Source organism: Crassostrea angulata, unplaced genomic scaffold, assembly GCF_025612915.1.
Source record: "Crassostrea angulata isolate pt1a10 unplaced genomic scaffold, ASM2561291v2 HiC_scaffold_99, whole genome shotgun sequence".
Taxonomy (NCBI): domain Eukaryota; kingdom Metazoa; phylum Mollusca; class Bivalvia; order Ostreida; family Ostreidae; genus Magallana; species Magallana angulata.
In genome coordinates, this window is record NW_026441654.1 from 9,900 (window position 1) to 79,000 (window position 69,101).

The following is a 69,101-nucleotide window of genomic DNA, read 5'->3' on the forward strand; positions in this document are numbered from 1 at the left end:
CACAGGTTATGAGATTAAAGGTAGATTTAAGTTTGATGAAACCATGATTCCCTAGAGAATAGTGGGGCCACGAAATGGGGAGGGGGGGGTTATAGGAATAGAGAAAAATCTTCTTACAGGTACAACAACAAAAGGGGCTTTACTAAAAAATAAGAGGTGGATAAAAATTGGCAGATTTTCAAATTTTTTTTAGCAAGATCTACTGTACTCAGTTGTCAAGATATTGTTGATACTGTAATGCTAATTTGATCAGAATTAAGGCAATTGTTGCTCAGGTGAGCGATGTGGCCCCTGGGCCTCTTGTTTTTAATTGTATTTGTTATTATAAGATTCAAAATCAACTGAAAGGCATTTTTTAAAATTTCTAACTATATGAAATATGAAAGGGTATACAAACATGTATTGTTTTTGAATGTGTGTGGGTAGCTTCATCAAAATCATATTTACAAGCAATTAAAAAAAGGTGAATTCTCAAATTCATAAAAAAAACCTTAACTGTAACTTCAATTAAATTAGAATTCCTTATTTGCAGTTTCATTTATTGCATGCTCCTACAAAAGTTGGGGGGGGGGGGGGGATCCATGGTATTTCCATTTACCAAATAAAGTTAAGAAAAGTGCCAGCTGCCAAAATAGTGGGGAGGGGGAAGCAGCCCTCCTCACCCCAACCCCCGATGCTACGTGCCTTTAATGTAAACACATGGTGTGCTCTGGGGTATTCGCATGATCCCAACGGACTCGTCAAGTAATCGGTGCACAAAAAACAATGAATGAGACATTATGGTGCGAAATCCTGCTATTACCGTTCACGCAACGAATGAACTCATCCATTGGCAGAGATCCTTGGGGAGGGGGTCAGATAAATTGTTGACATTTATTTGTAACAGCTACATACTTGTATATTATACTTTGTATCAGATGTTTTGGAAGAAATCTAACGAATTAAGAAACACACTTGATAAGTAATTGTTAAATGTAGTAATGTACATATAGTAAGACACGCGAGTTATGATCCCTTTTCAAGATTAATGAAATCGCCCAATTGAACGAAAATCGGGTCACACCCCGCTTCGGCGATTTAGTTCCTCCAGTAGACATTCCAGCTGTAAAAATATATATTTGTTTTAATCCAAACTGATGACTCTCTTGTAATAATGATAATCCAACACCACTTATTAAATGCATTAAACCGTAATAGACAATATGTTACAACTTGTTGCGATGACCCCCCCCCCCCTTTACACCGTTCAAATATAGTGGAATGCTGATCTATTTTTAAATCAGGATTACACACGTGTACTGCATGGTGAACGTCCCTTTTACTTGAAAACTCTTGCTAGCTGTTGTTATTACATGCCATATTACATTTTCATCAATTGTGAATGTAAATGCTGACATCTTAAACATGCATCGGTTAATCTTTTTTGTGAAATATAATGATATTGCTTGTCCCATTGTATGCACTGTTTCGGAGAATGGAACTTTTAAACCTTAGATACATGTATGCCTGACGTCATGACGTCAGGCAATAACAAATAAAGCAGTAAAATAACTTTTCTTTATTTTTCAACACACATTTACATAATTTCTTCTCTAATTTAGAGAAATTACATGAGTTTTTATGGTAATCGGCTGAGTTGTTCGGCGAAATAGGTAAACACGATTTGATGAAATTATAACTACTTTATAAATCACTTTAAACACATTGCATTTACAGAATAATTGTTTGGATTTATTGCTAATCTAAAAAATTACACGCATCTTTAGTAAACTTACATTTGTTAAGTTAATCTGTTCGGTTTATTGTCGAGAATGGATACGTTTGTGTTCGGACATCAGAGGAATTAAATGAATCGTGAAAAGTACAAAAATACAACGCCCGTTTCTTTTCTTTTTTATAATTTTGTCTTTTTATAAACGTATCGAATCGTTCGTTGATTGAATTCTTCTGTTTTAAACGACTGAAGTCTTTAAATGAATCAATAATTATATTTGTGTAGTAATTAATCGATGGGTTGTGTAACCTAAAATTTTCACAGTAACTGCCTACATACATACGCCATTTTTAAATCGACAAAAACATGAAAATAATGCCTGTTTGGGAGGGTGACAGTATATAAATAGTGCCTGTCTGGGAGGGTAACAGTTGAAATTGACACCCTGAGAAAACCATTGTCTACCGACGCGAAGCGGAGGTTGACAATGGTTTTCGAGGGGTGTTAATTTCAACTGTTATCCTCCCAAACAGGCACTATTTATTTTGTTATACTGAATGTCTTAATTTTTAAGAAAATTTTACTGCTTTTATATAGGAATAACGTGAATTCTACAGCGAACCGTACGCGCATAATTTTCGCGCATGTAACAATTTTTAATGTTACCCGTTGCTAAGTGCGTTGCTAACGCTGAGGGTAATAGAAAGGATTATGAATTGCGTCTTAACCAATCAGATTTCAGTATTTAACATGAAAGTATAACAATTGAAGTTTACACCCCGAGAAAACCATTGTCAAGGAATAAATTAACTAAAGAAAACGCTCATGCCCTTTTTTATCATTTATTCGCATCATATTTTTTCAAACATATATTAAATGACTTCTTTAAAGGAAAGGTTAAAAAACATAAAACGGTATTAATTCTTGAAGTCATAAAAAATAACAACCAAAAACTGATATTGCCTGCTCAGAAATGTGTACTTTAAATTTTACGGACTAAATTCTTCTTAAAATGATGTTTTATGTCTAATGTAAGTTTCCACCTTTTCATTCGGGTTCTTTTCTCATTTGCTGTGACTAGCAAAGACCAATCCTATCATTTGGGAGTTCCGATTGAGAATAAATGAAAACGGACCGACCGATAAGTGAACGCACAGTGAGCGCAAGATGAGCGTTTTGTGAACGGTGAGAGCGAACGGAGCGGAGCGCTAGTGAACGCACGGTGAGCGCACTCTAAGCGCACACAAAATTGGGAAAGTAGAACGTAATCAACAACACACTGTAATCAACAACACAGAAGGTATTTCATTGTTTAAACACAAATCTTGACAACACATGAATTTAATTACTGGGAATTACTTGAGACTAATTTGACCCTAACTTTGATCTCTACGGAGATTATTTGCTCTATAAACTATTAAAATCATTTGACTAAAACTTCAAACTATACATCAATTATGTTCAATTATTTTCTTAATTAACAGTAATGCATGCTTTTTATTATAAGTACACATGTATTTAAACTGAACACATTTTATTATAAACCGGGCTTCGTTAAAAAAAAATATGAAGGGTAATCGTGTTAAAAAATCCAGACATGTTAACTTGAATCCGAATATGCAATCGTGTTGGTGTGTGAACCTGAGTATGAATGTGTGTAATTCTGATCGTGTAACCTATAAAACTCGGGCTTTAACACATGTAAGATTTGACTCGATTCCTTCGTATGATGCAAATTTCGCAGTTTTATTGTTTTCATTAGTTAATTAAACCTTCAACTCTGCACACATTTAATCTGTAGTTTCTGCATTTGAAACGTCATGCTCGGCAATAGCACACCAGACGTGATACACGTTGACAAATGTAAAGTCTACAAGTTTGTCGAATTTTGACATGACCTTATGGCATTTGCCTTGCTGCGGGGAAAAGTCATGCCGTAATCGCCTGAATGGACGAAAAATAAGCATGATATTCAGCGAAACGGTTGCACTAAGTTATTAATGAACAACACTTTTTCTATTGAAAATACCAGCATTATTTTTAAGAAAATATTTGAGGTATAATTAAAACTGAAACAAACAAGAAGAGGTTCATGTATATATAAAATTCGGTTCCGATGTGCTGATTTCTGTAATATAATTATCATGGTGTTGTACGATAAGGGTTAAAAAGAAATCTCTAATATCTTATTTCTCTAAAAAAAAAGATGACATGTAAACTTGAATATTATATTTTGCTGTTTTTGAGGTCAATACGATGATTTAGCTATCCGAGAAGTACAATATTCATCGAGCCGGAGTACAATATTCACCGAGCGGAGTACAATATTCACCGAGCCAGAGTACAATATTCACCGAGCGGAGTACAATATTCACCGAGCCAGAGTACAATGTTCACCGAGCGGAGTACAATATTCACCGAGCCAGAGTACAATGTTCACCGAGCGGAGTACAATATTCACCGAGCCAGAGTACAATGTTCACCGAGCGGAGTACAATATTCACCGAGCCAGAGTACAATATTCACCGAGACTGAGTACAATTATTCACCGAGCGGAGTACAATATTCACCGAGCCAGAGTACAATGTTCACCGAGCCAGAGTACAATATTCACCGAGCCCGAGTACAATTATTCACCGAGCGGAGTACAATATTCACCGAGCCCGAATACAATTATTCACCGAGCCCGAGTACAATTATTCACCGAGCGGAGTACAATATTCACCGAGCCCGAGTACAATTATTCACCGAGCCCGAGTACAATTATTCACCGAGCGGAGTACAATATTCACCGAGCCCAAGTACAATATTCACCGAGCGGAGTACAATATTCACCGAGCCCGAGTACAATATTCACCGAGCCCGAGTACAATTATTCACCGAGCCCGAGTACAATATTCACCGAGCCCGAGTACAATTATTCACCGAGCGGAGTACAATATTCACCGAGCCTAAGTACAATTATTCACCGAGCGGAGTACAATATTCACCGAGCCCGAGTACAATATTCACCGAGCCCGAGTACAATTATTCACCGAGCCCGAGTACAATATTCACCGAGCCCAAGTACAATATTCACCGGGCCGGAGGCAAGGTGAATATTGTACTTCTCGGGTAGCTAAATCATCCTGTTAATCGAAAACAAGTATTCCTTTTAAAGGAATGATCGGCAATAATGATATATTGATAGCTAGAAGCAATCAACATGATCAGTTTGATGTAAAATAATTAAAAATGTACTGTATTTTTACAGAATATAGAATATTTTGAATATGAACACCATAATTTTATCAATATAAACCGTTAATAAATTTAATTTTGAAATGAATTTGGGGAAAGCCGTTCGTAAACTCCTTAATTGTCTAGTTTTATATATTTAACGTAATTATTAAAATGTTAATGTATCTTCTTCTTCAGAATACTGAGTAGGGATCTTCAAAGAGCATAAACACGTATACAAAGTTTTATTAAAATAATTTAATGCGACTGAAAAACATTGAATGCCATCATAACTTGCTATTGAGGTCGCATTATAACGTAACCTTGTTTATAAATCAAGCCGTCTTCCTAGCTACTATTATACAACATAAATAGATCGAGGTCAGTTCTTGGAGCATCTTCTTATGATTGAGGTCAGTTCATCGAGGTCAGCTGCATTACTGAATGAATCTTTCGATCGAAATTCTTACGCGTGAGACAAAATGTGCATTCTTGAATTAACAGGTCGAACTGTATTTTATGTATGTTTGCAGCTCTTAAAGTAAATGAATTGAAATAAAACTGAGTAAAATGTTATATAAATACTAACCCAAACTTCAAGTTTTTATAAGAACTACTTATGCGGAATGTGTGCGCACGTGGAAGCATTTTCCGGATGCCTCATATGGACACAGTAGTGATCGGCCAAAGCCGATCACAAAAAAACCAGCAATAATTATTTTTTATATAATTCATCGACGAATTGATACAGACATATATTAATGGATTGTTATCAAACAAAGTTTTAGTTTAAAGCCATAGCCGAACAAATTGAGAAACGCGATGTTTCATTGGACTATCTTTTTTTAGTCCAATGTAGAGAAAATTAAAAGTTATATTGACCTTCTAGGTTACGTGCAGGTGAATTAACGTTCTGTTTTCTTTTCGAGAAAGTTGTATATGAGCCAATCAGAAAGCTAGGAATTAAACAATTACAGCCTACTCCGGATACATGTATATTGAAATTCAGGGGACCATGCAAATTATTTCAATATATCCGTATTTCAATATAAGCGAAATTGATTGACGTGAAGCCGCCAATTTTTGAAAGTTCAATCCCGATGTAAGCATAAAACACCAAACCCAAACAAATTATTAGATCATCATTTATCTATTACAATAAACGGATTACATTGAACATTAGTCCTTTAAAGTTGATTAAAATTATAATTGAAAGTTTTGTAAGTTTCATTTTGATTAAATATATATCCGAAAGTTTTGTTAGTTTCATTTTGTTACTATCTTAAACCTCATCATAATCTCGGATCGCATTCTTTTACGTTTTAGAGAAACGTTAGAGAAAAATCACCACACTCAAACGCTTCAAATATTGCTGAAAGCTGCTTGTATATCATCGTAAGTGTACACGCGATAATCTCAAAATCCTTAGATATTTTGAATTTAAGCTTTGTTCTTTCATCAATAGCAATAACTAGTTTGTATTTAGCGTCCGGAGATAAGGTATTTCTATTCTGTGGGGTTTCCATATTACGTCTAGCCTCAATACATCCGTATTCGTAAAAACAAAAAATTAAACAGTGAATAAATTTTACTTTTTAATAAAAGTATAAAAACACACATGAAGAGAACTTATCAATTCACACCTTTGTATATCAACCGGTCAGTCTGGCATCATTACTGTCACCAACCGTGACGACAGCCGCCAGGGAGTACTTCAATATAACCGTAATAAAAACAACTAATTATCACCTTTGGGGACCGATCAGTGGCTTCAATATAAGCGATATTTCAAAATAACTGATTTCATTATATCCATGAAATCAATGCAAAGAATATGAGAGGCCAAAACTGGGGATTTATTTCTATTTCAAAATAAGCGGAATTTCAAAACAAGCGAGTTCAATATAAGTGGAGTAAGCTGTATATAACAAAACTTAAAAACTTAATGTGTACTCTTTTCTAGAAATGAGACGGATAAAGAGGTTTCATATGGGGGTGAAATCTTTTTATCGGTATGGGGTTCGGAGACTGCCGTGAGGTTCCACGTACCTCGATTGCTTCTATTGTGTTCTAAGAATTTTGAGAGAGAAATTTTAACCAGGTTTTCCGGTGATAAAAACAGTGAAAACGGCGGGCGGGGGAGAGGCTGCCATAAAGGTATCCTTATTGTATCGGTTACTCCTCGTACAGGATAACTCCTCGTACAGGATAACTCCTCGTACAGTTTTTTTTAAGATAGGAAGTTGTTCTTCTGCAGATCAATTAAACATATATCAGAGGTATGCAAATTGCTAGAATTATGACAAATATATCAGCTGTTTAACTTGGTCACATTTGGCAAAAACATAGCATATAGAGTACCCCATTTTTCTGGATAGGTAGTTTGTATCAATTCAGGAAGGACAAATGGATTATGGATACTGTTCACACAAAATAAAAACCCGGTTTTCTGTCACGTTGACAGTTTTTCTCTTGTTTTTTTTGTTATTTTTCTGAATAAGTTAGAACTAAATGACTTGCAAAGACTTGGTAATTTTTCGCTGAAAACGTTATGTATAACTACACATTTATTTATACTTTTTAAAATATCAAAATGATTTTTTTGTGCAAGTGAAAGGTAGATAATAAAACAATCTCAAACTGTAAAAAAAGAAGTTTTATAATAGTTTATTTAAGCACAAAGTTTTGATAAAAATTGAAAGGTTTTGAAGAAAGAGTAAGGGAATTGTCATTCCCGATGTATTTCATTTTATCAAATAAAATATACAACATGACTTTGAAAAGGACAGTATACTATTAATCGCATGTTTACGTTTTTTTTCGGAAATTGGATTTCTAAAAGTATGGAACGGGGTGGGTCAGATGAATTTGAGCGTATATGAACTGTAGAGTTTGATTGTAAAATATTTTAAAATATATACTGTTTTTGACGATATTTTACAAAATTAAGTAGCTGCTCTATGGTAAACAGTACATGTTCACAAGTGGCTGTAAAATTTTATTATAATAGCTCTCCAGAAAGTCAAAAAACTTTAATAAGTGAGTCTGTATTGAACCGACATTCAGGACATCATACTCCTATCCCATAAAAATTTCTTGAAATAAAAAAAAATGCCAATTTTAACCAGTATGATCATCTTTTTTCCCTATGTATTGCCGACAATGCAAAATGAATAATTTAAAAAAAATAATTCATACACATTTTAATATCACGACAGTTAACCATAACTTTTGAATTTTTATTTATTTTTTAAATGGGGGGTTTGCTTCTTATTTCTCATATTAATCAAAATCTCAAAACCAATGTCTTTAAATATTTTGTTTTTCTAATCGATTACTTTGCAAGTAAGTTATTTAATTGACTAGCTGGCCGACTCCGTGTAATTTTTCGCGGGGGAGGGGTCTTGTCCAAAATTTGTGGTAGCGATTAGAAGCTTTTGGAGATATATTCTTAATTCAACCTAGCTCTAGACTTTAACAATTTGTTGCATGTTTTTATATCTATGTACATGTATATTCAAACAAAGTCATTATATGTAGTTTTTTTCCAGTTCTAAGAAGATATCTGAAGCCGATCGAATTCTTCCCATGCATGTTTAATACATTATCTTGTTAAAATGTACACCAAGCTCATAATTTGTTTTTCCGAAAAATCATACTTCCCAAGAAAGGTTGTTATCCAGAGATAATACCATTATAGGCCTACGTAATATTTTTTTTTTTATCTATTCCGTCCCCATTCCGGCGATTACGGCATGCCTTTACCTGCAGCTAGCCTTTTCTATCGTTGACGTCACTGTTTCCAAATATGGTCATGTCAATATTCGACAAACTTGTAGACTTTACATTTGTTGATTTTTAACATGTCAGCCGTGCTATTTCGGAAAACTGATATACAAATGCAGAGACTACAGATAGAAAGTGTGTATTATAGTGGCAGGTTATATGTAAATAACAGACAGCATTTTACAGCTACAATTAAGCATCTGTAGGAAAAATTCGAATGAAGGCCTGAATTTATCACTCTAATGCCAGTAAATTTTAGAATATATGTTGACATATTTTGGATGTAAAATAATTTTGTGTGTGTACTTTAATAATGTCTAAAGTTATATTTAGTATGAAGTCATTTAAGAAAGACTCTATAGTATATAGCTTAATATTTCCAAAGAAATGAAATGAAACAAAATTTTGCAGATCGGCTTCATTTTTCATTAACAACCATTGAAGTCAATACTAGACATCGACATTTTACTCTGTATTATTGCCGAAATTCTGCCGACCTTAGTATTAGTTAAACCTGCCGATCAGTCTTCATCTTACTATTAAATATATAGGCCCATTGTGGCAGTAAATGGCTTAAATATTACATTTACAGTTCAGTTTAATAACAACTATCACAGCTATTTCTTTATTGTAGTTAATTATATCCTCATATCTTTATCACGCAAATATTATTTATTGTAATTTCGTTGACAGTTCTGCCGAACATCGCATTAGGTAAACCTGCCGCACAGTCAACAACGCATTATGGATATAACGCCGCGTATGCAGTGGATGGTGTTTTCATTGCAAACCTTACTCTTGTTCATATTGAACCAGTTTAAAATGTTCAACATGTAACATATTGACGCTAAATAGTGTTGAATACAAGTCATTTAGCTATCCTCAGAAATTGAACATTTTTAATTACAGCTCTATTTATCCAAGTAAATTTAGCATTCAATGTAGTAAATAGTATGGTCTTATCATTATCATGAAAATCTTATTTTTGGATTATTGTTGACAGTTCTGCCGAACATTGCATTACGTAAACCTGCCAAACAATCATCGACATTTTCTGACCATATGAATGTATATAACGCCGCGTATGCCGTGGATGGCAATAGAGGAACAGATGTTATTGACAACAAGTGTACACACACACGGGAAGGCGACAGTAATCCCTGGTGGAGGGTGGATCTGCAGGCTGTGTATAACATCACATCTGTCAGAATACTCAACAGAGGAATAAATAAATACGGAGGTAAGTGTAAAAAGTAACAACATTGCAAGTTTTGATTTTGCTTTTTATATCCATACTTTATATATGTATAACATCACAACTGTCAGAATACTTAACAAAGGAATAGACAGTTAAACACAGGTAAGCGTATTTAACAACAACATTACAAAATCGAAATATAGCAAATGTAGAGAAACCTGTTGCTTAAATTCTGGTGAATTGGTTCATAGCTTTGATTGAATGAAGCCCCCAAAACTATTGATTTACTATTTTGTATTATCCGAAACTCTTTAAATTCCTCTTTTATTTTACACAGAAACTAAATCATCTTTTGTAATATCATTAGGGTGTCCGAAAGATGTGCAGTACGGTTTCGGAATTTTGATTTTCATCCAAGGGGTCAATTAGATGCTGAAAAATGACGTTTATTTTGTTTAACAAAAAAATGCGGTTCTAATAAATTAACTAGTTTATGCATAAGCCAAATCAACTCCTGGCATATAATTAGAGGCGTCGGATTGATGTACATGTATAACGTCTTTGAAATTTTATTTTAACCCTGAGGGTCAAAAAGGAGTAAAATGACGGTTTAAAAAAATAATTCCAAGAACTCCTAGAACTGAATTTTCTTAAAAAATATGAAATGGGATATTGGTTAGATGCTCAATAACCTTTGATAAAATTGCAAAATTGGTGGGTAAATAGTAGCTAAAATGACAATTTTAGCAAACAACAAAAAAATTCTGGAGTTAGATAGATGAGCAAAAAGGTTTTAGATGCTATAAAATTGGATTACTAAAGTAGTTACCCCCCATCCCACACACACACACACACACACACACACACAAATAAAAATGAACTAGTGCAAAGTTCGTTGCAGAGCAACAATTTGGTCTTCCGTTAGTGTCGAAAGTAAAGCAAGAAGTTCCTCAAAGAAGCAGAGTTCTTTTACCAATAAACATAAGTAAATCGAATTTCTCTTGGTACGAATTAACAAAATCCGAATCATTTTGAGAACGAATTTATAAGCAAATGCCGATTTCAAGAACGACTTAGGAAATAAAAATCCGAATGTGTTTAAGTACGATTTAACAATTATCGAATTAATTTTACTCTGAACAAAACACTTTTTCTAAACTGCGCAATCAAAATTTCCGGAAAAATCAATTTTAAAACCCCAATATCTTTGAAGTGCATCGTCCGATTTAAAAATGGATTTCAGCGTTAGAGTTAGCTTAAAAAGTTCTTTCTTTTTGCTTAATCATTGATATCGAATTATCGCTCATAAAAAGGGATTTTATAAAATGGCAGTGTAGCCTTTTTGGCCCCTATTTTGAGGGGTCAGCCCCTTTTTCTTGATATTAAATAAAATGTCTCGCAAATATAAACATATTTTGTGCAATAAGTGTTCTCAAATTGTTAACCATTTCTGAGATATCTGACATCTGTGGTTTAGGGGCCGACTCCTTACCGGGGCCACCAACAACAACATTTTAGGTATCATATTGATTAAAACATTATTCTGAGCAACTTTTGTTCTACATTGCTTTTCAAAATATTTCTCCTATGTCAGATATTAATGATAAAAGTTTTAAATTTCTGGCCCCTTAAAACCCTTAATTACGTAATCTATGACTTACGTATGGTACTGTATAGGTTGACAGCGGTACAATGAACATTTTTGCTTCTATAATTAATAACAAATTATTATTCAGTAAAGAGTTATTATAAGAAGATTTTAGAGCCCTCTTTACCCCTAAATTGAGGAACCAGCCCCTTTTTCTTGATATTAAATGAAAGGTCTTGCAAATATAAATATATTTTATTCAACAAGTGTTCACGAATTGTTAGCTCACCTGAGCTGAAAGCGCAAATGAGCTATTCTGATCACAGTTTGTCCGTCGTCCGTCTGTCTGTCCGTCTGTCTGTCCGTCTGTATACTTTTCACATTTTAAACTTCTTCTCTAAAACCACTTAACCAAGTTCAACCAAATTTGGCTCAAAGCATTCTTATGGAAAGGCAAATATAAATTGCAAAAATGAAAGACAGATCTTCATTAAAAGCGGAGAAAATATCGAAAATGTAGAAAAAGGGGGATGCATTTTTAAAAATCTTCTTCTCAAGACCTACTGAGTCAAATTCAATGTAATTTAGCATAAGTAATCTTTATGGAAAGGAAAATATAAATTACAAAAATTATGGGCTAATTCTGTTTCAAATCTGAGTTATTACGAAAATATTAAGAAAGAAAAGGCGTGTTTCAAGCAATTTATAGCATCCATGAGTCTTGGTAAAATGAGTAGGCATGACCGGGCCAGGGCAAAACAAAAGATTGACAGTTATTAATCTGCCAATCTCATTAAAATTTCAAGATATTTACTGACCAGTATATTTGTATTCCCTGTAAATATTGCTGCAAAATAATGCGTAATTGGAATTGAGGATTGCCGATCTGCCCAGTCTTTTATTTTGCCCCGGCCCGGGTTTGCCTACCCATTTTACCAAGACTCGTATTCCAAAATTCCTAAACGAGGTTCTTTGTTTAAAGCAGCCATGACACTATATGATGAACAGGTCGATCTGACTATGATGAATTTGTTTGTTGTGCAACAGTTCGTGTACGAAGGGAATCTTTGAAACATGCAAAATACATTGGTGCCGATTTTGTGAAGTAAATTGAGGCTAAATATTTCAATGCGTTGACAGTTTTCACATATGACGATGGTGTTAGCTTGTTGTGATTTTCGTTTCGTTTTCATTTATGCTTTGCATTAACCTGGGAACTGTCGCTTGTATTTCCTGATTTTTACGTATCAAATCAAACAGAAACTTCGGTAAATCAAACAGTTTACTGTTTACCTGTGCAAATTAAGCAACATCTGATGTATTAAGAAAAAACTAAAATGCAATTCAATCAGGCTATCGGTAATTCGGTATCATCTTTTGCGTAATGGTAGAATAATGCAATATGTTTTGTTGAGATGCTCGGTATTTTCTCGAGTTTATTCAGTTTAGATAGAGTTTAATATCGCTGACGGAAATATGTAGGTATATACATGTATATGATTCATTTTGAAAAATATATTGTGTTCTTTATTTGTTATAGTGCATGTTTCTTGTGTTTAATTGTTTACAATTTCTATTTACTTACCATATTTGAGTGTTAAACTTCGAATTATAAGCAAGATACAGAGATTTGCTCACAATTCTATGTTTGAACACAGATCTGAGGCCATTCATATTTTTCCATTTTAAATGCCGAATAGGAAATACCAAGTGAAAAATCTTAAGCTGAATGTAATAAACTCATGTGAACAAAATATTTCTAAAACCTAGCAACATTTTTAGCTCATCTTGCTTATAATTCTACGATTGACGCTGAAATTTTGGTTGATCATTAGAAATTCTATATGAATTAGAGTATGTTAAATACTTGTACAGAAAAAAATAAAGAATGATATGCTGTATATTACTACTCTCTGGGCCCCCTCTTTATACAATGAAGAATGTGAAATGTGAGTAAATAAAAAACGACATATTTAAAACAGTTTCCATAGTTCTGACACATTTCTGTTGCGGGGATAAAAGAGTTATCGATATTCCTAAAAAAATATTACAGCGGAAAATTATCCTGGTTTGTAGCCATTTGTTATTTTTGAATAAAAATGAAAATAATGGGTTGGCCTTAGTAAATTAGAGTGATGTGCCTGTCAATACGGTAACATTCATTTTTATAGCTCTTTAACATGTCACATGACAACATTTTTGATTCCAGTGTATTCATTAATCAAGTGTGAGTAAAGTTATAAACGTCACGAGTTTACGCGAGGTAAACAACAGTCATAACCATTTAAAATTTCAAGCCTCTATCTTAAAGCGTTTTTGACAAAAGTCTGGGACAAAATGACTTTTTGAAATTTTTAAAAATGACGTCACGTCAAAACGGAAGTGACGTTCTCTTTAAAACTTTAACATTATTGAGGGACGCCAACTTGCGAAAATCTCTGAAAATTTCAGCAAAATCAGTTAAAAACCTTTTGAGTTATGAGGCAAAAAAGGAGTCAGAAGAAAAGAAAAAGAATAATAACTAGAGCAAAGCTCGTTGCAAAGCAACGAGTGGGTCTTCCGTTAATGTCGAAAGTAAAGCTGGAAGTTCCTGTAAGAAGCAGAGCTCTTAAACCAACAACAAGAGTAACTAAAATAAAAAGATAAAAAAATCGAATTATTCCTGGTACGACTTAACAAAATCCGAATGATTTTTAGTACGACTTAGCAAAAACCATTCCGATTTCAAGAACGACTTAACCAAAAAAATCCGAATGTGTTCAAGTACGACTTAACAATTATTTTTGGTACGAGTTAATTTTACTTTGAACATTATGCTATTTTTTAAACCAAGGACGTGGAATCAAAATTTCCGGAAATATCAATTTTTAAACCCCGATATCTCTGTAATGCATCGTCCGATTATAAAAAGGCTTTCAGTGTTAGATTCAGCTTAATAAGCTCTACAAAACACATATTCATTTTTGATTTGATCAGAAAATTCATTTTTTCAAAAAAATTGTTTCACTTCCGGTTTCGACCGGAAGGGACGAATTTTTATTTCGAGCCTTATTACAAAGATAAATCGACCAAATCATAACCATTGAAAATTTCAAGCCTCTATCTTAAAGCGTTTTTGAGGAACGCCGCGGACAAAATGACTTTTTGAAAATTTTAAAAATGACGTTTCGTCAAAACGGAAGTGACGTTGTCAAGAAAACTTTAACATCTTTGAGGGATAATAGTTACACAATATCTCTGAAAGTTTCATTAAAATCGGTTGGAAACTTTTTGAGTTATAAAGCCGAGAAGGAGTCAGAAAAAAAAAGAAAAAGTATAATAATAATAACTAGAGCAAAGCTCGTTGCAAAGCAACGAGTGGGTCTTCCGTTAATGTCGAAAGTAAAGCTCGAAGTTCCTGTAAGAAGCAGAGCTCTTAAACCAACAACAAGAGTAACTAAAATAAAAAGATGAAAAAAATCGAATTATTCCTGGTACGACTTAACAAAATCCGAATGATTTTAAGTACGAATTAACAAAAACCTTTTTTTATTTTAAGAACGACTTAACAAAAAAAATCCGAATGTGTTTAAGTACGACTTAACAATTATTTTTCGTACGAATTAATTTTACTTTGATTATTACGCTATTTTTTAAACCAAGGACGCGGAATCAAAATTTCCGGAAAAATCAATTTTTAAACCCCAATATCTCTGTAATGCATCGTCTGATTTTAAAACGGCTTTCAGTGTTAGACTCAGCTTAATAAACTCTACAAAACACATATTCATTTTTGATTTGATCAGAAAATTCATTTTTTCGAAAAATTTGTTTTACTTCCGGTTTCGACCGGAAGTGACAGATTTTTATATCGAGCCTTATTACAGAGGTAAATCGACCAAATCATAAGCATTTAAAATTTCAAGCCTCTATCTTAAAGCGTTTTTGAGAAACGCCGCGGACAAAATGACTTTTTGAAAATTTTAAAAATGACGTCACGTTAAAACGGAAGTGACGTTTTCAACGAAACTTCATTAACTTTGAGGTATTATAATTGCACATTATCTCTGAAAGTTTCATAAAAATCGGTTAAAATCTTTTTGAGTTATGAAGCCGAAAAGGAGTCAGAAAAAAAAAGAAAAAGTATAATAACTAGAGCAAAGCTCGTTGCAAAGCAACGAGTGGGTCTTCCGTTAATGTCGGAAGTAAAGCTGGAAGTTCCTGTAAGAAGCAGAGCTCTTAAACCATTAACAAGAGTAACTAAAATAAAAAGATGAAAAAATCGAATTATTCCTGGTACGACTTAACAAAATCCGAATGATTTTAAGTACGATTTACTAAAAACCTTTTCGAATTTAAGAACAACTTAACAAAAAAAATCCGAATTGTTCAAGAACGACTTAACAATTATTTTTGGTACGAGTTAATTTTACTTTGAACATTACGCTATTTTTTTAAACCAAGGACACGGAAACAAAATTTCCGGAAAAATCAATTTTTAAACCCCGATATCTCTTTAATGAATCGTCCGATTTTAAAACGGTTTTCAGTGTTAGATTCAGCTTAATAAGCTCTATAAAACACATATAAATTTTTGATTGGATCAGAAAATTCATTTTTTCGAAAAATTTGTTTTACTTCCAGTTTCGACCGGAAGTGCCAGATTTTCATTTTCAGCCTTATTACAGATGGAAATCGACCAAATCATAACGATTTAAAATTTCAAGCCTCTATCTTAAAGCGTTTTTGAGAAAAGTCCGGGACAAAATGACTTTTTGAAATTTTTAAAAATGACGTCACGTCAAAACGGAGGTGACCTTCTCTTTAAAACTTTAACATTATTGAGGGACGCCAACTTGCTAAAATCTCTGAAAATTTCATTAAAATCAGTTAAAAACCTTTTGAGTAATGAAGCAAAAAAGGAGTCAGAAGAAAAGAAAAAGAATAATAACTAGAGCAAAGCTCGTTGCAAAGCAACGAGTGGGTCTTCCGTTAATGTCGGAAGTAAAGCTCGAAGTTCCTGTAAGAAGCAGAGCTCTTTAACCAATTACAAGAGTAACTAAAATAAAAAGATGAAAAAATCGAATTATTCCTGGTACGACTTAACAAAATCCGAATGATTTTAAGTACGAATTAACAAAAACCTTTTTGATTTCAAGAACGACTTAACAAAAAAAATTCGAATGTGTTCAAGTACGACTTAACAATTATTTTTGGTACGAGTTAATTTTACCATAAACATTACGCTATTTTTTAAACCAAGGACGCGGAAACCAAATTTCCGGAAAAATCAATTTTTAAACCCCGATATCTCTGTAACGCATCGTCCGATTTTTAAACGGATTTCAGTTTTGTACTCAGCATGAAAATTACTGTAAGGTACATACGTTTAATTTTTAAAATCAAAAAACATGAAAATTGAAAAAAATTGGTTTTGCTTCCGGTTTCGACCGGAAGTGTCCGAATTAAGTTTCCAGCCTTATGTCATAAGTAAAAAGGTAGTTCTACGTGCTCTGTAAATCTCATAGCTTTATCTTAAATCAAAAAGGAGAAAAGCTCCGGACAAAATCACTTTTTAAAACGTGAAAAACGTCAATATCTGACGAATTTGATGACGTCATCAAATAATTTTTACATATCATAGAGATCTTTAAAAAACACATAAAACCTAAAAATTTCAAAGCAATCGATGCAAGCGTTTTTGAAATATTCGAGTTGAAAAAAAAATAAAAAGAATAATAATAATAAGAATAAGAACTAGAGCAAAGCTCGTTGCAAAGCAACGAGTGGGTCTTCCGTTAATGTCGGAAGTAAAGCTGGAAGTTCCTGTAAGAAGCAGAGCTCTTAAACCAACAACAATAATAACTAAAATAAAAAGATGAAAAAAATCGAATTATTCCTGGTACGACTTAACAAAATACGAATGATTTTAAGTACGACTTAACAAAAACTTTTCCGATCTCAAGAACGACTTAACAAAAAAATCCGAATGTGTTCAAGTACGACTTAACAATTATTTTTGGTACGAGTTAATTTTACTTTGAACATTACGCTATTTTTTAAACCAAGGACGCGGAATCAAAATTTCCGGAAAAATCAATTCTTAAACCCCAATATCTCTGTAATGCATCGTCCGATTTTTAAAAGGCTTTCAGTGTTAGATTCAATTTGATAAGCTCTACAAAACACATATTCATTTTTGATTTGATCAGAAAATTCATTTTTTCGAAAAATTTGTTTCACTTCCGGTTTCGACCGGAAGTAACAGATTTTCATTTCCAGCCTTATTACAGAGGTAAATCGACCAAATCATAACCATTGAAAATTTCAGGCCTCTATCTTAAAACGTTTTTGAGAAACGCCGCGGACAAAATGACTTTTTTAAAATTTAAAAAATGACGTTACGTCAAAACAGAAGTGACGTTGTCAAGGAAACTTTAACATATTTGAGCTATAATAGTTTCACATTATCTCTAAAAATTTCATGAAAATCGGTTGGAAACTTTTTGAGTTATAAAGCCGAGAAGGAAAAAAAAAGAAAAAGTATAATAACTAGAGCAAAGCTCGTTGCAAAGCAACGAGTGGGTCTTCCGTTAATGTCGAAAGTAAAGCTTGAAGTTCCTGTAAGAAGCATAGCTCTTAAAACAATAACAAGAGTAACTAAAATAAAAATATGAAAAAAATCGAATATTCCTGGTACGACTTAACAAAATACGAATGATTTTAAGTACGACTTAACAAAAACCTTTCCGATTTTAAGAACGACTGATCAAAAAAAATCCGAATGTGTTCAGGTACGACTTAGCAATTATTTTTGGTACGAGTTAATTTTACTTTGAACATTACGCTATTTTTTAAACCAAGGACGCGGAATCAAAATTTCCGGAAAAATCAATTTTTAAACCCCGATATCTCTGTAATTCATCGTCCGATTTTCAAACGGATTTCAGTTTTGAATTCAGCATGACCAACTCTACAAACCTCGTAAATATTTGAAATTGAAACCAAAAATTCGAAAATTCGAAAATTTTAAAATACTTCCGGTTTGGACCGGAAGTGACGGAAACTAAATTCCAGCCTTATGTCCAAATAAAAACGATCAATGCTGCAACACAGAAAATTCCAAGTCTCTATCTTAAAGCGTTTTTGAAAAACGCCCTGGACAAAATCACTTTTTTTAAATTTAAAAATTGACGTAACGTAAAAACGGAAGTGACGTTGTAGTTAAAAATTTAACATCTTTAAGGGACGATGATGTTTCATAATCCCTGAAAGTTTCATGTAAATCCGTTGAAAACCTTTTGAGATATTAAGCTTTAAAAAAGTCAGAAAAATAAAGAAAAAGAATAATAATAATAACTAGAGCAAAGCTCGTTGCAAAGCAACGAGTGGGTCTTCCGTTAATGTCAAGAGTAAAGCTTGATGTTCCTTCAAGAAGCAGAGTGTTTAAATCAATAACAAGAGCAACTTAAAGTAAAACATAAAAAAAAATACGAATGATACTATGTACGAATTAACAAAAACCTTTACGATTCTAAGAACGACTTAACAAACAAATAATTCCGAAATAAAATCGAATTATTTTTGGTACGTGTTTGAACTTTACGCTATTTTTGAAACAAAAACGCAGAATCAAAATTTCCGAAAAATCAATTTTTAAACCCCGATATCTGTTATGCATCGTCCGATTTAAAAACGGATTTTAGTTTTGTACTCATCATGAAATATACCGTAGGTTACATATGTTTAATTTTTAATATTGAAAAACAATGAAAAACTAAAACAAGAGGCAAATGGGCCACGTCGCTCACCTGAGGAACAATAGGTATGATAAAATCAGCTTAATGGAGTCACAATGCAAACTATCTGGACAATGTACAATAATACATGTAGATCCTGTATAAATAAAATCCATTCCCCCCCCCCCCCCCCTAAATATTCTTATGTTTATAATCATTAGTTCCTTTTCTAAAAGGATGATTTTATATTGATTTTATAGTCATATCGCATGTTGAGTATTGCAGTTCTCAAAAAGATCCTTAACAAAAGTTTATATATGGGATATAAACCTACATCAAACTCTGAAACTTCTTGTGAGGCCAAAGAACTGTCCTGGGGCCAAAGTCTTAACAATTATAAAGAATCATCTGCCTGATTAGTTTCTTAGAAGAAGATTTTAAAATATTTACTCTATATATCCTATGTTAAATCCCCCACCCATTGTGGCCCAAACCTATCCCTGGGGTCATGATTTTCACAACTTTGTATCTACACTACCTGAGGATGCTTCCACATAAGTTTCAGCTTTTCTGGCTGATTAGTTTCTGAGAAAAAGATTTTTAAAGATTTTCTCTATATATTTCTATGTAAAAATCCATTCCCCCATTGTGGCCCCACCATACCACCTGGGACTATGATTTGAACAAACTTGAATCTACACTACCTGAGGATGCTTCCACTTTAATTTGAGCTTTTCTGGTCTAATAGTTTTTGAGAAGAAGATTTTCAAAGATTTTCTTTATATATTCCTATGTAAAACTTGATCCCCCTCTTGTGGCCCCTCCCTACCCCCGGGGACCATGATTTGAACAAACTTGAATCTACACCACATGAGGATGCCTCCACACAAGTTTAATCTTTTCAGGCCGAATAGTTTTTGAGAAGAAGATTTTTGAAAAATACCAACAAATTTTCAATAATTCTCAATTATCTCTCCTTTAAAGAGGGCGTGGCCCTTCATTTGAACAAACTTGAATCCCCTTCACCTAGTGGTGCTTAGTGCCAAATGTGGTTGAAATCTGCCCAGTGGCTCTTGAGAAGAAGATGAAAATATGAAAAGTTTACAACAACGACGACAAATTGTGATCAGAAAAGCTCACTTGAGCCTTGGCTCAGGTGAGCTAAAAACAAAATAAAGGAAACATAATTGCATACTTTTATTGAAAAACAAATTTTCACAGCTAACAATTGTAAATTACTTTAAACAGCCATAATTTTGTTTGTTATAATTTCTTATCAAACACAAACCACAACAAGGCATGATGCTTTCTTAAAGTTCCATTACAGTAACTGTTCATGAATTATCCGATTTAATTTGAATTACTGGTAAATAGTCTGTAAAACACATTAAGGAATATGCATGTGGGTAGAGGTGACAGGTTAACCTCAAGAGCTGAAAAGAATCAACAGGTAAAAACCATGTGGCCACCAATATCTGAAATTAAAAAAATAAATAAGCTGTGTTAATACATGTACCAGTACTAATAATAGCTGTGTTTACATTAACATATGCATAGTATTTCTGAAAAAAAATACACTGACCATGCAGTGTAATTAGTATGACATATCCCGATACGTGACATTAGATGGCACAGGACAGTTTTTTGATACATTTCATTGTAGCGTGGGGACGTGTGTCTTCGGAACCCTCCTCAGTTCCCATTCAGCACAAATACCTTTAATTCACTCTTTATAAGGCCAATGACCAATTTCTGAAGAAAATTAATAGTCAAAACCTGTAAAATTTTCTACATACTGGTTTTTATGAGATTTTGACCCTATCATATTTTGCTAATTTTTCAGCTTTTAAGACCTCCCCCAGCCAATTCCCTGCAAAGGGTTGACCTTCTGTTCGATGTGCATGTTGCACCATCACGTCAGAAACTTACCGGTGTATAGTTTATAATGTCCCATCCACCTACTTTTCGTGTAATTTACCCTTCCGTCTGTAACTTTCATTTTCAATGTCTAAAGTCAACACAACAGTCATAGCCGCAGGTTTCGCATTTTACTTCTGAATCTCATGTACCTAACATATTGGGCCTACATATTGCATATCAATTTCAACAATACACATCCCTCTAACTAATTCTAAATCATTAAAAATCATTTCATGAATTTTAGCAACACTCATAAGCCTTCAAGTACAGCAACTCTCAATTTTACAAAAATATTGACGGGAACTTTATCCGAAACTGTCCCTTGCTACCTTTAACTTACACTAACATTCTCTGAAAAGTCATCTTGTCTTAAACTTACAAAGCTTATGCTATTCTGAGAAAAAGTATACCTCAGTTTGCCAATTCCATTAAGGATTAAGAAAAATATGGCCATTTAAGTGAACCCAGCATTTCCACTTTCCTCTATTTAACACAGATTCATAGGGCTCTCCATAAATAAAGCATCTTTAGAGGTCAACTGTTGTTCAACCTCCCTAAATAAGAAACCTTATTCAAAACTACATACATATACATGATATTATCATGACAAAAGCATCACATCACTTAGAAATACCCTTACATGTATACCCTCCCCCTATTTTTTGATTTTCCTAAGAAGCATTAGTTTGAACACCTTAACCTAATATTATGAAACTTGTGGCAATTCTCTTGAGTCATTTCTCACACATATTTGAAAACAACCATCACTGATATTGAAAATTGATCTTTTCTTGATAAATGGATGAAATGTAACATTTTTTTTCACAAAAAGACATGCCGCCATACATGTGATTTCTTGTTTTCATGAAACAGTAAGCTTATAGTCATATTTAGTGAATATCTTATTTATTCTGGTTTCTAGTCTCCTTTTAACTTTGCTAAAATAGTGAGACCTACAAGTGTGATGTCTGCTCTTAATTAAAATGAAACTCAAACACAACCGGGTACCTGGGGAAGGATGAGAATTCCATGATAAATGTTCAAATTTTACATGTTTTCCTACATTTTTGATGCATATATACAATAAAAGGGTAAAAATATTTTGTTTCTTGATCATTTCGAGAGTAATTATTATAGCAGATGTTATTTCAAGGTCAAATGTACATTTACATATCCAACATGTAATGGTAATGGAGACAATTGGAAAGAGGGGGTGGCTTTTTGAATTCTGTAATTATATCTAAAATATCACTTTTGGATAGGAAGGAGCAGAAACTTGAGTTTTTTTTTACTCAAGTTGATAACTGCATTTGTCTACATGTGAATTTTATTTGAAAGAAAAATATGCTGTTTTAAAAAAATTGAGTTATATAAGTCAGGTTGCTTAATGTTATTTCATGAAATCAGACAGCAAAATTGCTGCAAATTTATGATTAAATAATTCAATTGATCAAAACTCTTTTACAGTATTAATTCTTATCTCGGTAATTAACTTAAGCCTATTAATTGTCATCATGATAGGAAATACCTATACTTTCTAAGCCAATTTACTCTAGTGGTGGTCATTCTACACATTGATTTACCGGTACTTCCCTTGTATATTATAGCTAATAAATCATGTAATGACATATATAACTAACAAAATCATCCATTTTCCCAAAATAGACAACTTTTGGTACAAAATCCACTCAAAATTACAGTTAAATGAGAAATCTGAAATACCATGTAGTCTTGAAACTTACACTAACATTCTCTGAAAAGTCATCTTGTCTTAAACTTACAAAGCTTATGCTATTCTGAGAAAAAGTATACCTCATTTTCCAATTCCATTAAGGATTAAGAAAAATATGGCCATTTAAGTGAACCCAGCATTTCCACTTTCCTCTATTTAACACAGATTCATAAGGCTCTCCATAAATAAAGCATCGTTACCTAATCTTTTAGAGGTCAACTGTTGTTCAACCTCCCTAAATAAGAAACCTTATTCAAAACTACATACATATACATGATATTATCATGACAAAAGCATCACATCACTTAGAAATACCCTTACATGTATACCCTCCCCCTATTTTTTGATTTTCCTAAGAAGCATTTAAGTTTGAACACTTTAACCAAATACTATGAAATTTAAAATAAAATGCTTCTATTCTGATCAATTGAATTTTTAAGCAGCGTGAAATTAAAACCATAGCAATTGATACTTTAGTAAAAATCATGAAATTTTAACACGGTGGAATTAAAACGACCTACAGTATTTCATCCGAACAGCCTCAACATATAATTTTCTGCTATACCATTTTTTATTCAATGAATTCTACTAAGTTTTTTTTGGCAAATAAATTTAGCGAGGATTTTTTTCTCTTTCCTTATTAATGACAGGTTTTAAAAACAATATTATGTTTAGTATGTATAAAATTCCATAAACAATATTACAAAGCTTTGGATTTTAGTTGTACAATGAAAAAATGAGGGACTGCATGATAATACATGCTCATTTTGAAATTTAAAGCATTGTTGATTTCTTTTACTATAGAGATATGCACAAAATGATGTTGCTCTGTGATGCTTTGCCAAGATTAAAAGCATGAGAGAGAGAGAGAGAGAGAGAGAGAGAGAGAGAGAGAGAGAGAGAGAGATCGAGATCTGAGGCACATGTAGTAAAAATTATTACATACATTTGTCTTACTGTAAAAACTGTTTACAATGTAGATGTGTTCTGCATGTAAAGTTTACCTAAAATGAATCAATAAAATTCAATATACCGGTATATAAAAGATAAACTAATCTCAAAGAATTTACAATGTTCTGTGAAATAATCAAATCTTGAGAAGAATGTTTTATAGATATCAGGGAACATTAACCTAAAATCTGAACTAAAAGTTCTTTTCATCTTGCACTCTGATTTACATGCTCTTTCACAGGCGACAATCATATATAACGGTGAGCCAGACAAAAGTTCTAATTTTAATTAGACTGAATATTTACCATGTCAAATATATTTATTTAATTAAGCACAAGCCTGTCTGAGTTCTTTAATTCATTAATTAAGTGGAGATAATATGGTAAAGATCTGCTATTTTCAAATATTTAGGGTAAAGTTATCATCATGCAAACATGCACTCTAATTACAACATTCTACTCTTGTGTGCCTTTGGACCCCCACCTCTTTTAATTGCACTGTTTTACAGTGTGTGGTGTGTTGTTCAATACAAAATAAGACATACATATACATAATAATAAATAGAAATTCAAACGAGTAGTGTGCAAAACATACACGTGAAAATACATTGGACAGATAATATCCCGAGATTTCTCTGACTCAAATGCCCGCTTTTATATTGTTACGCACGTCAAAAGCGGAGGTTAGAGTCAGAGGAATGTCGGATTAGATTGAAAAGTGCACAAACACTTTGAAAAGAAAAAGTCAATACGACATATCCTGTATTGAAACATACCTTTATAATCTGTCATGCGTTAGTTGAGCTGAAATTTCCACTATCGCCGTCTTGCAGGCCATTCTTCTGACACACCGCTATCAGCTGTTGTTCGCAGTCAAAACATGGCGAGTTGACATGGTGAATCGTACGATAATTATTTCGATTAAAACTAAGCAGACTAATAAAAACTAACAACGTAATTATCGACCGAATTAACGAAATTGTTTCAATAAACACTCTGATTAACTATATAAAAAAGGAGTTCGGTTTTATGACCTGTACGAAATCTTTTCAGCAGGAGTTACTTTAGGTGTGAATTTTGCACTATTTTTTAAACCAATAACGAGGAATCAACATTTCCGGAAAAATCAATATTTAAACCCCGATATCTCCGCAATGCAGTATCCGATTTTAAAACGAATTGAAGTTTTGTATTTAGCTTTGCAAACTAAATAGTATGCTTATAATTTTATGTTTTTTATAAAGTTTTATGATCAGTACGAATTGTTACAGTAGAAGTTACTTTCAGTGTGAATTTTGCACTATTTTTGAAACCAAGAACGCGGCATCAAAATTTCCGGGAAAATCAGTTTTTAAACCCCGATATCTCTGTAATGCATCCTCCAAATTTTAAACGGTTTTCAACATTAGACTCAGCTTAAAAAGCTCTACAAAATACGTATACGTTTTTTGTTTGATCAAAAAATTCATTTTTTCAAAAAATTTGATTCGCTTCCAGTTTCGACCGCAAGTGACAGATTTTTATTATATAGCTTCATTACAGAGGTAAATTGACCAAATCATAACCATTAAAAATTTCAAGCCTCTATCCTAAAGCGTTTTTGAGAAAAGTCCCGGACAAAATGACTTTTTTAAAATTTTAAAAATGACGTCACGCCAAAACGGAAGTGACGTTGTCTTTAAAACTTTAACATCTTTGAGGGACGATAACTTGCTAAAATCTCTGGAAGTTTTATTGAAATCAGTTGAAAACTTTTTGAGTTATGAAGCAAAAAAGGAGTCAGAAAAAAAAGAAAAAGTATAATAACTAGACACGATCTCGTTGCGAGCAACGAGGAGGTCTTCCGTCCGATTTTTAGAATAAGGAATGACATCGCTCGTGATCTTCGTCAACGTAACATATCTGAAAATTGAGGGGGGATCAAAGAGTTATGGATGAAAGACTATCTACCCCTCCGGGATCCCTTAATTTAGGGATCAGCTACTTTTCATTTATTTTAGTAAAAAGGTATTTTTGTGTACCGCTAATAAGTGTTTAGAAATTGGTTACCGTTCTTGAGAGAACTGAAAAAATCGTTTTGAGATCCAGTCCGCAAACTCCTTTTTGTGCATTGTTAAGCTCATTATTTTGAGCATCTTTTGTCCAATAGTGTTTTTTAAGAATGTTCCTCCATTTCGAGATATTAAGGATCAAATACAGAGCACCTTCTGTTCAATATTGCGTTTCAGACCTTTCCTCCATTTTGAGATATTGAGGATCAAAGTTTGGGACTTCTGGCCCCTTAAAATCCCTAATTACGTAATATAGGAGCAAATGATTGCCATGTATAGGTAAATAACCTTATAATGAACATAATTGCTTCTATAGCGTATAACAAAATATTTCACCGTAAAAAGTTATCTTTAAAAGACTTTAGAGCCCTTTCAGCCCCTTATTTGAAGGGCCAGCCCCTTTTTCTTGATTTAATAAGAATGTTCTTGTCAATTCAAACACATTTTGTTCAACAAGTGTTTAGAAATTCTGTACTGGTCTCGAGATATCTGGAGAAGGTCTTTTAAGGGGCCGACCCTGTAACTCCTTTTAAGGACCGCAAAACAAAGAAATTAAGGTGGCATATTGTTAAGCTTAATATTTTGAGCATCTTCTGTTCAATATTGCTTTTCAGAATTTTTCTCCATTTTGAGATATTGAGGATCATAGTTCTGGACTTCTGGCCCCTTTAAAATCCCTAATTATGTAATATAGGAGTAAACGATTGTCATGTATAGGTAAATAAGCTTATAATAAACATAATTGCTTCTTTAATGTATCCCAAAATATTTCAGCGCAAAAAGATATAATTAAAAGACTTAAGAGCCCTCTCAGCCCCTTATTTGAAGGGCCAGTCCCTTTTTCTTAATGTCAAATAAAAGCTCTTGACGTTATAAAGTTTTTTTGTTCTACATGTTTTAGCAAAATACCATCGAGAAAAGAAATATTGAAAGAAAACCACGAAAAATCACGACGCTTTTTCAACCGTAATTTTCGAGCTCGGGCGAGCTTCAGCGCTTTTGGTCACAAAAAAATATATGTACCATATTTCAGATCTACAACCTTTTGTCTACAATCCCTGAAAGTTTGAACTCAATATCTCAAATAGTTTAGGAGTTTATCCCCGGACAAGCCGACCCTCTGAAAACCGTTAAATTGTGAATATCTCTAAACCGGAAGTGACGTCATCATTCAAAAAAATTACCAACAAGGTTCAGATCAATACCTTTCAGATCTGAAAGTTTGACGTAAATCGGTTCAGCTGTTTCTGAGAAATCGCGTGCACAAAATCGGTAAGAAAAAAAAGAATAATAATAATAGGGAAAAAGAAACCTAAGAAAAACAATAAGGTCTTCCGTTGGAAACGGAAGACCTTAATAATAAAAAGAAACCGAAGAAAAACAAAAGGGTCTTCCGTTGGAAAACGGAAGACCCTAATAATAAAAAGAAACAATAGAATAACAAGAGGGTCTTCCGTTGGAAACGGAAGACCCTAATAAAAAGAAACCGAAGAATAACAAGAGGGTCTTCCGTTGAAAACGGAAGACCCTAAAAAAAAGCCGTAGAAAAACAATAGGGTCTTCGGAAGACCCTAATAATAACTAGAGCAAAGCTCGTTGCAAAGCAACGAGTGGGTCTTCCGTTAATGTCAAGAGTAAAGCTTGATGTTCCTGCAAGAAGCAGAGTGTTTAAATCAATAACAAGAGCAACTTAAAGTAAAAGATAAAAATAAATACGAATGATACTATGTACGAATTAACAAAAACCTTAACGATTCTAAGAACGACTTAACAAAAATGTAATTCCGAAGGTGTCAAAGTATTTAACAAAATTTGAATTATTTTTGGTACGAGTTTGAATTTTACGCTATTTTTGAAACCAAAAACGCAGAATCAAAATTTCAGAAAAATCAATTTTTAAACCCCGATATCTGTTATGCATCGTCCGATTTCAAAACGGATTTTAGTTTTGTACTCATCATGAAAATTACCGTAGGTTACAAATATTTAATTTTTAATATTCAAAAACAATGAAAAACTAAAACAAGAGGCAAATGGGCCACATCTCTCACCTGAGGAACAATAGGTATGATAAAATCAGCTTAATGGGGTCACAATGCAAACTACCTGGACAATGTACAATAATACATGTAGATCCTGTATAAATAAAATCCATTTCCCCCCCTAAATATTTTTATGTTTATAATCATAAGTTCCTTTTCTAAAAGGATTATTTTATATTGATTTTATAGTCATATCGCATGTTGAGTATTGCAGTTCTCAAAAAGATCCTTAACAATAGTTTATATATGTATTATTATATTATATTCATATACTCTGAACCTTCTTGTGAGGCTAAAGAACTGTCCTGGGGCCAAAGTCTTAACAATTATAAAGAATCATCTGGCTGATTAGTTTCGGAGAAGAAGATTTTTAAATATTTACTCTATATATTCCTATGTTAAACTTTGACCCCCCCCCCCCCACCCATTATGGCCCAAACCTATCCCCGGGGTCATGATTTTCACAACTTTGTATCTAACACTACATGTACCTGAGGATGCTTCCACATACATGTAAGTTTCAGCTTTCCTGGCTGATTAGTTTCTGAGAAAAAGATTTTTAAAGATTTTCTCTATATATTCCTAATATGTAAAAATCCATTCCCCCAATTGTGACACCACCATACCACCTGGGACTATGATTTGAACAAACTTGAATCTACACTACCTGAGGATGCTTCCACTTTAATTTGAGCTTTTCAGGCCTAATAGTTTTTGGGAAGAAGATTTTTAAAGATTTTCTCTATATATTCCTATGTAAAACTTGATCCCCCTCTTATGGCCCCTCCCTACCCACGGGGACCATAATTTGAACAAACTTGAATCTACACTACCTGAGGATGCCTCCACACAAGTTTAAGCTTTTCAGGCCGAATAGTTTTTGAGAAGAAGATTTTTGAAAAATACCAACAAATTTTCAATAATTCTCAATTACCTCCCCTTTAAAGAGGGCGTGGCCCTTCATTTAAACAAACTTGAATCCCCTTCACCTAGTGGTGGTGCTTAGTGCCAAATTTGGTTGAAATCTGCCCAGTGGTTCTTGAGAAGAAGATGAATATATGAAAAGTTTACAACAACGACAACGACAAATTGTGTTCAGAAAAGCTCACTTGAGCCTTTGGCTCAGGTGAGCTAAAAACAAAATAAAGGAAACATAATTGCATACTTTTATTGAAAAACAAATTTTCACAGCTAACAATTGTAAATTACTTTAAACAGCCATAATTTTGTTTGTTATAATTTCTTATCAAACACAAACCACAACAAGGCATGATGTTTTCTTAAAGTTCCATTACAGTAACTGTTCATGAATTATCAAATTTAATTTGAATTACTGGTAAATAGTCTGTAGAACACATTAAGGAATATGCATGTGGGTAGAGGTGACAGGTTAACCTCAAGAGCTGAAAAGAATCAACAGGTAAAAACCATGTGGCCACCAATAGCTGAAATTAAAAAAATTAATAAGCTGTGTTAATACATGTACCGGTACTAATAATAGCTGTGTTTACATTAACATATGCATAGTATTTCTGGAAAAAAAAATACACTGACCATGCAGTGTAATTAATGTGACATATCCTGATACGTGACATTAGATGGCACAGGACAGTTTTTTTGATACATTTCATTGTAGCCTGGGGACGTGTGTCTTCAGAACCCTGTAACTCGAATTTCCTCAGTTCCCATTCACCACAAATACCTTTAATTCACTCTTTATAAGGCCAATCACCAATTTCTGAAGAAAAGTACTAGTCAATTAACCTGTAAAATTTTCTACACACTGGTTTTTATGAGATTTTGACCCTTCCATATTTTGCTAATTTTTCATGATTTTTCAGCTTTTTAGACCTTCCCCAGCCAATTCCCTGCAAAGGGTTGACCTTCCCTACCATTGCATGTTGCACCATCACATGTCAGAAACTTACCGGTGTATAGTTTATAATGCCCCGTCCACCTACTTTTCGTGTTATTTACCCTCCCGTCTGTAACTTGCATTTTCACTGTCTAAAGTCAACACAACAGTCATAGCCGCAGGTTTCGCATTTTACTTCTGAATCTCATGTACCTAACATATGGGGCCCACATATTGAATATCAATTTCAACAAAAGACATCCCTCTAACTAATAATAATCATTAAAAATCATTTCATGAATTTTAGCAACACTCATAAGCCTTCAAGTACACCAACTCTCAATTTTACAAAAATATTGACGGGTACTTTATCCGTAAACTGTCCCTTGCTGCCTTTAACTTACACTAACATTCTCTGAAAAGTCATCTTGTCTTAAACTTACAAAGCTTATGCTATTCTGAGAAAAAGTATACCTCATTTTGCCAATTCCATTAAGGATTAAGAAAAATATGGCCATTTAAGTGAACCCAGCATTTCCACTTTCTTCTATTTAACACAGATTCATAGGGCTCTCCATAAATAAAGCATCTTTACGTAATCTTATAGTGGTCAACTGTTGTTCAACCTCCCTAAATAAGAAACCTTATTCAAAACTACAAACATATACATGATATTATCATGACAAAAGCATCACATCACTTATAAATACCCTTACATGTATACCCTCCCCCTATTTTTTGATTTTCCTAAGAAGCATAAGTTTGAACACTTTAACCAAATATTATGAAACTTGTGGCAATTCCCTTGAGTCATTTCTCACACATATTTAAAAACAACCATCACTGATATTGAAAATTGATCTTTTCTTGATAAATGGATGAAATGTAACATTTTTTTTCACAAAAAGACATGCAGCCATACATGTGATTTCTTGTTTAATTTCATGAAACATTAAGCTTATAATCATTTTTAGTGATTATCTTATTTATTCTGGTTTCTAGTCTCCTTTTAACTTTGCTAAAATAGTAAGACCTACAAGTGTGATGTCTGCTCTTAATTAAAATGAAATTCAAACACAACCGGGTACCTGGGGACGGATGAGAATTCCATCATAAATGTTCAAATTTTACATGTTTTCCTACATTTTTGATGCATATATACAATAAAAGGGTAAACATTTTTTGTTTCTTGGTCATTTCGAGAGTAATTATTATAGCAGATGTTATTTCAAGGTCAAATGTAAATTTACATATCCAACATGTAATGGTAATGGAGACAATTGGAAAGAGGGGGTAGCTTTTTGAATTCTGTAAATATATCTAAAATATCCCTTTTGGATAGGAAGGAGCAAAAACTTGAGTTTTTTGACATATTGTATACTTTGATAACTGCATTTGTCTACATGTGAATTTTATTTGAAAGAAAAATATGCTGTTTTAAAAAAAATGAGTTATATAAGTCAGGTTGCTTAATGTTATTTCATGAAATCAGACAGCAAAATTGCTGCAAATTTATAATTTAAATAATTCAATTGATCAAAACTCTTTTACTGTGCAGGATTAATTCTTATCTCGGTAATTAACTTAAGCCTATCAATTGTCATCAGGATAGGAAATACTAAGCCAATTTACTCTTGTGGTGGTCATTCTACACATTTAAAAGGGATTTACTTCCCTTGTATATTATAGCTAATAAATCATGTAATGACATAAATAACCAACAAAAGCATCCATTTTCCCAAAATAGACTATTTTGGTACAAAATCCACTCAAAATTACAGTTAAATGAGAAATCTGAAAATACCATGTAGTCTTGAAACTTACACTAACATTCTCCAAAAAGTCATCTTGTCTTAAACTTACAAAGCTTATGCAATTCTGAGAAAAAGTGTACCTCATTTTGCCAATTCTATTAAGGATTAAGAAAAATATGGCCATTTAAGTGAACCCAGCATTTCCACTTTCTTCTATTTAACACAGATTTATAGGGCTCTCCATAAATAAAGCATCTTTACCTAATCTTTTAGAGGTCAACTGTTGTTCAACCTCCCTAAATAAGAAACCTTATTCAAAACTACATACATATACATGATATTATCATGACAAAAGCATCACATCACTTATAAATACCCTTACATGTATACCCTCCCCCTATTTTTTGATTTTCCTAGAATGCATTAGTTTGAACACTTTAACCTAATATTATGAAACTTGTGGCAATTCCCTTGAGTCATTTCTCACACATATTTAAAAACAACCATCACTGATATTGAAAATTGATTTTTTCTTGATAAATGGATGAAATGTAACATTTTTTTTCACAAAAAGACATGCCGCCATACATGTGATTTCTTGTTTTCATGAAACAGTAAGCTTATAATCATATTTAGTGAATATCTTATTTATTCTGGTTTCTAGTCTCCTTTTAACTTTGCTAAAATAGTAAGACCTACAAGTGTGATGTCTGCTCTTAATTAAAATGAAATTCAAACACAACTGGGTACCTGGGGACGGATGAGAATTCCATCATAAATGTTCAAATTTTACATGTTTTCCTACATTTTTGATGCATATATACAATAAAAGGGTAAAAATTTGTTGTTTCTTGATCATTTCGAGAGTAATTATTATAGCAGATGTTATTTCAAGGTCAAATGTACATTTACATATCCAACATGTAATGGTAATGGAGACAATTGAAAAGAGGGGGTGGCTTTTTGAATTCTGTAAATATATCTAAAATATAACTTTTGGATAGGAAGGAGCAAAAACTTGAGTTTATTGACATATTGTATACTTTGATAACTGCATTTGTCTACATGTGAATTTTATTTCAAAGAAAAATATGCTGTTTTAAAAAAATTGTCATGAGTTATATAAGTCAGGTTGCTTAATGTTATTTCATGAAATCAGATAGCAAAATTGCTGCAAATTTGAAATCTAAATAATTCAATTGATCAAAACTCTTTTACTGTGCAGTATTAATTCTTATCTCGGTAATTAACTTAAACCTATTAATTGTCATCAGGATAGGAAATACCTACCGGTACTTTCTAAGCCAATTTACTCTAAACAGGGTATTATTTTAACTCGGAATAATTATTTAACTCGAAATTTAAAGAATAACAAAAATCGAGCAACTAAGTCCCCTGAGATGTTTGTAAAGCTCAATAAGGAAAAAATGTAGCTTAGTTTTCTTCATTCTAAGTCTAATGCAGTATAGTAGCAGTAAACATTTTGTTTATTTGTACTACATGTATGTATCCTCCCTCTTAGATAATGTATATGATTATCAATATCCTTTCAAATGCTTAACAAAGTGTTTTGCTTATGTATGGTTTATTCTATATTAATTTATTTGTTTATTTCATATGTTTGTGTTATTTTTTATTTTGTTTGTTTTCATTTTTATTTGTAAACAATACTGTTGGCGGTGTACTCTGGGTTAGATGAGAATTTCGCTTGGTTAGTTGGCGCATGCCCAAAGGGGTTAGTTGCCGCTCGGCGGCGACTAACCCCTTTGAGCATGCGCCGATTTTCTTGTTTAGATTTATAATAAATCCCCCTAAAAACTGTAAATCTCCATCTCTAATGTCAGTAACTCCTCGCGTTGTACTAATGAATTTCACGGTAACTGACATGATATAGAAGCATTTGAACTGCCACACACACGTAAATGCAATAGCATATTACATCCAGATCCTGCCTCGGTCTTCAATGCCAAATCCATCGATGTTTTACGGAGTTCTGTGAGCAGACGAATTGCAAATCAAGATAATCTCTAACACATAATCTCTCTCATGTTTTCACAATCGTAACAACGTTTTTAAATCGCAAAATGACTAGACAAACCCTACGATGTAAACACTGACTAAAACTTACAGCACCTCCTTCCTCATGCAGACTACCATTCATCGACGTCACGTTGTAAAGTACCACGTCACATGTACATTGTTTTCCCGAACTTTCTAAATCTAAAGCAAACTTTGCGCCTTGTAAGTAATATAAGGCATATAGTCTTTATTATTAAATACACGTACTTTTAATTTGTTGTAAAAAGTTTCATTTTATCCACACAATCAAATATCAGAAGAGGAAATCAAACTGGAAAGTAGAAAATAGAGAAATCGGACTTCGAAGTTTGAAGATCCATGATCCGCACCCGTGTTTCACCTCCAGCTAAGAGATGCATTTTTAGTGTGCAAGTGGAGAGTTATAAAGCCGCTGTGACGTCATTTTTCACAACCTTGTTTTATATTCAGTGATCAGTGATTCAGAGATCAGAGATCAATGAAATATAACACGTATTGTCCTCGGAGATAGAGGAAAAGTACAATTTGATGATGATTTTATAATGTGTTCATTATATTAGAATATAGATCTACTCGGTTTCTCTGCACACGCATTTTTTTTAATTCATCATTATTTCACAAATGCAAGCTTCCTGCTCAAATAATGCATGTACGTGTGTAATGCTTTCACATGCAACATCTACATGTAATCATGATGCTGTTGTGTAACTCTGTATATATAGCAGAAGTATATTCCTGCTTATACAGGCACGTAGCATCGTTTCTGAAAGTGGGGGAAGGGGGGGGGGGGCAGGCTCATCCAAAAAATCTTGACAAGCAAAAAAAGGGGTTTAACTTATTTTATTACGTAAAAAAATTATGACTTTCCCAAAATCTTCACAATCCTAATCCGGGGGGGGGGGGGGGGGGTGGCGTAGTATATACCTAATTTCCTTATTTTCATATTAATTTTTTACATGCTCCCAAAAAAGTGGGGGGCCAACTTCATGATAATTTTTTTATATGTAAATTTTAAAAATTAGTTGCTGCGTGAAAAAGTGGGGGGGGGGGGGGAGGGGGGCACCACCCCCCCCCCCCCCGATGCTACGTGCCTGTTATAAACACCTTCATTTCATTTCCCCTTAATATAAGTATAATGATATTTCATTTGTCGTCGGAAGCAAATAAAAAATGGAAATATACTTATAAAAAAATATTGTGTACATATAATTTTAATTGAAATGAATGAAAATTGGGGGCTAACCCCCTTTTTCATTTTTTTTTGTTTCCGACGCCTCTCTCTCTCTCTCTCTCCACTCTCTCTCTCTCTCTCTCTCATTGCAATTTACTAATGCACGGCTTGTGATTATGTAGTATATGCACCCTCTGATCCTTAAACACCCTCTGTAGTATGCTAGCTAGCTTTGTAACATAACTGCATGGTGTGCGCCTTTGTGCATATGCGTATGGGTCACTAACCAGCTAATCCAAGCACTATGGACACTGGGGGTTCTAGCTAGTGCTATCGACTCTATTTGAAATGTTGGAAGTCTTGATTGAACTAAGTTTTATTATATTCAAAAAATAATTCTATCATGCATAACAAACGCATTTTTAGAATAAATGTTGCTTGATTCAAACAATAGCTTCCGGTCTGAAAAAAATTGGATGGACGACCTGAGTCAAATTACTCGCATTCCCACCTTTATGAATGATCATAATGAATTTCTTGATAAGGTAAATAATACAAGTACATGTGTACAAAACGCGATAAAAGCACATGTTATTCATATATAGATATATATATATATATAGTGTTGTATCGGAAATTTCAAATTTCTGAAAATTAGATAGTAAAATTACTAAGACTTTACAAATATAGATACCCCTCTGACACCCCCCCCCCCTCCCCCGGGCAAAACGAGTGGTCACATTTCCGCCCTCGATAGAAACACTCCTGCTATAATTTATGAAATATTACTACACAATATTACAAACAGTACATGAAGTGATAAAATCCCCCCCCCCCCCCCCCGATAGAAACACTCCTGATATAATTTATGAAATATTACTACACAATATAATATGCACGTGGAGTGGTCACATTTCCACGCACGATAGAAACACACCTGATATAATTTATGAAATATTACTACACAATATAATATGCACGTGGAGTGGTCACATTTCCACGCACGATAGAAACACTCCTGATATAATTTATGAAACATTACTACACAATAAAATATGTACATGGAGCGGCCACATTTCCGCCCTCGATAGAAACACTCCTGCTATAATTTATGAAATATTACTACACAATATTACAAACAGTACATGAAGTGATAAAATCCCCCCCCCCCCGATAGAAACACTCCTGATATAATTTATGAAATATTACTACACAATATAATATGCACGTGGAGTGGTCACATTTCCACGCACGATAGAAACACTCCTGATATAATTTATGAAATATTACTACACAATATTACAAACAGTACATGAAGTGATAATATCCCCCCCCCCCGATAGAAACACTCCTGATATAATTTATAAAATATTACTACACAATATAATATGCACGTGGAGTGGTCACATTTCCACGCACGATAGAAACACTCCTGATATAATTTATGAAATATTACTACACAATATAATATGCACATGGAGCGGCCACATTTCCGCCCCCGATTCTACAGTATCTAACATTGCTTTCACTAAAGTTACAGCTTTTATAGGCTATTGACTTTAAAAGATTTTAAAAGTTTTTTCTCTATATAATCCTATGTAAACAAATTGCAACCCCCCCCCCACCCCCACCCCCCCCCCACCCCCCCCGTTGAATTTACCCTACCTGAGGAAGATGTTGAAATTGTGAAAAGGTTAAAGACGGACATGCAGACAGACAAACGACGGACAAAATGTGATCAGAAAAGCTCATTTGAGCTTTCAGCTCAGATGAGCTAAAAATTAATGGCAATGCTATTTTTTTCTTCTGTTTTTCTAAAGTATAATTACAGTTTAATATTATATAAAATGAAATTATGAAAGAAATTTTTATCATACATTTATTTACATGTGTAATGTTCGTGTATGATAATGATGATCGTCTTACTTTTGTAATCGAAGATGTTTTTCTCTTTTCTCAATGAGAATTGCTCTCTTTGCAGGATCTCGTGTTTCTCCTAGTTTGGTCTTTATTAAAGTACATGTGTCGCATTTCGAAAATCTGTTGTGCTAAAACATAATATACAGCATTTTTAACTATTGATATTTTTGTCTTTCTGGGTCGTTTGATATTTTCAGTCTCTTTGCTGGCACTACTTATATATTGTATTTTATATATAAAAATCTTTATCTTTTCCATTTAATAGAAAGCTTTTTCAATCTAATGAAAGATTGTTTGCATGTACATGTAATCTTGATTAGAGAAGTTAATATGAGTTTATGTTATGCTATGCTGTATACCTTGGGAATGGCTATATATGAAGCCTCTTCCCTCCACAATCTCAAGAAATGAGAATATGAAATAGGTTCAGGAAACTCCACTTGAGATTCTGATACCATCCTTTCATACACATGTAATTTGGTTGAACATGGGGGCAAATGTATCTGACAAGTGTTTGGTAATTTCTCCCCGAAGCTGGTTGCGTAATATTTCAACCACTCGACAGCCGACTTTGATTTTGTCATCCTTTGTCTCTCCTTCCTGTTGATTATTACCCTTTGTTTATCTGGAAAAGCGTTATGTAAATTAATGTTTGTGTAAGTGACGAGTGAAAGTCATTTATTTCGATTATTACTTGAATTTATTCGGGAGTCACAATCATGATGGAAGCATTGTTCTATTTCAATAAAGTAGGTAGAGAAATATTTTTCAAAATTTAAAATTCATATTTGGGGTCCGAAATTTTCAGGGGCATCTACTAGTGGTATTTCACTACCACTGTGAAAATATGATGATGCAGTTATCAATGGTTTTTGAGAATCGGGCTTATATGCGATTGAATAGTGAACTGCGTTTTAGAACGCAGTTTGCAATTCAAAATTTAAAATTCATATTTGGGGCTCGAAATTTTCAGAGGCATTTACTGGTGGTATACCACTGCCACATGAAAATTTGGTGAGGTGGTCTTCTCTGGTTTTTGAAATTATGGCCTTTTTGCAATTGAATAGTGAACTGCGTTCTAGAAAGCAGTTCGCAATTCAAAAGAAGATGGGGGAATAAGATAGCGAAAATTCTGTCAATTCGATTCTGTCGTGAAAAACCAATTTTGAATTTATTTTTTCCCAAAAATCCATTCAAATATATCATTATAATTTAATTCTGGCTGTAACGCGCTTTCTGATTGGCCTCACTTTTGGCCTCAAATTTGGCTTGGCCCCAAATTTTGACCTGGCCTCAAAAATTGGCCTGGCCTCGTATTTGGCCTCTACAGAAATTTTTGGCCTAATATTTTTTATATAATTTATTTACAAATTTGATTATTTTTATTTTTCAATGTACTAACACGTTGTTACTTTGGGTGTTTTCCCGTGTTATTATTATTTTCGTTATAAAAGGGGAAATAACTCGCTTTGAGGGATATTATCCTTGTTGGATCAATTAACAGCTCTACTCGTGGGAGCTTTCCAAATATGGCTCGTCCTCTACGGTGGCTGGAAATCCAAAGAAAGGAGATATAAGTATAATAATTGTTATCAGATGTTTTATTTAGGATGGCGTCGATGGAAGTGTAAAATATCTTTATAAACACACAGTCACCAGTTACAAAATAGTATTCAATGTAATAAATTTACGTATAATGATACTTAATAAAATCTGGTGACTGTACAGAGGGTAAAACAATAATTATCAAAAATCCCTCTGCATATTAATTAAAATTACATGATCATAGTGAACTATAATAAGTGAAAATCATCTTAAATTCATAAAACGGCAACCCGTCTAATTGTTACTTTTTATCACACAAACTATGAACTAACTCAACTAAACTAAAAAGTTATATAATAGCTGACAGTCTCGCAGTGCCTATTCAATAATTCAATAGAGACAATTCGAACTACAAACATCTCGCTATCTAACCACTTTCCTTTAATATTTACTCGTTTAGCTCGAAGAGGTTAATAAATCTTACTCTGAAATAAGGGATTTAACAATTTTTTTGACGCAATCAATAAAGTGTTTAACTTACAATTTTAATGCGAACATCCTAACACTTATGATCCCGTTAGACATGTATTATAAACAAACAACCTTTTTACCTCTTTTCATAAAAGAGCGCGGGAATAAATAAAAGCGCCAAATTCAAAATCTACTTTTCTTATGATATGCATAAAAATAAAGGTGATATAAAAATATGACTGGAGACTGTAGCTAAATATGATATACAACAAAAATATTAAAACATACAATCTATAATCTATAAAGTACTGTACACTAAATGAGGTCATGTTGCACGTTACCTAATAGATGATGACTTTAATTTAACTTTTAAAGACTTTACTAAAAGCTCAAATTTAGAAGATAATAAAAACAGGATTATGTACAAAATAAAAAATACACTATCCTTTATCAAGGTGACTTTATATCTAATTGCAAATAAATGAAAACTTAAATTTACATACCTGGAAATCCAAAGAAAGGAGATATAAGTATAATAATTGTTATCAGATGTTTTATTTAGGATGGCGTCGATGGAAGTGACCAAGCTTGGGCGCATTTCCACTGACAAACCTGCGTCTTTGGATTCCAGGATTTTAGCCAATCAGAATTTAGGATTGGTTGATTTACCGAAACAAAGTTGTAAAAAATTTCCTAATAAAGAAGATTATTTAAAATGAGCAATCACGTGACCTTAAAAAGATAGTCACGATAATTGAGATAATAGGTACACCTGTGCTTGACCTCAGGCCTTGCGGCCTTCTTAACAAAAAAAAAGACAAACTAACAAAAGGAACTAAATATTATTACATAATCACTTGGGCATCGATGTGATTAAACATTGGTCAGTAACAGCTCAAAGTAAATCAATTACATATATACAATGGAGTTCCATTAGCGTGTCAGGCCAATGTTTTTATAAGCGGAAGCACCTTTGCGGTTTTTTTTTGAAAAAACTAATTTACCCAGGTAACACCAAAAAAGGACATTTGTATGTCGTATTTATATTGCATAATAAAGAGACATCTGTAAAAAAAAATCAACTCTGAAAATGTTATCAAAAACCAAAATTATAGTCCCAAATTATGAATTTCATAAATCATGAAATTATTTAATACATATCTGTCTTCCCACAAATGTTTATTTAAAAATAAAATTTGGTGTTATGACTATTTTCCCCCTTGCTCCAATTGCTTTCGACCTCGGAAGCTCAAATTTAGAAACAAGAGAAAGACATAAAAAAAATTACAGACAAACAGAAAATACCTATATATGTATACCTGTACAAAGGGAGATATTTGCAAAAAAAAAATCATAGGAACCTGAAATTGTCAGAGACTAAAATGTGCAATAAAAACATAAAATATTCAATATTTGACAGTGTATATACAAAAAGAACATACCAAAAGGAGAGAAATGAAATGGCAATACAAGTCCTGTGATTCATTATGGAGAAACAAAAATGACAAATCAATTGTAGAGACAGCAGGTTCCGAAAAGAAAAGTAACAAAATGTTGGATAATTTTGACAAATTAAAATGTGATAAACCAATTGGATGATGCCGCTAATATTAGATTGTCGTAGGTCAATTAAGTGCATGTGCATAGTTGTGATGAATCAACACAACATAGGCGCTGAAAGGTTGTTTAAGAATTTGTGTGATCTTATATCCTCTAAAAATGTTAGTAGAAATGACTGTGGGTACAAAAATAGTTTTCTCTGTTCGTTTGTCTGTGATTCCAAAATGTAGCCAATTTGCATAAACTTTATTGTATGGGAAGGGTGAAATGGATATATCACCAATATTAGGCGTGGGGATGTCATAATAAGAAGGACACAGTGACAAATGCATAATGGGGAGTAGAACACAGTCACCACCTGAAGTGAGTTCTAAAGCAAGAAAAGTATGTTTTTTGTATTTTCTCCGATAAAGCCACATGAAAATAATAATAATCAAAATGAAACATAAAATGCCACTTATAACTGAAGCATGTAATAATGAAAATTCATCTTTTAACCATGAATTTGAAGACTCAGCTGTTTCAGGTGCTGTAGTAGTTAACCGGTTATAAACTAAATTAAATGATGGGTTGGTTGCAACCTCAGATTTAACTTGTTGAACACTTTGAAGGAGCATCAGGGCAATGTGCATTTTTCTAAGTTTACAGAATAGGAGGATGGAACATGCTAGTGCTAATACTGCTATGCTAATAGCAACCATTGTTAGTATATCATTAGTTGAGGGCCACGGTGGGGTGATGTCAATTTCTCCATCTATCAAGGGCTCTGCTAAATGTTGAAAAATTTTCTTTTCTTTTATGGTAGCTTGGACCATTTTTGTAAGATTCAAGTGACTTTTTGCATCATTGACCAAAACTTGATTGAATGAATGATTAAATAATTGAAATTCAGGAATAGAAAATGAAACAGGATTGGAAAAAGTGGAATTTGGCCAGATATGAGACAGTTTGGAGTGCTCGAAAAATTCCTGTAATAAAGCCAAATTGACAGGGTGTGCAACTGAAAAGGATTTTGTTTGATTGTAACAATTTACCAATCGGGGAGCAAAATAAAGGCTGGATGTTTGCAGAGAGCATCTGCATGGAATATTTAAGATACAAAATTGACATCCTGGTAACATTTTCTGTTCTGAAGGGCAGTCTAATGAAATGCGTGGACTATGATATAGTAACACAGAAGTTGGTGTTAATTCTACAATAGATGGTTCAAATGTGTAGCCCTGAAGATAGCGAAACTGACAGTGACGATGAACATCCTTTGCATTGTTAAAATAAAGTGCTAAAATGCAACTATTTTTAGTAATGGGTGTCAGTGCATAGTTAGTATTACACACTACAGTTTTGTCCTGCTGACAGTTTATCAGGTCCTTTTCTTTCAACTGAATATATTTATCATGATGTTGAGTGATTGCAAAATAGTCTGGTAATGATAACAATTGTGTAGCTTGTCCAGTAGAGGCATTGCTAGACATGGGGACAGGCATGGATACCACTTTGTACAATGGCATGCTACTTTGTTGAGAAGAAATTGGAAATTTAATCGTTACATATAATGTGGTTCCCTGTCTAGCATAAACAAATTGACCTTCAGAATAAAAATAGGAAGGATCAGTGTGAACAAGCTCAAACCCTTTGTAAGATTTTCTCAACAATGACGAAATTTGACGAATGGTATGCATAAGTAGAGTTTTTGAAATTAGAAATGGTGAGAGCTTTCCCTCGACTAATGTTTGAATAGATGTTTCTAGCTTGTCAAGTCTGTTCTTAAAAACAGTAACTTTGTTGACTTGGTTGACCAATATTTCTGAAAAGTTTGTTACAGTAGCTACTAATTGGTCAATGTTAGAAAGTTTGTTAGCCAAAAGTGAAATAGCTTGTGCATTGTTTTTAATTCCATTTTTCAAATTATTAATACGTGAATCGGTTAGTTGCATGAACGATGATAAGTGATCATTGTGTTGAACCAGAAGTTTAGCCATTTGGTTAGTGTGCCTTGTCAACATGTTAATGTGGGACGCAAGTATATTTACATCATCCATTGTGGCTGTGCCAAAAAGACTTTTGGACAATGAACCTACAAATGGTAATAATGACCTTGTCTGTCTCCTTTGTTGAACCTTAAGGTCTACACTTGGAATCAGAACCCGAATTGATTGCATTGTTTCATTGTAGTGGCTCATAACTTCTACATGTAAACTATGAATGAATCTAGCAATGTTATTATAAGTCATGCAATATTGTTCTGATTGGGGACATTTCAGAACTTGTTGGGGAATGGCAAACCTCTTTGGGAGTGGGATTCTGAAGGTGTTTAACCAATATTCTTGTGCAAGGATGATGTTTGGCTCTTCCTTGAACAAAACTCCATAATTGATCCTATGGATGATATTTTCTTTTGTCTTAATTGATGATGATGATGCAGTGTCAAGAACTAGTAAGGCCACCAAAAGGAACATGAAACTATGCAGGATCCCCCGTAATGGTGCTACAAAATAGCAAAAAGAAAAAAAAAATTGAGGAGGAAGTAGGAACAGTCGGTGTTAATTTGAATCGTCATCCAAACTAACTAGCACTACGCACTGTATCATACATAGTATGTACAAAATTTTGACCGCTCTAACCCCTAAATTTTGGAAGGGGCGTTAAAAAAAAAAATAAAAAAAAATAATAAAATTAGGGGGATAGCGAAGAAAAAAAATAATGTGTGCACAGTAGATCTGCAGATATCTACAAACTTACAGAGGACTGCAAAATCTATATACCTGTTTAGTGTGTCTGCCCTAGTGTCTAAAACCTGCTTTTTTTTGCATTTTATTTAAGGCCTTTTGATACCATCATACTCTGTCTTACTGATACAATTTTCAATATTTTATTATTTTTTTTCGTTACCAGTCTAATATTTATGCTTGAAGCAAGTTTTCCTACGTTTTCCATGTTTGGTAAATTTCTTATCAATTTCTTCAAGCATTTCCCTGTCAAAAGAACTGTCAGGTTCCCAAGTTCTTGAACCATTTTCCCACTCAACTCGAATTTCTCTTCTACCATGTTTATACCTTCCAGCTAACAACCTGTTCAACTTCCACTTTTTGTTCGAGTCATGAAGTGTTGGTGGTGTGTGAGGGGCGGGTACGGTGGGTGTATTTGCAGTGTGTTTTTGGTGATGTGGTACATCTACCGGTGGCGTTGGGTCATTGTGAGCAGGTGGTGTATGTACATGAGTTTGTGAATCTTGACCTTGTGTGGCTGGTTGCTGATCCAGATTTTGTTGTTGAGCATGATTATGATTGTCATCTGGTGCTTGTTGAGTAGGTGCAGCAATATTTTGTTGATTCTGGATGTCAGCATGTAAGTGTGCTCTGTGAATGTCTGGATCATGATACATCTTAAGGTTGGTTGCATTCATGTATGATGCATTCACCTTGTTGTCTGAGCACCTTCTGAGTTTGTATGTAAAATTGGGCCCTAGTTCAATGATTTGATAAGGACCTTCTGCCTTGTCATACAGTTTGCTTGACTGACCCTTAGGTACTTTGTTGACTTTGATAAGGACTTTGTCACCTAACTTAAAATCTGGTAGCTTTACCCGAAGATCATGTCGTTCTTTATTTTGTTGCTGATGCCATTGAATGTTGTTTTTAACTATTTCATTTGTCACTTTTAATTGATCTATCAACTCACTGATATGGTCTTTTGCATCCCTATTAAGATTGTCCTTGGGTTCTAGGGATACATCAAAGGGCATTCTCATTTCCTCACCAAATAACAAGTAGTATGGGGAATACTCAGTGGAGTGAGAAGAAGGAGATTTACGATGACCCATCAATACACCTGGTAAGACTTCTGTCCATTTCTCTTGAGCACCACTACAGTAAGTTCGAAGAGAAGAAGCTACCGTGCTATTTTGTCTTTCCACTAGCCCATTTGTATTTGGATGATAAGCAGAGGTATGATGCTGTTTGATGTCAAAAAGTTCACACAATGCATTAACTAATTTGGACATAAAATTCCTACCTCTGTCAGAGAACAATACCTTAGGAGCACCATATCGAGTGAATATCTCTTTATAAAGAACCCTGGCAGTTTCCACAGCTGTCTGTGATTTTAATGGAAATGCCTCAACCCATCTTGTACCTGCATCTACACAAAGCAAAATATACTCAAAACCTTCTTTTGTTTTGAAGAGTGGCCCTAGGATGTCTATGTGCCAGCGTTCAAATCGTTTAGCTATTGGCAAGGGGTTCATGGGGGGATTTGAAGGATTGTAATCACGTTTTGCCCGCTGACATCTATCACATGACCTAACATAGTCTGCAATATCTTGATACATCCTTGGCCAATAGTACTTAAGAACCAAGGCTGTTCTTACCTTTTCAATTCCTAAGTGAGCCCCTCCTGCTACACTGTCATGATAAGCATATAAAGCTTCTTCACGAAGCACTCTGGGGAGAGCTATTTGTCGGACATGTGTAACCTCATCATTCACTGCTTTTCTGACCCTTCTCTGGTACCAATGATATAAAATATCGTCTACCAAATCAAAATGTCTGACTTCTGCTACTGTTACCTGTCTGGTTTTGTCATCCTCAGGGAGCACATTGTTTTTCAAATATGCATAGATATGTTGAAAATCTGGACATTGTTGTTGTAGGTTTGGCAGGTCCACCAAATTGACTGACTGTGATGCTGTGTTACTTACCTCAGTATTGGATAAAACATTTATCTCTTTGGGATCCTCAGAATATCCGAAGTAAACAAACAAAGGGCATTTTTCTTCTTCCACCTCCTCTGTTGATGTTACCTGTGAATCGTGTTCAGGACTTAGATCTGAGGGAGGGGGAGAACTGTTTTCAATTTGACATATTGTTTGGTTACTTACCTCACTTTCTGGGTAAGGCCGTCTACTGAGTGCATCTGCAACACAGTTACTTTTTCCAGGGCGATGGACCATTTGAAAACAATATTCTTGTAGCTTTAAAGCCCATCTTTCTAACCTACCTGTATGTTTGGCAGTCTGTAACCATACTAGGGCCTTATGATCTGTTACGACTGTAAATTTATTGTGAACTAAGTATGGTCTATATGCTTCTATTCCACTTATGACAGCTAGACATTCTTTTTCAGTAGTAGTGAACTTGCGCTGATCTGGGGAAAGAGACTTACCTCCATACGCTACAACATACTCTTTGTTTTCCTCATTTAACTGGCCTAATACATACCCAATTGAAGTGTCAGATGCATCACATGTAAGCATGAATGGTCTATTTGGATCAGGGTAAGATAGAACTGGGGCAGTTATGAGTTTGTCTTTAAGTATCTCAAAAGCATTCTGACATGATTCTGTCCACTCCCACTTTTTCTCTTTAGACAGAAGTGAATTTAGAGGTGTAGCAATCTTTGCAAAATTAGAGATGAAACGACGATAATAATTAGCCATTCCTAAGAAACTGCGCACCTGCTTTTGTGTTTTAGGGGTGGGGAACTCACTCATGGCTTTGGTTTTTTCTGGATCTACCTCTATACCATTTTTAGAAATAATGTGACCCAAAAATTTCAGCTTTTTCACCGCAAAGTGGCATTTAGTGGGTTGGAGTTTTAAATTTGCTTCTTTTAGACGTTTGAAAACTTGTTCTAAATGTTTGAGATGCTGCTCAAATGAGTTTGAGAAAATTAGAATGTCATCTACATAGACCAAAACTGATTTCCAATTTAAACCTCTAAGAACATTTGCCATTAATGTTTGAAAAGAAATTGGCGAATTTTGTAACCCAAAAGGCATTCTTTTCCACTCATAAACGCCACTCTGTGTGATAAATGCTGCTTTTTGCCTACTTCCTTCATCCAACTCCATTTGCCAAAAACCTGACATTAAATCAAGATTGGTAAAATATGTAGCTTTAGCTTCACCAATGGCATCAAAAACACTTTCTATATGGGGCAACGGAAAAGACATGGGTATTGTTATCCTGTTCAACGCCCTATAATCACATGCAAACCTGTAGGTACTGTTTTTCTTTTTGACCAATACTACTGGCGAGTGCCATTCGGAGTTAGATGGTTGAATTATGTCATTGTCAAGCATTTCTTGAAGTTGCCTATCAATTTCCCTTGATGCATGTGGAGATGTTCTGTAAAAAGGTAATCGAACAGGTCTCGAGCCAGGTTTTGTTTCTATGTGATGTTTGTGCAAATCTGTTCTACCTAACTCTGTCAAATCAAGAGCAAAGTTTTCCCTGTGATTAGCTAAAAACTCTAAAAGAATTTGTTTTTGCTTGGGTTCTAAATCTGCATTATCAAGGTTGAAATGAATTTCCTTTTGTTTTTGAATTTCTGTTGTGATTTGATTTACTTGTGGAACTTTGCTTTTGCTTTGAGATGTTGCATCCAATGGAAAAATGTGATTTTGTTCAATTTCCATAACATGAGCTACAATATAATTGTGAGGTAGAGAAATGTCGTGACAATGAGGATTCATGATTCTAAGGACACCCATTCGCTTATGCACCTTTATAAGACATTTTGCAGCACTTAAATTCTTGGCTAAAATGTTATCATGTGGCTCAAGAAGCACTTCTCTATCTTGTTGTTGTTGGCATGAAATTCTAACCTGTACAACCATTTCTGACCTAGCTGGTATTTCAACTGGCTGAGTAAGTCTTGCTAATCCTGAATTGGTGTGAACAACACAAACATTTGGTGACTCATGCTTGTCTGGAATGTGCATGATGTTAGTACTAGCAAAGGTTATTGTGGTGTTAGTAGCACTCAAAAAGTCAATTCCTAAAATGAATGAGTGATGCAAACCATCAACAATATGAGCACTAAAGGTATACCTAGCATTATTGATTGTGAATTCAATATTTAATTTGCCTAACACTGCCAAATGTTGTCCACTGGCACCTATCACATGAAGAAAATCTGGATTTTGCAACTCTGACCCAAAATAAGCAGTTTTTTCAAAAAAAACTTTACTTAAAATTGTAACTGCAGCACCGGAATCTACAATAGCACTGGTTGTTTGTCCCTTAACATTAACATTTACTGTGTTTTTGGACATATGGGTGATCAAATTTACCCTAGGACATTTGTCACTGTGCCCATCTTTAGAAACATTCCTAAAGATAGGCTCGAATCCCTATGCCGAATTATTTGTTGATTGTGTTGTCAGTGCCTGTATGTCTGTCTGTCCAATTTTGCCTTTTTTTAAATCGTCCTCTAGTGTTCTACAGCATTTCCATATATGATTATATCTATTACAATAAATACATTTTTGATTTCTGGCTCTACAATTGTAAAATGAATCACAAGACTCACCACATCGGAAGCACTGTTGGGACTGCCTAGGTCTGGAACCCATGTTCTTCTGCTGGTCAGCCTCCCTGTAACCATGGCGCTGGGGACCCCTCTGTGACTGGTTCTGGTTGTTACTGAAGTATGGCTTCTGCTTGGCCGGGCTGTTGAAACGTCTGGTCTCCTGAAGCACATTAATGTTTGATGTCTCTAGTGCACTCATTCGTTGTTCCAGAGAAGTTAGCGCATTGCACATCGCTGCACCGGTTGCTGACTGGACCGCATCATCACTGCAGATGGACTGAGCCATCTCTGCTAACATGGCATGGGTTCGTAAGTCCTCCATATTGGTTGGATTTACCTTCACCATATCCGCTTTTATTTTTGGTTTTAGTCCTCTCATGATCTTGCCCATTGTTTGGTTGGTGTCCATTTTTAAGTCGGTAGCTTTTTCTGTAACTCTATGAATAAATTCCTCTACACTCTCTGTTGGTCCTTGCTGTAGCTCTAACAGATCAAAGACGTGGTTTGAGGGAGGTTTAAATCGATTGATGAAAGCTTCGTGGATTGAATTCAGGGTAAGCTTTTTTATTGTGTCCAACGAATTAAACCACGTCTCTGCTGCTCCGATTAGAAAGAACGGCAAGTGCAAAATGGCTGTTTGTTCTGAGAGTTTTTGAAGACTGATGAATGCCATGAACTTCATCCACCATTGCACAGCAGATGTTTTTCCATCAAACTTCTCCAATTTGATGTTTGATAGCTGTCTTATGTGGCTTTCTGCAGGGGCTGTCACTGATGTTTGCAGGGTATGTTGTGGCATGGGTGGTGGTGGTGGTGGTGGAAGAAATTCCCTCTGTTGTTGTTGTTGAAGTGTTTGTCTTTGCTGTCGTTGTTGTTCATGATGTTGGTGCTGTTGAATTTGAAGTTGTTGTTCTTGGATCTCTTGTTGCTGTGTGATATGTTCCTGTTGTAGGGCTTGAAGTCTCTGCCTCATTACATTCAATTCCTCTTCCTTTTCTTCTTGGCGTTGTTTTTCCGCCTCCACTCTTAATTTGAGGGCTTCAATTTCCTCATTCTTTTCCTGGAAAGTTGCCATGATCTCCGCTTGCAAATTTCCATTTTCTGGGTTTGAAGAATTTTCTGGAGTTCCAGTTGGCATCTTTCTTCTTGGTCTGAAGTTATATTTCTGCATGCGAGGTTGGGATCTAAAGGATGGTCTCCACCAGTTAACACGTTGTTACTTTGGGTGTTTTCCCGTGTTATTATTATTTTCGTTATAAAAGGGGAAATAACTCGCTTTGAGGGATATTATCCTTGTTGGATCAATTAACAGCTCTACTCGTGGGAGCTTTCCAAATATGGCTCGTCCTCTACGGTGGCTGGAAATCCAAAGAAAGGAGATATAAGTATAATAATTGTTATCAGATGTTTTATTTAGGATGGCGTCGATGGAAGTGTAAAATATCTTTATAAACACACAGTCACCAGTTACAAAATAGTATTCAATGTAATAAATTTACGTATAATGATACTTAATAAAATCTGGTGACTGTACAGAGGGTAAAACAATAATTATCAAAAATCCCTCTGCATATTAATTAAAATTACATGATCATAGTGAACTATAATAAGTGAAAATCATCTTAAATTCATAAAACGGCAACCCGTCTAATTGTTACTTTTTATCACACAAACTATGAACTAACTCAACTAAACTAAAAAGTTATATAATAGCTGACAGTCTCGCAGTGCCTATTCAATAATTCAATAGAGACAATTCGAACTACAAACATCTCGCTATCTAACCACTTTCCTTTAATATTTACTCGTTTAGCTCGAAGAGGTTAATAAATCTTACTCTGAAATAAGGGATTTAACAATTTTTTTGACGCAATCAATAAAGTGTTTAACTTACAATTTTAATGCGAACATCCTAACACTTATGATCCCGTTAGACATGTATTATAAACAAACAACCTTTTTACCTCTTTTCATAAAAGAGCGCGGGAATAAATAAAAGCGCCAAATTCAAAATCTACTTTTCTTATGATATGCATAAAAATAAAGGTGATATAAAAATATGACTGGAGACTGTAGCTAAATATGATATACAACAAAAATATTAAAACATACAATCTATAATCTATAAAGTACTGTACACTAAATGAGGTCATGTTGCACGTTACCTAATAGATGATGACTTTAATTTAACTTTTAAAGACTTTACTAAAAGCTCAAATTTAGAAGATAATAAAAACAGGATTATGTACAAAATAAAAAATACACTATCCTTTATCAAGGTGACTTTATATCTAATTGCAAATAAATGAAAACTTAAATTTACATACCTGGAAATCCAAAGAAAGGAGATATAAGTATAATAATTGTTATCAGATGTTTTATTTAGGATGGCGTCGATGGAAGTGACCAAGCTTGGGCGCATTTCCACTGACAAACCTGCGTCTTTGGATTCCAGGATTTTAGCCAATCAGAATTTAGGATTGGTTGATTTACCGAAACAAAGTTGTAAAAAATTTCCTAATAAAGAAGATTATTTAAAATGAGCAATCACGTGACCTTAAAAAGATAGTCACGATAATTGAGATAATAGGTACACCTGTGCTTGACCTCAGGCCTTGCGGCCTTCTTAACAAAAAAAAAGACAAACTAACAAAAGGAACTAAATATTATTACATAATCACTTGGGCATCGATGTGATTAAACATTGGTCAGTAACAGCTCAAAGTAAATCAATTACATATATACAATGGAGTTCCATTAGCGTGTCAGGCCAATGTTTTTATAAGCGGAAGCACCTTTGCGGTTTTTTTTTGAAAAAACTAATTTACCCAGGTAACACCAAAAAAGGACATTTGTATGTCGTATTTATATTGCATAATAAAGAGACATCTGTAAAAAAAAATCAACTCTGAAAATGTTATCAAAAACCAAAATTATAGTCCCAAATTATGAATTTCATAAATCATGAAATTATTTAATACATATCTAGTCATAACACCAAATTTTATTTTTAAATAAACATTTGTGGGAAGACAGTACTTTTAAACTCAAACTGCTCTCCGGATCGGACAATACCTGTATCAAGTACTTGTTTGAGAAAAAAATAATGGTAGAGACCAATTTGTTTATTCTAACCAACACTTAAGTTCACAAAATGTTTTGCTTTGTTCAAATTCTGATATCGAATTTTCCCATCGGGAAAAATTTGTTTCCTAAATATACAAACAACACATACATGAAACTCTACTCTTATCAAGAGGTGATGATTAATTACCATCGCTGAATCAAGTTATCAGAGAATGCAATGTTGCAAGTCATTCACAAATGACATTAATTAAATTAGGCCGTGTGAAATGTTAAACGACTGTGCAGGCAATAAATCTGACCTCAACATAGCTGGTTAGCGACAGAGGAGGCGAATTTCCGCTTGGGGGGGGGGGGGGGGGGGAATTTGGATTTGATCGGTGTTCACAGTTAATGGATGCAAACTGGCATTTTTAAAGTGCATTACACAGTGATAGATATTTGATGTTATGAATCAGTTTACAAATGTTAGAGATATTTATTGATCCATCATACAGTGTGTTTAAACATGGATAATATCAAGTGAAACTCATGCAGTTGTTATATATATATTTTCCCTATGATTATCTCTTAAACATTAAAAAATCAATACAAATTCAATGAAAACTCTTTGAAAATAAGAGATAAACAAAAATTATTTGAGGCCAAAAATTTTGAAGAGGCCAAATTTGGGGCCAGGCCAAAATTTGAGGCCAGGCCAAAATTTGGGGCCAGGCCAAAATTGAGGCCAAAAGTGAGGCCAATTTTGAGGCTTTTAAAATATGCTCTAGCAGTTTAGCTGTTTAGATCACCTAGGTCATCTGGCAGGTGTCGACAGAAAGACAGACAAAGTGTGCACACTGGATGTGTTATATAATGAAACAGACATTATATTAAATGTGCAAGGTATGGTGTGTTATGCAGTCATGAATAAATGTTCTTTGAATTTAATTTGTAAGTAAAAATGCTTTTACAATTTTACATGAGTTATACAAAAATTAAATAGCTGGTTTGTTCGTGCAATATCGGCCTCTCTGTCTGTTCTGGAGAATTATGGCAAGTACCTATTCTGCCTTGGTACTCTAAATAATCTTAAACCGCCGAATATCTTGCCATTTTGGAAAAGAAACGGTGTGAGATCGGTTTGTCCAGTGTGAGACAGCACTGTCAGATTACGCCGTTTTAAAACGTAAACAAACGTTGTCTGCTGTAGGGAAATGCTAGGACCTGTTTATTTATGTTTAAAACTAATCAGCAGATAGAAACATCGGCTTGAAAAAGAACTTTTAGGGTGAATTTAACCAATGTGAACAAAAACAATGCACGAGGCTTTTTTTTTTTTTTTTACATAACAACGATTTGTGAGCTCTGTATCTTGCTTTTAACTCTACAACTGACAATCAAATTTTAGCGGCCGCGATATATTAACTAGCAAGATTGGAAATATACAGCGTACGTCAGTTTCACTTGATTTTAAATGGGCGGGGACAAATTGACGCGGACGTCTGATAAAACATCGGATTGAAACTGAAGTGATAGGAAGTGTATTTTCAATCCACCTCAGCGTTTTTTTTAACTTGCTTGCGATCGAAAAACATTTTATTTAGTATCAGCAAAGCGATTTAAAAACATTTTATTCCACCAATAAGTGTATAATCAGCAAATATGGACACGTGGGTTCTCTCCGGGTACTCCGGCTTCTCCCCACACCAATGATCCCCTCGCGCTAACATCCGTGCCAACGAGAGATATTAATATAAGTTGTAGAACTTGTTTATCAATCGTTGTAAAATAAATAAAGTTCAGTTCAGTTCAGTTAAATATGAGAAGATCCCAATTCGGGAGAGATTATACGAATAGTCCGTCCGATGACTTCAGAGAATCAGTCGTCACAAGTCTGAAATCAAGTGGGGCCATTGTTGAAACGGGGTTTATTCACAGAGGATAATAATTCAAATTCTAATTTAATAAATCAAAATTATACACAGATAAAAAAATTCTGGGTTTTTTTTCGCTAATTTAATGTATACGAACATATGCAAGTTAGGTGTTTATCGAGCTAACAAAAAATCACTTAAATCGACATTGCTTTTTTGAGGAAAACCTTTAGAAAACACTTTTGACCAGGGCCGGGGATTTCTGTTCACTGGTAATTGATATCATTATCTTTGATATCTTCCACTTTGCAGTAAAAAAGGAAATGAAAATAAGAGTTTAGAAGTTACAGAAATCGAGAAATTGATCATGAAAATTAATCATCATTTAAAATTGAAATTACAAAATTTATTATTTAACTTATATTACGTCTTCTTGTTATGACGAATCCCCACCCCGCCAAATATATCTAATAAGACACCGAAAAAAACCAACAACAATAAACCAACCAATTTAATTGGAAACCATGCATTTCATAAAATACAACATTATTATACGTACTCAAAAACATCTTCCGGACTGCATAAAATGTCGTAGACGGAATGCCCAGGATTTGTCTGAATGCACTACAGCAGACGCCGACTGTTCCAATTATGTATAGGAATTTCCATTTCTTTGATTCTTCATCATAACTGTCGATAATAATAATAATAATAATAATAATAATAATAATAATAATAATTGAAATTTATTACAAATTTACTTTTCAAGGTGTTACAATCAAAATTATTTTTATTTTAGAATTATTATGAAATGTCTGAATACACTCAGCCATGGCTCTTTGAAATTTGTCTGACTATTGAGCTAAGACTACCCAATATGTGCATATTTCACTTAAAGCAGCGTTATTTTTAACCTGTTTTGATGCAAGAAAAGGAGAGTTACATCCTACCACAAGTCCAAGGTCTTGTAAAAATGGTTATATATAAAGTTAAATAATAAATTACTTTGAATGGCTCCAAAAGTAATCTAGGAGCCACTGCTTCCTTTCGGTGTTAGATAGGGATTGGACATTTTCTCTGCTGGCCACCATGAGTTCTTGAGAGATACCTCCCAGACACATGGCAGCACAGCACATGACTGCAACAAGGAACTCTATAGCCATCATTTTCTTCTTCCTAGGCGCTTTCACTATTCAAAAAAGTATAAACTTATATTGTATTGATAGTCATGATTATGGTCATTTAAAATTTAATCAAAATTGCCATTAATATGAAAGTTTTCAGCTCACATGAGCTGAACGCTCAAGTAAGCTTTTCTGATCACTTTTTGTCCGGCGTCCGTCCGTCTGTCAGTAACTTTTCAAATTTTTGATATCGAGTTCTCCAGAACCACAGGGCCAATTTCAACCAAACTTTGCCAAACCGTTATTGGGAGAAGGAATTCAAGTTTGTTAAAATGAAGGGACAAACCCTGTTTCAAGGGGAGATAATTAAGAACAGCCTGTTACAAAAGGGGCTCAATTTAACAACATAACATCTGGAGAAAATTTTTCAATACAAAATCTATTCTAATATTACTGTACGAACTACTTTGTCCAGATACATGTATTTCATATTTGACTCCATAAATCTGATTTCATTATAACCAATGTTGCTCAGGTGAGCGATGTGGCCCATGGGTCTCTTTTTTAAAAAGGCATGTAAAATTTTGAACCATATCCACTTTAGGTGCCGAAAATATTTAATATACCTTGAAAATATTTAATATACCTTGAAAATCTTCAGTAGGGGATTCCGATCTTCGGCGCACTGATCCCACCGGTCTACCACGCTTTCCTGTAATATAAGTACATGTATCATAAAATGTATTGTGAAATAAAAATACTTTTACTTTTAGGCAAACTTTTATCGGTGAATAAAATTGGAAGTTTCTTTGTAAAAATAATTTACTTTTTGCTGCACTTTCTTCAGCCCCATTTTCATCCAAATCCGAGCCTTTTTTAGGATAAAAAAAAAGAAAGAAGAAGAATATCAGGAAACAAGTTTTATACAAAAAATATAATCATCTTGTATTAAGTATAACCAATCGCTACATCAGCAGGCTGGTATACATTTCTTTAATTTAGAATTAATGAATTTTGCCTTCTTTGGTTAATCAAGAATATAATCACGTGCGATGAGTGTTATACATGTAAGTTATCATTTTCAAAAATGCGGTTACCATGCACTAAACTCTTAAGATACTATAGATTGGATTAAATTCTTTGCAACATGTATCATATCATTTGAATTGCATGTACCTGGTTCACTTCCTGATGGATCTGATGTTCCATAACTGTCACTGTCGGAAGAGGCTAGATCTACGTGTACATACAAATAACATTTACATACACTACATAATTTATATTGATTTCTTTATTTAAGTAAATAAAGTCATTATAAGTTATAGATATAATTTAATATGATTTCATATCATTATTTCATTATCATTATTAATAGGATCATGAACTTAGAGCAAAATTTAGAATTTTACCGATGTCTTTGTCCATATCCACGTCCACGTCCATGTCCATGTCCATGTCGGTGTCCGTGTCTGTGTCCGTGTACGTATCCATATCCATGTCTTTCAAACGAACTTTCTATATATATCAGCTTGTCACTAAAAATATCAAATTAATCAAATTATATAAGCTACTCGTACTTTTCAGGCATAAAGCATCGTTCTTGAAAAGAGGGGGGGGGGGGGGGGGGGCATAGATCCCATCCCTAAAAATTTGACATGCAAAAACAAAAACCAACTTCCCAAAATTGAAAAAATCCGGAAGGGTGAGGGTGGGGGTGGGTGGGGGGGGGGGGGGGTAGTATACCTACATTCCATGCAAAACGTATGTAAATTATTTTTTTTTTCATTATATATTTCATTGTCAGAATTTCATTGTCAGAAATTTACTTCAGATTTGATTTTAACAACGGTCAACCCAAAGTAAGATTTTTCAGCTTGGATTTTGCATACGATATATAGTATAGCTCTATAAAAAAAAAATTATGTTGTGACTGAAATATCAAATTTTACAAATGATTTGCCAAAAAACTATTTCAATGTATGTCAAAAAGTGCAAATTGAATCTACTTTAGTTAATTTAAATTTCTTCATAATCTAACAAATTATAACAACAGAAAACTGTTTCCAAAAAAAAGTCTTGTTTTAAATGAAATATATAAGGAAAAATGAAAAAAATAACATAATTTGGGCAGGCAGGTGTATGAATTCAATTTCACTTCTAAATTTTCTTATTTTCACTGCAGTTTTTATTACCCCCCCCCCCCCCCCCAAAAAAAGGGGGGGGGGGGGGGTCATTGTAATTCACTTGTAAATATTTATGTGATTTTAAGAAAAATGTTTGTTCCGAGAAAAAGTGTTATAAATTATAGGTGCAACTAGTCCGAAATATCTGACGTTTTTCTGGCTTTTTTAACGATTTTGATATTTACTTGCCAGGAAAACTTCTAAATTTTTTTTTTCATTATATATTTCATTGTCAGAATTTCATTGTCAGAATTTCATTGTCAGAAATTTACTTCAGTTTTTGGGATTTGATTTTAACAACGGTCAACCCAAAGTAAGATTTTTCAGCTTGGATTTTGCATACGATATATAGTATAGCTAATTAGAATAGAATTCCTGGCAAGTAAATATCAAAATCGTTGAAAAAGCCAGAAAAACGTCAGATATTTCGGACTAAGGTGCAACGTGCCTGCTTTGGTGGGGTGGGAAACCAAATAAAAATGAAAGGGCTGGACTTATCAGAAATCTTGACAAGGAAAAAAATACAAAAAGAAAAAAAGGGGATTGTTTATGGTAGGTTTAACTTTGCAAAAAAGTTTGGGGGTGGGGGGTTAGGGCTAAGCTCCATAGCCCCTTCCCTCCCGGTTCCGACGCCTATGGCTTTAACACCATTTAAAAAGATTTTTAACGTAAAAGTGATTCAAGTTTCTAAAGTAAATGTAATGCATTCTTATATGCTTACCAAATCATAACCATGTATCCGTTTACTTGCTATAACGTAGTAGAACTAGCGAAATTGGTCTTACTGGTAAACCAGTTTATATATTATGTACGCTTTTTTATAAAGATATATTTTTTATTATAAATAAATTCTTATTTTAATTGAAATATTCATAAACAGCAGGCCTAATGATTAAATCTCACCTGTATAAGTTAGGGTCTAAACTTCAGTTATTATGCCTATTCAACAACGCTGTCTTCTCTCTATCGGCGAAGAATGGCGGAATGTCATATTTCAAAATTTAATTCGTTACATCATCATATCATAAATGACGTCATATTCTAAAAAAAAAACCAAGGGGGCCCATGTGTACTCATACAAGGGTTTTAGTATATCGATTGTTTATGAGTAAAATAAATAATCACACTGTGATAAGGTAGTATGCATATACAGTACTAGTTAGTACTCAGAAGTGGTAAAATAATATTTTTAACATTTTTATTATTAGTAGTATAATTTTAGATAACGGCCATATATTATAAATGTTTCTAAAGAAGTTTATAAATCACATTGCTCTTGCACTGACCGAGAAGGGATTGAGTGGATCCAGACCCTTCAGTTGTGAAGTTGAAATTATTTATACTGGTAAAATTACCTGGAATTGACAAAGACCCCCCCCCCCTCCCCCCCCCCCCCCCTCCCTCCTCAAACAAAATTATATCTGAGACAACCCGTCTCCCTTGTAGGGAAAATTTTTGAATCCATGCAAGATATAGGATACATGTGCGTATTTTCTTGACTATATTTAGAACTATCCAAATCACTTCATTATATTTGATAAATTAAGTGGTTTCTGGAAAAACCAACGTGTTCATGTTTTATGGTGATATGTAGGCCTATACACGTGCGTGATAATTGGCTATTGCATCAATACTGTGCCATGTCAATTTGATTTGTTCAATAGTGTTATTGGCAAAATCTTATTTATAATGGCTGTGAAGTATGGGGCAACGAAAATACAGATCTATATTTTATTTTCTTAGCACTGCACAATCTTTCTCTTCAACACGTATGAACATGTATAAATAGGCATGTCTTCAATAAAACTTTAAAAGCATTAAGGCAAGTAGAACCGGTTGTTTGTCAAAATATATACCTCTCCCAAAGTAAAAAAAAAAACCGATTCTGTTGAACCATACATAGCATGTCACATCAATAGCGTGGATACAAACAAAGTACATTTTAAACTACCGGTAGCTGAATTTGAGGAATACCTTACCACTGACTTTAATCAATACTTGGGCCTATCATAATTCAGTATATATCGGTGCCTTTACAAAAAAATCTAGTGCTCTCTCTCTCTCTCTCTCTCTCTCTCAAATTGTCTGTCCTCTGCGTGGGTCTCTCTCTCTCTCTCTCTCTCTCTCTCTCTCTCTCTCTCTCTCTCTCTCTCTCTCTCTCTCAAATTGTCTGTCCTCTGCGTGGGTGTTGTGAGGGCGGCTAGCCTTTGATGCTGGCAGATCGGCTGGCAACTCTTGCGTGGGTGTTGTGACGGCGGCTAGCCTTTGATGCTGGCAGATCGTCTAGCTACTGTATTTAGCAAGCTGCTGACGTAACCGAGGCGGTACTCTATTTTTTTTTCCATCCAATCATAAAATACAGTAAAGATCACGTGCTATTTTGATAGGCGTATTCATAGCTGAGATGCCGAGTACAGTTCGAGTGTGCATGACAGCGCATTTTTTCCATTTCAATGCACCCGTATAGATGCCAATTCATAACTTTATTTTATAGTGTGTTTTTATACAAGATCAATACATATAAATTGTAATTTTCATGAGTTGAGACATTGTAAAATATATATGATCCTGATATGGAGAAAATGCTAAAATGGCGCTTACGGGTCTTCGTTCAACTGTACGTTCACTATGCACAGCAAGAGGGGATCGAGAGGGGGAGGGTTTCTCTTTGAACATTTTAATTATTTAATTCACATAGCAAAATAGCCGTAACCCCCCCCCCCTCCCCCGCCAACACAATTATCCCTTAATAAAAAACCTGAATCTGCGAATTGATGGAGCATAAAAAATGTACTAAAGCGACATCAAAAGAACATTAAATATATAATAAGCATTTCAAAAGTGCAATATTTAGTAACAATCAAAACTTAATTTTCTAATACAATACCTGGCCCCAAGCTCATGAAGCTACATGTATTTTTAGACTTAAGGCAGAATTTGTATGCATTATATAAGTTTTATAATAACGTACAAACAAAATTTGATATATGTTTTAGGATTGTTTCCCTATCTTGTAGCTACCTGCATGCACACTTCAAGTGAAAGCCTATGATTTATAAGTTATTGGTGAATGGTTATATAAGAGGGATTTTTCCCTATTCCCTAACGTGGCGAGGACCTGAAAGGTAGTACAAAACACCAGTAAAATTATATATTTCAAATATTTTCTTAAAAACACAAAATTGGCTTAATATTAAGTAAAAATTAATTTTAATCCATTATCTTAAGAAAATAATATAAATAATATCCATAGATTAAAGGGACATGGTCACGATTTTGGTCAAAAACTATTTTTCCAATTTTAATGTTTACAATGCTTCAGTAAGGTATGTTTAAAAGGCAACCAAAAGAAGTATAGCGGACTTAATAAGACCGCAGAACATTAACTGGCAAGATTGGAAATATACAGCGTACGACATTTTCACTTGTTGCAGTCGAAACATTTGAAAGAAAGTGGGCGCTTAAGATGTACATTCGGCAGGAATCTGGGCGCACAAGGAGAGTGAAAATTTCATCAATTAATTTTGAACATTTTTCGAATTATAACCGTAATTTGGCTTCTGTTGGATGTGGAATGATTGGAAAAATATTTGTAATGAAAAAGGTTTTACATAATATGGGTCTAAATATTGCAACACGATGCAATTCATGCAAAATCCTATTTATTTACAACTGTTTTTAAATGATTTTGTTGTCTCTGGGTCTTCTCTCCACAAATTTGAAACGTGTAAAGGTAACATATTTCAACATTAAAAAAGTCGCTTTTTTAGAAAAGATGGAGAGATGATCCAGAGATGACTAATTATGTACTTTTTAAAATTATTTTTTGATGGATAAAAAACAAAGTCCATTGATATGACAGTGTTGTTCCAAACAGTACTTTATCAAGCATATTGACAAGTCTCGCATGGCTCAGTGGTTTCGAACTGGATTTGTAAATACAAACATGCAGTGTTTTGGGTTCAAATCCAACTGGTGGTCTTTTAAAAAAAATTAAACTTTTTTGTTTTAAATGACATCATGTTGAATTATAATTTACCGGTATATTTTAATTTTCGTTACTGATTTCTATATCTGCTGTATGAACACTATTTTCTTTTCTTATTACTAGTTTGTTAGGCTATACACAATATAACTTCATTGAAATATGTTTGCATTAACATTTCCAATATAACTAGTTATCGGTTAACCTCTCATTGTCATTTTTTGAAAGCTTGTGAGTTTTTTAATAACCGGAATAGCCATGTGCTACGACTCTCAACATAATATATTTTTGACATACATGTAGCCTTTCGAGGTTATAGACATTTAAATCCCAATTGATTCGTGTCGAGGATTCCTGCAAACTTACAATCTTGTGCGCTCACTTTCTTTGCGGGAACAAATTGACACGGACGTCTGAGAAAACACTGGATCGAAACTGTAGTTATAGGAAATGTATTTTCAATCCACCTCATCATTTCTAACTTGCTAAATAATTTAGAGCGATCGAAAAACATTTTAATTGGTATCAGAAAAGCGGTTGAAAAACATTTTATTTCATCAGTAAGTAAATTATCAGCAAATGTGAAAAGATACCCATTAGGATATATACTATACGCAGGGCAGAGCATTGTCCGATGACTTCTTATATGAAACATTTTCTATATTCTATTATTGAATATATTTTTAATCTTATAAATGGGAACTTTGATTGTTCTCTGTGAATAAACCCCGTTTCAACTACGGCCCCACTTGATTTCAGACTTGTGACGACTGATTCTCTGAAGTCATCGGGCAATGCCTTGCCTATTTGCTGATTATATACTTATTTGGTGAAATAATTTTGATTTTCAATCACTTTTCTGATACTTAATATAATGTTTTTCGATCGCTTAACTAACATGTATATAGCAAGTTAGAAATGCCGAGGTGGATTGAAAATACCTATAACTACATGTAGTTTCGATCCAATGTTTTCTCAGACGTCCGTGTCAATTTGTTCCCGCCCATTTCAAATGTGAAATTGACGTACGCTGTATATTTCCAATCTTGCCAGTTAATATTCCGCGGTCTTACAATGACCTGCTTTGTAAAGTAGTGATTTGTGCTATGAAATAAGAAGAATATTTTTATATATTTATTTAAATAATATTATTTTCTATCAGAAAAAGACAATAAATAAATTAAAACTTCTTTCAAATTAATTTCTCAGAGCATATAATTTGTTCAGGAGTATTATGTCCTGATTTTTTGTATAATGTCCTGATGACCTGATAGCATGCATTAAATGTAAAATACTGATTTGTACAATGAAATAAGAAAAATATTTTTACTTAACGGTAATTATATAAATCATACTGTTTCCTAGGTTAATTAAATTCCACATATGAATTTACAGGGAACCTATTATACTAATTTATTTATGAAATATTTATATTTTTGGAGGTAAATTTAGCACTAATGATTAAAAGCAAACTGCATCTAAAATTATCAAAATAGCGGTTAGATATGTTAAGCGCCAGTGATATGTCATGTAAAATATGTAATATAGACGGATTAGACTCATTCTCACAATCTGTTGAAATAACGAAATCCATGTAATTTAAGACAATTTAGTACAGGGTCCCTTTAAAGGTAAAATATCATTAAATGACAGATTATGATTTATATATAATAATTTTCAAGTAGTAAATAAGTAAAGGACGCAAGGTTCATATGTAAAATTAATTTTTTTTTAAAAACGTTACAAAGAATTAAAACATATTTAATCTGAAAGTACAGAAAGTGGTGTTAACAGTATACATTTATCTGGAAATTTTTGGCATCGTCTGTGATATTTTGTGTTTAATTCATGATGTTTTGTTTGTATTGCATATATTTACATGTACTTCAATCAAAGTACATGTATATATTAGAACTATTTTAACAAGGCCTTTGACTTTCAGTAGGATGTAACTACATGTAAGACTGCGGAACATTAACTGGCAAGATTGGAAATATATAGCTTACGTCAATTTCACCGGTAACAGTCAAAACATTTGAAATGGGCGGGGACAAATTGAAGCGGACGTCTGAGAAAACATTGGATTGAAACTGTAGTGGTATAGGAAGTGTATTTTCAATCCACCTCACCGTTTCTACCTTGGTTGAGTAAATGATTTAAAGCGATCGAACTTTTTTTTAGTATATCAGCAAGGTGATTGTAAGTAAGTAAGTAAGTAAATATTTTATTATAGTGACATGTCTATGTCATGAGTATAGTACACTACAAAATTATACATTATCAAATTACACCCAGCCCATTGGACCTATATGTCACTTTGAAATCTTATAATATACAAATATACATTTCTGAGCGCATGAGTTTACTTTGATTTGTACAAATAACTTTGTCTAGCTGAATAAATCAAATTGAGATATTTGATTGATAATCATTCTATATGAGAAGATCCTAATTTGGGAGATATCACAGAGGCGGATCCAGCAATTTGAAAAAGGGGGGGGGGGGGTTCCATTTGATGAAAACCAATATGTGCATAATTCATCATTTGTCAATTAACAAGGACTTTTTGAACGTTTTCCGTGCGTATACAACTGTATTTAATAAACATTTATCTCATCACTATTACATCTATTTCAACAGCAGAGTACTTGCACTGCATTATTGAGCGTTTTGCCGTTTTGGTTTAGGTAAGGAAGATGTGCATAATATCTAACGTCAAGAAACTCAAGTCTCCAGCAATGAGAAAGTGCGTCTATGCTTGATAGAAAAGAAACACTAAGAAACAAAAAATAACTCGGACTAATTACGACAAACTATTATAAAAATGGCGTTTTTTTTATGTCTTTAAATTCTGAACTATTTATCGATTTTGATTTTCTAAATAAAGGTCTAAATGATAGGATATGACAAGAGAATGGGAATAATTTATCTGCTGAATAAATGGTACGTGTGTAATACAATGGTAAAAGCAATTGTCGTACCAGGGAACTTGATGTGACCTCTGTAATGGGTGCGCTACATCATCTGGCACTAGTACAAATGCGATCATATTTAGAAAAGTTTTGAAAAGTAGGGCATTTTCATAATGGTTTACATATAAACCCTTTACACGGTATTTTTGTAACAGAATTTCTGATTCTTGGAAACAAAACAAAAAAACCCTTTTTTGTGTTTCTAGTGGGTATGAAGGTAGCTAGCATTCCAGAAAAATAGCATAACCCGCATAAGCGGGTCATGCAATTTTCTTTGTATTTTTCGTATGAAACGAAGTAAAACTCATCAATTATAATTACTTTAGTTAATTAACTAAGCAATACATTTCAAATCGGCTTTCTAAACTAAAACGAATACGTGTACTCGTTTTACTCGGCTTGACAGTTCAAAACTGTATATGAACTATAATCAATTTTTTTTAAAGAAATACATTGTGGATGTTATTATATATCTGTGTTTTTAGCGATACTGCTTAATTTTATGTATTTTTTTTTTTGCTTTAATTTTCCACATGTTTACTCAGTGTTTACTCAGTGTAGTAAACACCAGATGCTGAAGGGGAGTACAATGTACTTTATTTCGATAAAAAATCGATTAATTTTTTTCATGTAAGAACAAAATTATGGGACGCAGTACGAAATTCTTTAAATAAGCAATTTTAAAAGCATTTATTTGAGATAATAACAGTATTTCTATTATAAATGGGGAAAATTGCCTTTAAGTAGGCATTAAACGTTTTTAAAAAATTCATATGTCCCAGAGAAAGGGGGGGGGTTCCGATCCCCGGAACCCCCCCTCTGGATCCGCCAATGTATCATACACAAGGCAAAGCTTTGTCCGGTGACTTTAGAACATCAGTCGTCGCAAGTTTATGTTGAGCTAGATAAACAATGAACGCGCATATCTATTCGTATACATTAACTAAGCGGAAAAATATAGTTTTTATTTGGATAAAATTTGAAATTATTCAACCGAAATTTGAATAATTCTCCTCATAATAAATAATAAATAAACCCAGATTCAACAATGGCCCCACTTGATTTCAGACTTGTTACAATGCACATGTACGACTAATTCTCTGAAGTCATCGGACAATGCTTTGCCTATATTATAATCACTCCCGAATTGGGATCTTCCCATATTTGCTGATTATATACTTATTGACTAAATGAAATGTTTATCAATCGCTTTGTTGATATTAAATATTTTTTTTCGACTGCTTTAGAAATGCTGAGGTGGATTGAAAATACACATCCTATAATGTTTTCTCAGACGTCCGCATTAATTTGTTCCCGCCCATTTCAAATGTTTTGACTGTAACAGGTGAAGTTGACGTAAGCTGTATATTTCTAATCCGCGGTCTTATACGATTTGGTCCAAAATATAGCACTTTTTCAAACATCAGACATTTTCAATATTATACAATATTCAGTTTCAATGTATTCAAAGAAACGCAAATTACACAATTACCATGCTCTTAGAGTCTTAATTATCTTATACGACATCATTAGAATATTAAGGTTTTGATAGGGATATATAGGACTGTAGTTAGTTTACAATAAAAATTGGATATTTGACTATTTGAACCACTCTAAACCAAAGAAATACGATTAAAATTATGTTCTACATGTATTGTACATGTAGTTCACGTTTACATTTAATTAGTTTTGGTTTAACGTGGTCTTCGTACTGAAAATTAGACAAATATTTCAATTAGTGTCTTTTTCTAAAACAATCATGTATATAGCCATATATCTTGAAAATGCATCTTCTGAAAATGTTAGATGCGTGGCCTAGTGGTAACGCGGAGGTCTTTTTGATTTTGTGGTCGCTGGATCGAATCCACCAAGTTGTAAATATTTTTTTTTCACTTAAATTGAAACATGAAAAAATAGAGAGATTAAGTTACATCTTCTGGGTTTTTTAAAATTATTTTTGTGCAATTTAGCCTTGTATCATTTAAGATTGTGTAACTTAAATGATAGTGATGATATCCGAGATATTTATAGTGGGATTTCCGGCAAAATGGCAGGCAAATTCAAACGTAGAAATAGTAAAAATATATCAGACCGCGGAACATTAACTGGCAACATTGAAAATATATAGCTTATACAGGTCCTGTTACCTGTTCGTCAATTTCACCTGTAACAGTCAAAACATCTGAAATGGGCGGGGACAAATTGACGCGGACGTCTGAGAAAACATCGGATTGAAACTGAAGTTATGGGAAGTGTATTTTCAATCCACCTCAGCGTTTTTTTTAACTTGCTATATAAGTTAAAAGCGATCGAAAAACATTTTATTTAGTAACAGCAAAGCGATTGAAACACATTTTATTTCATTAATAAGTAAATAATCAGCAAATATTATATGAAAAGATTCGAATTGGAGAGGGATTATACGCATGGCAAATACGTTGTCCGATGTTTTCAGAGAATCAGTCATCACAAGTTAATCGAAGTAAGTGATTTTTCTGTTAGTGTATAACTAAATAAACAATGAACGCTCATTACTATTCGTATACATTAACTTAGCGAAAAAAAATATAGGAGCAGAATTTAAATTATTCTCCTTTTGGAATAAACCCTGTTTCAACAATGGCCCCACTTGATTTCAGACTTGTGACGACTGATTCTCTGAAGTCATCGGACAACGCATTTGCCTTGCGTTTAATCTCCCTAGAATTGTGATTTCCTCATATTTGCTGATTATATACTTATTGATGAAATAAAATATATAAATACAATTTCAATCCAATGTTTTCTTAGGCGTCCGCTTCAATTTGCATTCCACCTTCATATCGCGCAAGAATCACCAAAGGAAGCATTTTATTGTTTAAATAAATGATCCAAATGCCTTGGTAGGACTCATTAAATGTATATTTTGTGGACTTAACAACATATATTAATAATTGTTTTAAAAAGGTTCATTATACACACGTATGAAAATGCGTTTTCTCCTGTAGACTATTTTTTAACAGACTTAAAATCGTCGCGAAGCAGATCCGCTTCGCGGCTGCTTCTTTGCAAGGTATGGGACGAATTCTTACTGTGACCTGAGCGTAGCCTGGTCAGGGCGAGATTATTGTTTGTAATCTAGGCATGACTCATTTAGAGAAAATTTAGCTCAAAGTTCTTACATTTCAAAAGTATTAATTTTTTTTCCAAAGTTAGATTTCTTTTAAAAAATTTACCTCTTTGAAACAAAAATCTGAAATGGCAGTTTTTAAGAAATTGTCTGACTCTGAAGGTTAAGATTAAATTAATTTTGTTTCCAAATTCAAGGAAGCAGTTTGTCACAACAATGACGATTCCATTTTATAATTTAATTCTAGCTGTAACGCTTTTCTGACTGGGTAGATAAATATTTCATATCATATATTTTATAGTTGGACGGTATCAATCAGACTGACGTTAAATTTGGATTTTGTACAATTTGATGTCATTTTAAAGGTAAAAACTGTTTTCATATTCAATTAGTTAAAGCTGAATTCAATAGTAAGAAAGCGCAAAGTATTCCAAGCTATTTTATACCGGTATGGTATAAAACTAATAAATATTAAATGCATTCCTCAACTAGGAAAATAGCATATGAACTGAAACACTTCATTTAAAGGTGGTGCTTATTTTCTCGTTCAACGTTATAAACATTAATTGTAAACATTTTTATTAAACAACAACTTATGCATCAATCAAGAAAGTCGGCGGGAACTTTCTTTCAGGAAATTATGAAGTTTTAAAAGATACAGGTATACAGTAGGTATAATCATAAGGCTATCTTAGGACAATGGTGCACTCAAAGTACGTCATATGTTAAGTTTTAGTCCCTTTCCCGAAGCTCTACTGAATTTCATAGCCGCAAACAATGGTCAATATATTACAATCCTCTTTCAACTGCTCGTTGTTTCAGTGACAAGAACTTCTCTTAGTTAATAAAATAAGTTTACATTTTCCAGTGTCTTTGCCCGTGATAACACTACGTATCGAATTTGTAGTTTACAGTCCAATAAATTCAAAAGACGTATAATTGGGGCGCAAGGGGCGTTTCCTTATTAATATTCAAATATTTAATCATACAATTGCTGAAAATTATATAATATAAGTAATAAGGAATCATTCTTTAAATATTGAATATATCATAAAGCCCTTTGTGCTTTATTGGATTTGATCAGGCCGCGACCAAAATTATCACCTCATAATACCCAAAGAATGATTCCTTATTCCTTAAATCGAACAATGCCAGTAAAGCATGGTAGAAGATTGACTTTTGATGTGACCATTTACCGTTTAAATGAAATAGGATTCATATAATATGCTAGTAAACAAGTTTGAAACAATTTGTAAACTATTCTTATCAACCGCTTGGCGGTTTATAACGCATAAACTGTCAAAATCAGTTTATTCTGGTGTACATGTAAATTATGTATGGACAGAATTTATTCCTACAAATAAAATCTGATTTTTTCTTTATTCAAAGAATTACAGACCAAAACGCGAAAGGAACTCTATTTCGGTGTTAAACAAATGTGAGATTTGATTCGATAGCACTAGCTAGAACCCCCAGTGTCCATAGTGCTTGGATTAGCTGGTTAGTGACCCATACGCATATGCACTAAAGCGCACACCATGCAGTTATGTTACAAAGCTAGCTAGCATACTACAGAGGGTGTTTAAGGATCAGAGGGTGCATATACTACAGAAACAAATGTGATTAAACATGCATTGCTAAGCTGAAGCAGAGTACATAATCCAAATCATGAACAAGTAACACGCTGTAAAGACAAACTCACAAAAGAGAGTAGAGTGCGGACAAGAAGGTGCACAGACACAACACACACCCCGCACACTGGCACACACATGTATAAAACACAGAAACATACATTACTATCTTAAAGCGGGGTATATTGATTATTCTACAAGCATAGCAGATTATAGAGGCCAAATTAAAAGGATTTTATATATAGAAAGGGGTTAAGAGTTAATAGAATTCATAAAACACAATCTCTCTCTCTTTCTCTCTCTCTCTCTTTCTCTCTGTTTTTAACCCAGTCTCTGTGCAAAATTATTATAGATATTGCCATGATTGGACGTCACAATCAAATTCTACGTCACGAATTGCTTGTACTTGGATTTTTTGTCGCTAAATTGTGGCATTTTAAATGAGTGAAAATGGGCTGGCGGATCCTGGATTTTCATGTTTTCGAGACCGGTTTTCTTCTTCTTATGGATATATTTTTGAACTGCTCTTCGGACATGTTTCAATGCAAGTCGGGGACACTCTAAGAATTGACGTAAAAAGATGGCAGGATCCTAGAAAAGAAAACTGAAAAAATATATAAATGCACGTAATGCAGACATAAAAATATTATCTGGACATCGCACCATTGAAAATGATACATACATGTATATATTATAAACATTACGATACCAGGTAGTTTATCGAAGATGCAACTTCAGATAGGCATTTATATTAAGTGTAGTGGAATCGATAGACTCTTGTCCATTTTTATCTATACACGTAATATGTAGGTTAAATTTTAAGCCATCTCGGTATTTTAGATATGATTTAATCATATAATTAATAAACAATGCACAATGAACAATGCATGCTAATTAACGGAACAAGAATGAAAGAAACACATAAATGTACAGGCAAATCCTGCACCAGTTCAAAATATGAATCTATAACAAACGAACAGACAAATATGATTTACTGAAACAAAGAAAGAAAATATGTATAACGTTGCTATATATACCTCCAATTTCATTGATACCTGCAAAAGAATGTTAGTTACTTTATTTTTGTGTGTATAAATATTGTCAACATTCCGTATCAAATAAATTATATACATTGTGGTGGCAAGTTAGAGAATGGATCCGCCGATATATTTGACTCTGCCATACTAAGGAAATGTGACGTCACACAAATAGGAAGTGACGCTCAGTTTAAACTTCTGCTAGGACAGAAGGATGTTTGATCGGACCTCGTAATGCAAGTTGCACTGCGTAATGCCTCTGTTTGACCACCGATATCGGAAAACCCACAGTATCGTGACCGAGGTAGGCAAATGGTACGTAGTTACAGAGATTATCTTGATTTGCAATTCGTCTGCTCACAGAACTCCGTAAAACATCGATGGATTTGGCATTGAAGACCGAGGCAGGATCTGGATGTAATATGCTATTGCATTTACGTGTGTGTGGCAGTTCAAATGCTTCTATATCATGTCAGTTACCGTAAAATTCATTCGTACAACGCGAGGAGTTACTGACATTAGAGATGAAGATTTACAGTTTTTTGGGGGATTTATTA

At 33.7% G+C, this 69,101-nt stretch overlaps 2 protein-coding genes and 1 long non-coding RNA gene across 5 annotated transcripts; all 3 read right to left on the reverse strand.

Annotated features, from left to right (window-relative positions):
- Nucleotides 1-20,406: 20,406 nt before the first annotated feature.
- On the reverse strand, nt 20,407-25,690 carry LOC128169123 (uncharacterized). Its single transcript, XR_008241498.1, has 2 exons — nt 24,602-25,690; nt 20,407-20,698 (listed from the first exon to the last, which is right to left on the reverse strand). It is a non-coding gene; the product is annotated as an uncharacterized LOC128169123 (long non-coding RNA).
- An 11,263-nt stretch (nt 25,691-36,953) lies between these two features.
- LOC128169126 (uncharacterized) lies at nt 36,954-56,875 on the reverse strand. Its single transcript, XM_052835290.1, has 8 exons — nt 56,714-56,875; nt 55,037-55,162; nt 54,804-54,863; nt 54,454-54,498; nt 54,274-54,339; nt 53,509-53,692; nt 53,063-53,193; nt 36,954-37,301 (listed from the first exon to the last, which is right to left on the reverse strand). The coding sequence occupies exons 2-8, from the start codon at nt 55,122-55,124 to the stop codon at nt 37,018-37,020; spliced, it is 858 nt and encodes a 285-aa protein (XP_052691250.1). The 5' UTR covers nt 55,125-55,162; nt 56,714-56,875; the 3' UTR covers nt 36,954-37,017.
- On the reverse strand, nt 38,070-50,538 carry LOC128169125 (uncharacterized). 3 transcript variants are annotated; one of them, XR_008241499.1, is made up of 4 exons: nt 49,458-50,538; nt 47,564-48,921; nt 38,763-42,737; nt 38,070-38,226 (listed from the first exon to the last, which is right to left on the reverse strand). XR_008241499.1 is itself a non-coding variant. In XM_052835288.1 (3 exons), exons 2-3 carry the CDS (start codon nt 48,732-48,734, stop codon nt 40,318-40,320), a joined length of 3,591 nt encoding a protein of 1,196 aa, XP_052691248.1. In that variant the 5' UTR covers nt 48,735-48,921; nt 49,458-50,538; the 3' UTR covers nt 38,260-40,317. The 3 variants fall into 3 exon arrangements, 2 of the variants coding, with proteins under 2 accessions (XP_052691248.1, XP_052691249.1); XM_052835288.1 differs by lacking the exon at nt 38,070-38,226 and having other exon boundaries at nt 38,260-42,737; XM_052835289.1 differs by lacking the exons at nt 38,070-38,226; nt 38,763-42,737 and having other exon boundaries at nt 47,385-48,921; nt 49,458-50,373.
- Nucleotides 56,876-69,101: the final 12,226 nt, after the last annotated feature.

What these genes read in the sequence shown, in the direction of transcription:
- LOC128169125 (XM_052835288.1), bottom strand. Translation starts at nt 48,734, where the DNA reads ATGCAGAAATATAACTTCAGACCAAGAAGAAAGATGCCAACTGGAACT. An exon ending in CCAACAGTGCTTCCGATGTG is followed by an intron (nt 42,738 to 47,563) that starts GTGAGTCTTGTG and finishes GCTATTTTGTAG; the next exon opens with CACCATTACGGGGGATCCTG.
- LOC128169126 (XM_052835290.1), bottom strand. Translation starts at nt 55,124, where the DNA reads ATGGATATGGATACGTACACGGACACAGACACGGACACCGACATGGAC. An exon ending in TGAAGAAAGTGCAGCAAAAA is followed by an intron (nt 54,340 to 54,453) that starts GTAAATTATTTT and finishes CTTATATTACAG; the next exon opens with GAAAGCGTGGTAGACCGGTG. An exon ending in CCCTACTGAAGATTTTCAAG is followed by an intron (nt 53,693 to 54,273) that starts GTATATTAAATA and finishes TTTTTTGAATAG; the next exon opens with TGAAAGCGCCTAGGAAGAAG.